This window comes from Helianthus annuus, chromosome 3 (genome assembly GCF_002127325.2).
Source record: "Helianthus annuus cultivar XRQ/B chromosome 3, HanXRQr2.0-SUNRISE, whole genome shotgun sequence".
NCBI classification, from domain to species: Eukaryota; Viridiplantae; Streptophyta; class Magnoliopsida; order Asterales; family Asteraceae; genus Helianthus; species Helianthus annuus.
Window position 1 is genome coordinate 93,220,069 of NC_035435.2, and position 72,089 is coordinate 93,292,157.

The 72,089-nt window shown below is 37.3% G+C and overlaps 1 protein-coding gene across 1 annotated transcript; it reads right to left on the minus strand.

The window, feature by feature from the left end:
• Window positions 1-16,948: 16,948 nt before the first annotated feature.
• Window positions 16,949-19,353, minus strand: LOC110929262 (L-type lectin-domain containing receptor kinase IX.1). Its single transcript, XM_022172397.2, has 2 exons — window positions 17,236-19,353; window positions 16,949-17,154 (listed from the first exon to the last, which is right to left on the minus strand). The coding sequence occupies exon 1, from the start codon at window positions 19,322-19,324 to the stop codon at window positions 17,240-17,242; it is 2,085 nt and encodes a 694-aa protein (XP_022028089.1). The 5' UTR covers window positions 19,325-19,353; the 3' UTR covers window positions 16,949-17,154; window positions 17,236-17,239.
• Window positions 19,354-72,089: the final 52,736 nt, after the last annotated feature.

Genomic DNA, 72,089 nt, shown 5'->3' on the forward strand with positions numbered 1-72,089 from the left:
CTGGTCCACAAGAGCGAAATCAGGGAGTGTCCTATGAGCGAAATTAGATCTTTTGTTTCTCAAAATCGAAATCAGCTATGTTCAAGGAGCGAAATAAGATCTTTTGATCTTTAAAAGCGAAATCACCTATGATCCAGGAGCGAAATCAGGCATGACGTCACTTTTTGCACGAATCACTACGAGCGAAACCTCAAAAATACTAAGTTTTAGGTCGATTTTAGCTTTGAAACTTTCAAGGGTTTATTAATGCATGATTACGAGTGTTGTGTGTGAAATTGAGCCGGTTTTACTGAGAAAAATTTTCAAAAATGACAAAGAAGGTGTAGAAAATCAGAATATGCAGCTGAAATGGCAAGAACTCTTCCTCCTGAGCTCTGATACCACTTGTAGGATCGTTTTCGGCCCTGAATGAGTCGATCAGAAGAATTCCTATCCAAAACAAGAGGCGGAAACTAATGTCTTGGTGCAATTTCAGCCAAATTCACTTTAAACTGTTGTTGTATTGATCACGGAAGCAGTTACAAGCTCTGACAACACTTCGGCAGCACTTCGTGGCTCACCGGAAGAAAACACCTAAAACTATGTGTTTGATTTCGCTCATGATACCCTTTATATAGGGTTCTGATTTCGCTCCTACATACCATGTACACAAGAGCGAAATTACAAACTTACCACATGAGCGAAATCAGCATTATCATGACATTCGGGCAAAATCAGGAATAGAGGGTTTCGCTCCAAATGACTACATGTCATTTAAGGCGAAATCACCTTCAATTACAAGTTCTTGAATTTCGTGCCCGATTCTATCCTATACAACGCAAGACTCGATACAAGACGTAGTCGACAGACGGATGCACCAACAAATGCCCCTAAACAAACTCACGCGGCTCTTTACTTCTCTTCAATTTCCCTTATTTAATCTTAGCCCTTGATTAAATAAATGGATGATCAAGATTACTTCCTAGCTTTCTTAGCCAAATAAACTTTTTATTATATTCTAACCCGTATCTCTATGCAATGATATAGAAAACATTTACAAGCGTTTACTAACATGGTGTAATTATAAATTATAAATTAACTAGTGGTAATATCGATAAATTTCACAAGTAATAACTAACATGGTATAAATATAAATTATAAATTAACTAGTGCTGATATCTATAAATTTCACAAGGCTACGTTGTCAAATAATTGTTCAAAGAAATATTAAAAGTTTATCATCACCACACCTAACTTGTTTACAACCAAATAATATCCAATACAAAACATTTATCATCTATTAAAAACATTTAAGGCTAATATCCAAAATTATAATAATTTCTTGTTAAAAAATATGCATTGATTGATTCTCGATATTAAATCAGATTCACTAGGCCATATATTGTAAGTAGGTTATAACCCCGTATAGTACACGGGTTAAATAAATGAATTTTATATACCAAATAATAAAACATTATCATTTTCAAAGCCTTCTTTATTGCACAGGTTGAATAAATATAATTTTATATATTAAATAATAAAATAAGTTATGTCTATAAGAATCATATGTATTGTACAGGTTGAATAAATGTAATATTATATACTAAATAATAAAAAAATTATATCTTTAAAACCATTGTATTACACGGGTTGAATAAATGTAACATTGTTTACCAAATAATAAAAAAGTTATATTTTTAAAAACCCCCGTGTATTACATGGGTTGAATAAATATGATTTTATATACCAAATAATAAAAAGAGTTAATTACATAGTTAGTCCCTGTACGTGGGTTGAATAAATATGATTTTATATACCAAATAATAAAAAGAGTTAATTACATAGTTAGTCCCTGTGGTTTGCACAAAATAACATACTTAGGTACTAATAGTTTAAAATCACCTTCTAGGTTATTAACTTTTCATATTGTAACGTTTAGAGGTATTAACTTCTAGGGTATTAACATAGTTAGTCCATATGGTTTGAATAAAATAAGATACTTAGGTACTAATAGAATGTGATTTTAAACCAACAAATAACATTAATACCTCCAAACGTTACAAAATGAAAAGTTAATACCCTAGAATGTTATTTTAAACTATTAGTACCTAAGGATGTTAATTTGTGCAAACCACAGGGACTAACTATGTAATTAACTCTAATAAAAAATATATTCAAAAAAACTAACGGGTTTTTTTTATATTTAAAGTATGATAAGATTGAATATTAATCTGAAATAACGGATTTTTTTATATTTAAAGTAGGATAAGATTGAATATTAATCTTTATTTATTTAGTTAATATAAGATTGAAAAATCATATGATTGAATAGGTGGGAGGTTGTATTATGATAAATCGGTTAACCGTACTGAATGATAAAGATAATAGTGATTGTTGAACAAATTAATTAATCGAATTTAGCAGAAACATTTGTGATGTTAGGCGGATTTTTTTTAATTATTTGAAAGTTAATATCAACTTTGGAATTCGTATGAATTCTTATTAGATTTGATTAAATATTATTGATAATAAAAATTTGTATTAGATTAGATTTTAGTTTTGATTAAATATTATTAATAATAATAATTTGTATTAATTTAGATTAAATATTATTATTTTTAGTATTATTAATAATTTTAATCAATTAAATGAGAGAATAACAAGTGTTCCAAAACAGATATTATAGTAGATAAATAGATGAGTCAATATATTTAAGCTTGTTTCTAATTTCAAAAGAATCAATATATTTTAAATCAAGCTATTTATCAAATTTAACATCATTTAAATAATTATAATTTTTTTTACAAAGAATCGTCATCTACAAATTTTAAAATTGACACGTGGTTTTGTAATAATATAATATATAAGAACTAATAATAGTGCAACTTTTTAATTTGTTTGACTCGTTCAACCCAACCCATTTGAAGGCTTTTAGCTAAAATATATTATTTCACCCGCTTCAAATCAAACAAAACCCATAAACCATAAGTAAAAAGTTGAACATTGGTGTTTCTAATATATAAGAATAATCAGTTGTAGCATATGATACTACACTACAAATAATTTGAGCCCATTGTTGTATGGGCCTCTGTCACACCCTCAAATTTCACCTGTAGAGTACAATCACAAGATATGTAACTACCCAGGATCAAGCTAACAATTACATTGAACATTTGATATAAAGTAGAGTAAATAACATAAAATCATCAGCAATATGATTAGAGACATAATACTAGAAGTCTAAAACATAGTTTAAGTAATTCAGTGGAAGCATTACGTACATAAATCCATAAAATAGTTTAAAACATAAGTTTTCATAATAGGAATCCAATAATGGATTCTAGACGGTCACTACACTCCTCCAGGTAAAAGTTCCAGTGCGGCATCTACGGACCTGCAAGCATGCAGTAGTATGTCAACATAAAGTTGGCGAGTTCACGGTTTAAAAAGGTTTTTTTTGTTTTATCAAAAAACATCAGTTTATTTAGTTACCAGATGTAAAACACGTCATGGGGAGCTACCCCATTATGTAAGCTTCTAAACTGTGTGGTACGGAACTGCGACTGTAGTGCCTGTTGCCCCAGATTAATGTCTATCATCACTAATCGGTTATAAGGCCATACTAGCTCACATATGTCCTCAACAGGCCCGTTGTGAGGTTTGTCAAACATAATAGCGCTATCAACTAATATCCCGCTCGTCATGCCAGGCGACTAATCGGTATAAATGTCGGGGACTTCATGATAGAGTTTCGTTTAGTATACTAAGACATGAATTATTAGTATTGTTTAATCACGATTCCGTTCCCCCGGAATATTAGGTTCTCAAGCGACTGAGAATACATGCTTTAAGTGTAAGTGTGAACTCACCTTAGATTGCCCGGTAGATAGAGTGTTTATCCAAAGTTTGGTCAACCACGTCGTATTACGGTTACCAATATTAGGATCGTATACAAGTATGTCACGTATAATATATACGTATTCAAATCAAGTAGTGTATAAGTAACAATTGTTTATACTAAGCATATTCGTATACACAGTCATCAAGTTTAATAGTTTAACAAGGGACAAGGTAAACAGTGAATGTGTGTGCGACCCCTTAAGGATTTTAGGCTATTCTAGTGTGTGGTCCACTAATAGTGTGCGGTCATGAATATACAGTAGAAACTCTATAAAATAATACACTTGGGACCACCAAAATTTATTAATTAAAAGAGTTATTAATTAATCGATAAATTAATAATTATTAATTTATATATTAATTAATATTTTATTAATTTATAGTAGAAAGCACTCAAGAACTCCAGAATTTGATCAAAGAGTTGGGTTATCGCAATGCAATGGATGTCGAAGATGTTCTGACTCACCCAGAAGAAAATGTAGTTGCAAAGTTGTTGACTGATGAAGAAATTATTGAAAGCGTTATTGGAATTAATAAAGATGATATCGATGAAGAAGTTGAAAGTTCTACAATGGAGCCCCCTTCGCGAAACGAAGCTATTAAAGCGGCAATCACATTGAACAATTTCTTGTTGAGCTATGAGAAAACAACACCAGAAGTTCTTACCATGCTAAGGAAAATTAGAGACGAGATTCAAGGGGAAATTGAATTCAACAAAAAACAAAAGAAAATTGAGTCATTTTTCAAGAAAGCTTCATAAATCATTCATGTAATATGCTATATATAAGGAATTATTGATTTATAATTTATATGGGGTCTAAAGAAATTATAAAATATGTATTATCTTATAGTTTTAGCGAGCCGGGACCGGCAAAAAATATTATCTTAGAGAGTTTATTAAATAATCGAGTATTAATTTATCGAGTTTCTACTGTATGTGTTGTACGATGCATAGTAGAAAGTTGTACGTAAGAAATATGTCTTTCTAAGGAGTGTGTGCGGTTCTAAGAAGTGTACGGTCAGGTATCACTGGGTTGTACCCGGTGCTTTAGGACTAGTACAAGATGATTGTGCGGACTTGGAGGTGTGCGACCTTGCATGACCAGCTTGTACTCAAGGCAACAGGAGTTGCACATTTCCAAGGTGTGCGGTTCTGGTGTGCGACCCTGCAGTAACCTCTTGTACAATATGCATCAAGGGTTGCACACTTAGTAGTGTGCGACCCACAGAAGTGTGCGGTGTGCAGTGCATGTAATATATATTATGCAGACAATGTTATACCTCCTAATTGTGAGACCAATACAACAAACAGTGGCATTCATTTAAGTTTTCAAATCAAACAAAACAAATCAACTAATAGTCTTTCAAATCATTCATCCTAAATTATAAGATCTAGCATCCCTATTATTCATCATAAACAGATTCACAATCCAGTTATCATATAATTATCCAATCATCATCATGCATCATAACATTTCATACGAGTCTAAAACATGTTCTAAAATCCTAATCCTCTTAACATCATCCATTGACAAAACATCATGAAGAAACTAATGAATGAAACAGTGAATCAATCAAATCAATCTTAAACATAATCATCCATTACCAACATACATGTTTAACGTTTATGTTTCAAACAGTGAATCACACAAAAACTCATTTCACACTTTATTAATCGAGCATCACAACCATTGAGGTTCTTATCATCTTGAATCCTTAAAAAGTTCTAATATTTTTAACATTATCCATGTATGTTTTTATAACATGTTATTGCAAGAACATTATCAACATACACCTCTTAATAACAACAATCTTAAACATTTCATCTCTAAACAAACAATGGAGAGCATTTTTCAATAACACATCATACATTCAATTACTTAATGAAAACTCAAGAAAGAACATAAGTGTTTACTAACCGGAAGGTATTAAGAAGAAGGAGGAGAAGAAGAAGAAGAAGAAGAAGAGTGTGCGAGACAAGTAGATTCTTCATAAAGGAGGCAGCTTCAAAGGTGGAAAAGTTCCTGCTAATTCTTCCAAAATTCTCTGAAGATGAATGGATAGACTAGGGCTTTCCCAAAAGGGAAATGTTGCTAAAAAGAGAAGAGAGATAGAGGGGTATGCGGCGGCTAGGGGGAATGTTTTGTGGAAAAGTATTAGGGTTGTGGATAAGGGATATTTATATAGGCACACAAGATACCGCACACCACTTGATGGAATCCAGCTGTCTCCCATACCGTTCACAAGCTCTCATTTGAGTGTGCGGTCCTGAATGTGTCAAGGGTGTGCGGGCTACTGGGCAGCCAATAGCAAACATGTGTGCGGTCCAAGAGGGTGAGTCTTGGGCCCAATGAATCAGAAGCCCACACAATGGAGTGTGCGGCTGGAAAATAATTGTGCGACTGGCATACTTCTAATAATAGCAATACTCTTAAACTTTTATACACACATACATATTAAATTGCATCCCAGTCATTTAAATACCTTAAACACTCTTTATTAATATAAATTCTTATATTAGTTACAAATGCACATGCGGTGAAACGTAATAGGAAAACAGTAAGAGGTGAAAAGTGAGTTGTCACATTATCCCTAAGTTGAAAGAAATTTCATCTAGAAATTTAGCGTGTGGTTACTGAATAGGCTAAGTGTCTTCGCGGGGTGTCACATCATTCCCAACTTGATTGGAAATTTCTTCCCGAAATTTAGTAGTAGCTTCATTACTGGACGTCTTGCTTTTAAACAACTGAGGATAATTGTGCATCATTTGGTTTTCTCTTTCCCAGGTAAACTCTTGGCCACGACGTGAGTTCCAGTGTACTCGGACTATGGGTATCTTGCTACGCTTGAGAGTTTTGATCTCTCGATCAATGATTTCAACTGGTTCCTCAGCGAAATGAAGTTGATCGTCAATAGTGAGTTCTTTGAAAGGAACGATGAGAGTTTCGTCAGCTAAACACTTCTTAAGGTTTAACACATGGAACACGTTGTATACACCACGGAGTTCTTCAGGCAAGTTTAGTCAGTATGCCACAGTGCCGATCTTTTCAATGATTTCAAAAAGTCCGACATATTATGGGTTAAGCTTGCCACGTTTGCCAAAATGAATCACACCTTTCCAAGGTAAGACTTTTAGTAAGACTCGATCCCCAACTAGGAATTCCAATGGTTTTCTACGCTTATCGGTGTAGTTTTTCTGACGGTCATGCGCTGCCACTATTCGTTTGTCTGATTACGACAATCTTTTCCGTTGTGTGGAGTACGAGTTCTGGGCCAGTGATTTCGCTGTCGCCAACCTCAGCCCAACACAAAGGTGATTGACATTTCTGTCCGTACAATGCTTCGAACGGAGCTGCCTGAATACCGGTGTGATAGATGTTGTTGTAAGAGAATTCCACCAAAGGTAGGTGTCTTTCCCAACCATTGCCAAAATCAATAACACATGCTCGCAGCATGTCTTAGAGAGTTTGGATGATACGTTCTGTCTGACCATCCATTTGCGGGTGATAGGCAGTGCTCATATATAGACACGAGCCGAAAGATTTGTGTAGAGCTTGCCACAAATCAGAAGCGAAACGTGGATCACGATCAGAAATGATGGAGATTGGCACTCCATGCCTAGCGACTACTTTCTTTAGGTAAATGCTGGCAAGTTTTGAGAACTTGTCGGTTTCCTTGATCGCGAGGAAATGCACAAATTCGGTTAAGTGATCTACGATCATCCAGATGGTGTCTTTTCCGTTTTGAGATCTAGGTAAGCTGATAACAAAATCCATAGAAATTTGCTCCCTTTTCCATTCTGGTAGCTCTGGCTGCTGCAATAATCCAGCCAGTTTCTGGTATTCAATCTTGACTCTTGTACAGGTCAAGCATTTGCTGACGTACTTTGCGATGATTGCATTCATGTTCGGCCATCAGTACAAGGTCTTGAGGTCGTGATACATTTTATCGGTACCAGGATGTATCGAGTAGCGAGACTTATGAGCTTCGCCCATTACAAGCTCTTAGAGATTCCCATAAAATGGAACCCATATACGCTCCATGAAGTAGTGAATACCGTTGTTCTTGAGTTCGAGTTGCTTTTCCATGCCACGAAGGGATTCGGCTAATAGGTTCTCTTCTTTCAGGGCTTCGACTTGAGCATTGCGAATTTGATCAGGAAGGTTCGAATGGATAGTAAGCTGAAGCGCACGAACACGCTTAGGTTTGGTGTCTTTACGGCTAAGGGCATCAGCTAAAATGTTTGCTTTGCCTGGATGGTACTTAATTGTGCACTCATAACCGTTCAGGAGTTCGACCCATCGGCGTTGTCGCATGTTTAACTCCTTTTGGTCTAGTATGTGCTGGAGACTCTTGTGATTGGTGTAAATCGTACATTTGGTACCGTACAAGGAATGTCTCCATATTTTGAGTGCGAATACTATAGCTCCTAGTTCCAAGTCATGGCTAGTGTAGTTCTTTACATGAACCTTGAGTAGGCGTGATACGTAAGCAATGACATTCTCACGTTGCATCAACACACAACCTAGTCCCTGGATAGATGCATCGCAATAGACTATGAAGTCATCAATGCTTTCAGGTAACGGGAGAATAGGTGCACTGCGTCATGGGTAGTGTGGTTCTTTACATGAACCTTGAGTAGGCGTAATACGTAAGCAATGACTTTCTCACGTTGCATCAACACACAACCTAGTCCCTGGATAGATGCATCGCAATAGACTATGAAGTCATCAATGCTTTCAGGTAACGAGAGAATAGGTGCACTGCACAACTTTTCCTCCAGCTGTTGAAACGCGGAATCCTGAGCATCGCTCAACTTGTAGGTCATACCTTTTTGAGTTAGAGTTGTAAGGGGTTGAGCGATCTTCGAGAAACCTTCAATGAACCTACGATAGTAACATGCCAAACCCAAGAATTGATGGATTTCATTCGGTGTTTAAGGTACATGCCAGTTCTTGATAGAGTCAAAGTTAGCTGGATCAACGTGAATCCGAGCTTTATTGACCACATGTTCGAGGAAATGGACTTCACGAAGCCAGAAGTTGCATTTCAAGAACTTAGCGTTGAGCTGCTCGTTTCAAAGGAGTTTGAGTATAAGGCGTAGATGTTGCTCATGTTTCTCTTCGCTCTTTGAGTAAATCAGAATGTCATCGATGAAAACAATAATGAATTTATCGAGATTGGGTTTGCACACTCGATTCATTAGATCCATTTTTTACGAACACTATTAGGAAGAATTTTCATAACATTCCGTTCTATCATATTATCCTAACCATATCACAATCATGAAGAGCCATCCTAATAATACTACTAAACACGCTTGACCAGGTTGTACCCTATGTAGAAATGATTGTACTGACCATGAAAACACCACAACAAGCATTCAAAGTAAAACCCAGATTTCTTCATGAACTTTACACTACTCTGGTGGTTCAAGTGGACAGTGGTGACGTCATCCTCAATACATATAACAAGAAATCATTCACTCATTCAAATATGCAAAAAAAAAAAAAAAAAAAAACCCAGCTTCATTCTTTTAAACGTGAACAGAGCAAACGTTAATCATGTTATGACAAGCAAGTTTCACATGAAATCATCACTCATCAGTGTTTGTATTTAACATTTATTCGTGTATAATATGTATAACATTTATCACACACAAACATAATTGTTCAAACATGGTGATGTACTAACCGTAGGGATGAATGGAAGTGTGAAAGGACTGAGAGCAACCTTCCGAGAATGACGAGTGATGATTTCCTCCGATTCCAAAGACTGCCATCAAACACCAAGAAGAGAGAGAGATGAGGTAGCCGGAAGTTTTAGAGAGAGGAAGTTTTTAGAGAGAGGGTGGAAGGAATGATTCTTAGGATTGATGCAACATGAAAATGTCCAAATATTCTCAGGTGTGTCAGTCGTGTTTCTTTTAGGGTCCTAATATTAACACATGGCAAAAACTTATTTACACATGGTGTATACGGGCCGTATACAGGCGAGCGGCTTTGCTAACGAATGAGACTATTATCAGATGATATAGAAGGGAATCTATTTGCTATTGTCAGCAGTCACCTTGATCGTAAGCTCATAAAAGCCATTTTTTTGCCTATAATCTATGGAAAATCTCTCATGAGCACTGCCAACGATATCAAGGAAAAACTCTCTCAATACATCACTCGTAAGGAGAGCTACACTCTTGCAAAGGTCTGCTTTGAGTTCCGGAATAAGGAATATAGAGGCCTGGTATGTTTGATCCGTTTGATCAAGAGTAGTATAGGCTGGTTGGCATCAGCAGGGGGTCGCCCAGTGATCTATCAATCTGATTACTTTACAACAGTTCAAGATTATATGAAAATGGATCCAGTCAATATATGGGTTTATGATCGAACTCATAAGAAGAGGCGTAAAGTCACTCTCAGAGTCTCCTCTAATGATAGAGATAAACAGAAGAGTGCTATCTCTACCGAAACTAAGACAGTCAAGAAAATGACCCCAGAAACAGACGAAAAAGAACCTCCGTAAATGAATCCATTCACTACTGAGAAAAAGGAAATGAGTCCCCGTATAGAATGAAAAAAACTAACAAAGTCTGTGCCAGCAGACTTTGTCAGTTTTTTACATTCCATATGGGCCGTATAACTGTATACGACCTATATACACCATGTGTAAATAATTTGCCTTGTCGTATACAATGTATACGAACGATGTATACGGGCCGTATAACCGTATACGGTCCGTATGAAACGGAAATTAGATTTTACCCAAAGTATTTAAGGGATTTAAGGTGTCAATCACACGAGACATTTTACAGTCGTTAGGTGGTCAAATCTTTCTAAAAGTAGAAAAAGAATAAAACATTAACAAGTAACAAAGATTGAAGAACAAAAAAAAACGTTTCGTATGACTGTAATAAAAAGGAAGGGTGAGGCATTTGATGAGAGTTGTAAGGAGAAGTGTTTTAATCAAGGGTGCCATCATTACAACCACTTGTTTTCAACGGGATGTAATGCAATGATTCTGCTAATGGTCGGGCTTCCAATGCTCACACAGGGTGATAAACAACGCTGATATGAACACAAACCAACTGCTTTGTTTTGAGTCGTCGGGAAAACTTTTTCCTCAGGGGAGGGTGAGTAGTATGAGTCTGAGTCCATTGTGGTTCGTGAATCTTTCGAATCATCATAGAAGACGTGTCGGGTTCTGCTAGAAGAGTATCAGGATTTTGTTGGTTTGTTTCCGGGTAGGGTTTAGAATGTTTGAAGTATTCTTGGTTCAATACCAAATCTTCTGAAAGACAAGAATACAACGTTCATTTTTCACAAGGAATGACCGATCTAAGGCAGAGAACCTGATTTAGATAGATAAATTCATCACCGGTTTCTACAGCACAAGCACACACACAATTTGTTAGACAATTGGTTAAAAGATGTAGAAGAGTTTGTGTACAGATCTTTACGTACAAATTTGCATCATCCTTACGGTTACAAATGAAGTATTAAAAGATGTTAGTTTCTTGACAGTATGGTTTCTCGACAAATGAAGTATTATTTGTCCTTGCTGCCTCTTCCGTTGGTAAAAGATATAGGATGGTTTCTAATACAGGCTCTTTTAGAGAAGCGTTGGGATTCAAGGATTTTTTAGTAAAAGATGTTAGTTTCTTGACAATATGGATTCTCGACAAATGAAGTATTATCTGTCCTTGCTGCCTCTTCGGTTGGTAAAAGACACAAGATAGTTTCTAATACAGGCTCTTTTAGAGAAGCGTTGGGATTCAAGGGTTTATGACTAAAAGATGTTAGTTTTTTGACAGTATGGTTTCTCGACAAATGAAGTATTATCTGTCCTTGCTGCCTCTTCGGTTGGTAAAAGACATAGGATGGTTTCTAATACAGGATTTTATTGGTTTGTTTCCAGGTAAGGTTTAGAATGTTTGAAGTATTCTTGGTTCGGTTTCATCTCGGGTGAGTTATGGTTGATTTATAGGAGGAGGTTATGAAACGAATATATGTTTATGCGAATTCCCAACATCCTTGGTTTATCCTCTTTATTCTATTAGAACGATCCTTGTTTTGTCACGTACATCCGTTTTAATTCCCAACATCCTTGTTTTGTCATGTACCTTTCGTAAGAAACTTTTAATGCACTGAACCTTCAGTTGTGTACGTAAATTCACCACCGGTTTCTACAACACAAGCAAATACACAGGGAGAATGTTCTCGAAATTGAAGGAAAAGAAAAAATGGTTGCTGATGGTTGCTGATGGGTAAAAAATTATTGTATCAGACTCTCTCCCCTCCTGCGAAAAAAAAACATCATCTGTTCATCATTGTTCTTGAAGATGAAGATGAAGAAACGAGGGTTTATTCTCTTTAATCTATTAGAACGATCCTTGTCTAGAGAACCTAATTCTGATTTAAATAATGCACGAAGATCCTTGCATTAGACACAATTTGACTTGAATTTGTGGATTTCGGTTGGGTCAGAAACTTAACAAGAGAAGCAACTAAAAAAATACAATTGATTACTCGGTCGAATAATGGGTCTGTCGCATGATAGAAGATAGATATCGTCCGTTCAAGTTAAGCTTCCTAATGCAATTTTCACAGTGGTACCAATGTCCTACTACTACAATCCTTCCAACGCCTGATTCCGATACGGGCCCACAAGAGTTGAGCAAGAATTGGGTCCGTCGCATGATAGAAGATATATATGGCGAGTTATTTCAGTCTTGCAAGACCGTTTGTCGGGCTTCCAATGCTCACACAGGGTGAAAAACAACCCTTGATGTTGAAACCGGTTTTACCTCATGAAAAGGAAAGAGAAATTTTTTTCGGGAAGCGTTGGGATTAACGGTTTATGACTCAAACACCACTCACAATTCAGATTCAGGAAGCAGATGATTTGAGAAACTAACAAGGTAAACCTGAATTTTCAGATTTTTAGACACTTACTTGAACCGTTAGTAATGCTAGATGTCATTTTGGCTGAACCACAACCTATTACAGCACTGTATGAACCTGTGTTTTGAAAATAGGCTTTGTTCTTCGTTTATTGGATCGTTCTAATAGATTAAAGAGGTTTTTACTATTTTTAACCATATGTATACGGGCCGTATACGGTTTATACGGCCGTATACTCTGGGTAAAATTTTTTTTACCGATCGTATACAATGTATACGATGATTATATACGGGCCGTATATTGTTATATGGCTCGTATACTATGGGTAAAAATTGGTAAAAAATGGTTTATTCTCTTTAATCTATTAGACGATCCTTGTCTTGAGAACCTGATTCTGATTTAAACAATGGAATTTGTGGATCAACAGAAATAACTGAATAACTAGCAGAAGAACCCGACACGTCTTCTGTGGTGATTCGAAACATTCCGAATAACTAGCAGAAGAACCCGACACGTCTTCTGTGATGATTAGAACGATCCTTGTTTTGTCACATACATGGAAAAACAAGGAACATTCACCTCTTTCAACCTACCAAAACACCAAAACCCGTACCGGTGATTGCTTATCCATACTATTCTTCATAGCCATATTCCCACTCACAAGTTGTTGATACATATCGTCCGTTCAAGTTGAGCTTTCTGATACATATCGTTCGTAAGAAACTTTTCGTGCACTGAACCTTCAGTTGTGTACCCTTCAATCTTCTTGAGTATTTTTCTAACTTTATGCTTGCATCCACCACAGTGAATATTAACTTTGAGTGAAAGAGTTTGGAAACCGGACGGAATCTACGAAGAAACTGTTGGAATTTGTGGATTTCGGTTGGTTCAGAAACTTAACAAGAGAAACAACTAAAAAAATACAATTGATTACTCGGTCGAATAATGGCCAATAGTCCGTTCATAATCGTCGACGACGTCACTAGGGTTTTTTCTCTTCCGGTTACCAGGCCTATCATCTCCGCTACGTTTGGTTTCCTCAACGAAGAACCATCAGCCATTATCTGCCCTGTTTTCTTTGGTTTCTGGTTGATTTTGAGGGTGAGGGTTTTGAATTGATTCCTGCGCTCAAGTTTCAACTACTGGAGTGAAATATTTGTTGGAATTGGTGGATCAACAGAGATAACTGAATACAACCGGTCAAATCACATACTATATAAAGTGTAAACTTATCGTGTGTTGTAGTTTGGAAAGATGGCCGAATAGAGATCTGAATCAAGATTTACGTCTGATGTCCAAGTTTGACCACATTTGACTTTGTTCTTCGTTTTTTGGATCGTTGTAATAGATTAAAGAGAGTAAACCATTTTTTACCCTGAGAATACGAGCCGTATACTATTATACGGCCCGTATACACCATGTAAAAAAAATTTACCAGACCAATTTTTACCCATGTTATACAAGCCGTATACAGCATGTGAAATTTTTTTTACCAATCGTATACAATGTATACGATGATTGTATATGTCCCGTATAATGTTATACGGCCCGTATAACATGGGTAAAAATTGGTAAAAAAATGGTTTATTCTCTTTAATCTATTAGAACGATCCTGATTCTGATTTAAACAATGGAATTTGTGGATCAACAGAAATAACTGAAAATAACTCGCCATTCTCTTGCACCTGTATACGTTGATTGTGGATTTAACTTGCAAGAATTGGGTCCGTCGCATGATAGAAGATACATATCGTCCGTTCAAGTTGAGCTTCCTGATGCAATTTGTTGGAATTTGTGGATTACGGTTGGTTCAGATCTCGGAAGTACTGAACAACAGAATAACAGCTTCAGTTTCATCAACCGGCTTTGAAAACCGGACGGAATCTACGAAGAAACTGTTGGAATTTGTGGATTTCGATATGGTTGGTGAAAAAGCTCACATTTTACTAAGTTGACCATGTTTTTTTTTTACAAATCATCTGCTTCCTGAATCTGAATCTGAAAGTTAACTAGACCCCTCAAGTTGTCATTCATAACAACTTAGCGTCTGGAGAAGAGTATGTTGATATAGGAGAGTTGATCCAATTTTCCAAGCATTTTATCGTGTGTTGTAATTTTAATGAAGCAATGAAGATTGAATATGCAAACCGCATCCGTCTTCTGTTATGATTCGAAACATTCCGAATAACTAGCAGAACCCGACACCTCTTCTGTGATGATTCGAAACATTCCGAATAACTAGCAGAACCCGACACGTCTTCATAACCATATTCTCACTCACAAGTTGTTGATCTTTGGGTGGTGATGTACTCCCGAACAAACCATGCCCACCTTGACAAGAATAAATAAGCGTATCACTCGATCCACTTACATTCGAATAACGCTGAGAATCCACAACGCTTATGGCTAGATTCTTTCCTTCAATCTTGGCAAAATCAATGCCTGCTTGTTTTATTATCACGAAAGTACTGAACAACCGAGATAACAGCTCCGGTATTTATCACCAACTCATCTTTAGTAGTGTTTGTTTGAGAACCTGATTCAGATACACAACGGTCTCTTTGCTTCGTCCACTAGAACTATTTGTGTATGCATTCTTTTGGTAGTTAACAACGCTAATTAGAAAAAAAAATCTGTAAAATTAATCATATCGATTGGTATAACAGGATGGATGTGACACACACAGATAGAAAAGCTGTCACAGTTGTCAAGACTGTTTTTCGGGTTTCCAATGCTCACACAGGGTGATAAACAACGCTGATACGAACACATGTGTTTTGAAATAGGCTTTGTTCTTGGTTTAATGAAGTTACACGTAACATCTAGTTATATTCAGATTTAAACAATGCGCGCCTCAACTGAGATAATGGACATCCATCAAGCTCAAAAAGAAAGCTTGTGTTTCCCATAGTCACAAAAGATTGCGGTTTGTATTTCGCATAGCCACCGTTTCCATAGTAGAAAACGGTTGCGGTTTGTATTTCGCATAGCCACCGTTTCCGTAGTAAAAAAACGGTTGGGTTTGCACATTCAATCTTCAATACTTTATTAAAATACCACTGGTAGAAGAACCCGACACGTCTTCATGTTACGGAGAATGTTCTAGAAATTGAAGAAAAAAAGAAAAGATTTGTTGAAATCGAATTTGACAACTATGACAGCTTATTAAAAGTAGCAAATCACCTCCAATCATTTCCTGGTCAAATCACACACTATAAACTTTGAAGTTATCGTGTGTTGTAGTTTGGAAAGATGACCGAATAGAGATCTGAATAACAAACTGTGGAGAACTTGTTTGTGTCGGGTTCTTCTGCTAGTTACTCGATCAACGGACTGATCGGTAACGTTACTCTACTTGTGCTCCGATTTAAGCGGCGTGTTTCGATCAACGTTTGTTAAAGGTGATGAAGAGTTTAGAAACCTTAGAATGATGGTGTTTTTACTGGAAAAAACGTGATACAGTTATACGGCCCGTATACATTTGGTAACATCAAAAACCTACCAAAATAATTCCATTGAGCCGTATACGTTTTACAAATCGTATAAACATGTATACGGCTCGTATAACTATATACGGGCCGTATATAGTAAAATAAAAAAAAACATTCTCTGCGCATATTCCTATTCAAAAACATTCTATACGGGCCGTATATTTTATATACGGCCCGTATACACTAGGGATGTGAAAATAAGATATAGAAGGTGTGGGAACAAGACACCCCTTTTTTTATACCATCGTCGGGTATGGTCGCACACCTCAAACTGCCTACCATCCCTACTGTGCGACAAGTTTTAGGGTAACTAATGGGCTTACATTGGGCCGAAAGGGATATCAGGGGTGTGATGGGTGGAGTGGTTTGTTTTAGTTAATTAGGATGGTTAGATAGAGTAATCCCATAGCTTAAAAATTCATACCACATATTCATGAAACAAAAGACACAAAATTTCATGTTAGATACTTCGCTTTTTATCTTGTTTAATTGCACAAAAGAAACGTTAGGTTACACATGGAACGATTTTGTGAAGGGAAGTCCGGGTTGTCACAGTTCGTGTAACACACGAAAACTTAGACCAGTAACATATTAAATAAAGAAACATTTATAATATCATAAAGCAACACATAATCATAAATATATGAATACAATCACATGTAAAAAAAAAGTTATCACATATCTATAATCAAGAAAATCACAATATACTATAAATTATATACTAAATAAGACATCGCATTTATCTCCAACTCCAAGCCACCTAAACTTCATTTAAATCTTTCGAATCAGTCCCTAGAATCAAATTTATTCGCAACATCACAAACATACCAACTCTTGACTTCAGCACGACCTGTAGCCCTTCTACTTCCATCATTAGCATTTGCAACCTGAAACTTAATGAAATCAGATATAAACAACAAATAATTCATGTAAACACAGTTATGTACACATCTTATACTGATCTAGACCTTTTCATTTCATTGAATGTAAGAGTGATATAGATGGGGAAGAAGAAGAATTTGTGGATGATGTGGTTTGCATTGATGATTCGGTGTTAGAGGTGCTAACTGAAGATTGGTAATGGGCAATGGAGGAGATATCAAATAATGACGACATTGGAGGTGTCATGTAAGATGCCACTGGCATCTTTGAAGGTAGTAATGGCAGGGAAGCTTCAGAGTTCAGTACTTTAATGGCTTGTCTCATTGATGGGCGAAATTCGGAATCTGGGTGTGCACACCATAACCCAACAATCATCAAACGCTGGATTTCTTCTTCATCATATTCCGAACCTAGACTCGGATCAGCTGCTTCTAAAAGAGTCCCACTCCCGTAAAGCTCCCAAACCCATTGTATTAAACGCACTTGTTTTTCTTGAGCTTTGTACTCAATGGGTTTTCGCCCACATGCTATTTCTAATGCAACAACTCCGAAGCTAAAAACATCTGATTCCTTGGTTGCTTTACCTGTGATTACACATTCAGGAGCCATATAACCCAAGGTTCCAGCCAACATTGTTGTTTGTGAGCCTTTTTCATGGTCAACCAACTTAGCTAGCCCGAAATCACCAAGCTTCGCATTGAAACCCGAATCCAACATCACATTACTTGATTTTATATCTCTATGCAAAACACATTGCTCCCATTCTTCATGTAGATACAACAAAGCAGATGCCAGATCATGCACAATTTTATACCTTGTTGTCCATGTCAATAAGCTAGTATGTTTGAAAAGATGTGAATCTAGGCTTCCGTTTTCCATATATTCGTAAACAAGCAGGAATTCGCCTTTTTGGTGACACCACCCAATAAGTTGCACCAAATTTCTATGCCTTAATCGGCTAATGATCCTCACCTCTGATGCGTACTCCTTTATACCTTGTTTGGAACTCTTCGAAACCCTTTTCACTGCAATATACATGCCCGAGTCCTTCAAGAAAGCTTTGTAAACTCCACCGAAACCTCCCTCTCCAAGCTTCTCCGTTTCTGCAAAGTTACAAGTCGAATGAGACAATTCATGGTATGAAAATCTTTTAGGCCCCGTGCCCATTTCAAACTCGTTGTTCATCTCAACATCAAATGCATCTTCTCCTGCTTCATGTTCCCTAACCTTATTCTTCTGCCTCCTCCACAAAACAAAGACTAGCATAGAAAGAAAAACAATTGTGACCGATAACCCAACTATTAATCCCACCTTGGTTTTCTTGTTTTCATTAATCTCTAAATCCGAACTATCGAAAGTCCAAGATTTCACGTTGTTCTTTTGAAATGAATCACCTGTTGATGCGGAAAACCCAAATATAACCCATTCGGGTAATTCCTTCCTGAGATCAACTGTGTAAACTAGTCCATCTTGACGCACGACAGTATTGTTTTGATAGCCAGTGAAGGAAACACTAAGGTTATTAGAAACTGAATCATATGTAATCCAAGCTTGACACTCTCTCCCTCCTGTTATATTGCTGTACCATTTCTTAAATTTCACAGAAGTAAGAGAGTTAATGCTGATACCCACATGTTCATTTACAGAAGCATTCCTACGGGTTACTGAATCCCATACTCTTCTTGGATCCCAATCGTAATTAGGATATGTATCGAACTCCACCGCAACAAACTGGCTAATCGCCATAGTGGTTGTGACATTGGTTGTGGTGTTGGTTGTGACATTGACTGGAAGCCCCATGGCTCCCCCTGCAGTTATCACAGAGTTATCTTGTGCAAGGAAGAATGTGAGACCATCACCATAGTTTGTCTCCCTGTTTGAGTCAATCACAAACGTGAAATTGGTAGAGAAGCTTGCTAGCTCACCAGATTGGCTGTCCCAAAGATGTAGTTGCTTGATATATTTCGCACGTCCAGCTTTCTGGCTCCGATCAGAACCAATCTCATTTGTCGTCACTTGGATTCCCTCGTTGGAGATGTAAGATGATCCATTACCTTCTAGAACTATGTCACTATTTGGAGTATTGATATTTGTAAAATTAAGGGTGATTGAAGCTACAAAAGGAATGAAGACAAGAAGAAACGAAGTGATCAGATGGGTATGGGAGAACGCCATGATTGTAAAAAACGATTGCTTGAAAGAGTTGCAGGCTTTGATGGTTTTGCATCAACTTTGGTCTCAATCACATACTTATTCTATTGAAAAAGCTGACTGTGTCTTTGAAGATTTTTCCTACTGCCAAATTTGAATTTTATTCTGCAGATTTTTAGAATTCAAAACGTGTTATAATAAAGTCGATTCACCTATAAAAGGGCATGACGTAATGTGTTAGCATTTACAAATAATATTATTATACTTCAGTTCTGCGTCTAGAAGAATGAATTGAGTCCTGTACCCTGCTCAATGCTATATTAGGATAACCAGTAAGTTTCACCCGTGCAATAGTCGTTTGAAACCGCAAAATCATCATATGCATAAAAGGATATATTGGAACATGTTTTATATCGATGGGAAACCAAAAAAATGAATAATGACGTCGATTCTGATAATACCGATGCTAGTAACGATCGGTATCGGCTTAGTTCAATACGCATACAACCAAAACAATATCAACACGTGTTTTGCATCGTCCAAAAACTATAAAAACAATCACGGATAACGGTTTTGATAATACTTGTACATTGTTTTGAAAAAAAACACTTATTATGAATAAAAAAATGTTTTAATAAAGTTTATTTCCAAATGTCCCAAAAAAAATTAAACACCGTCATGTATTTTTCTTTTCTAAAAAACTAATTAACAAAAGCTATAAAAAATCAAATTAAATTCAAAATAAATAAATGGGTTAAAGGTTCATACTCTTATACTAATGTGAAATTATAAAAAACAAAGTAAAATAAATAGAGTTAATTAATTACTGTTTTCGTCACTGTGGTTTATCAAAAATTGCGATTTCAGAGTCTCTGTGATTTCACTTTCGTAACCATTTCAGTCCACCTCGTAACCATTTCAGTCCCTGTATTTTTTAAACTAATGGATTGAAATGGTTACAAAAGTGAAACCACAGAGACTGAAATTGTTACGAAAGTGAAACCACAGGGACTGAAATCGCAATTTTTAAACTAATGGACTGAAATAATGATTTTTTACAAACCACAGGGACAAAAACAGTAATTAACTCAAAAAAAAAAAAAAAAACAAAAGGCCACATGAGGCTTCGGTAGTATTTATGGATACAAAGTTGTATATATTATTATGTGAATTCATAACGAGGGTAATCATCAACTCCTTTAATGTTAATTTTAGGGCTCTCACTATTTGCACACCAAGTCAGGCTATCTGCACAATTAGGGTTTGCATACGCTGCGTATTGACCAATACGAAGCGTATAGGGTTACCTGAATACGTTGCGTATTGGTCACTACGCAGCGTATGTAAGTGCTAGGTACACGACCAGACAGTCAAACCTAGTACCATGTTAAATCAGTCTAACATAGGGTGCGTATTGATCAATACGCAGCGTATGTCAGACTGATTTGACACTGATACGATGTTGTCCAGGGCACGTGAATAAAGTAATACGGTGAGTAGAGAGCAATACGATGCGTATTGAAGTGTCAGATGAAAGTCTATTTATCCCTCCATTCATATCTGTTACCCATCAAATTCAATTCAATATACCGTGCTTTCTTTTTCATCTTCTTCTTTAGTAAAGAATTGTTAGTTTTTTATTCAATCTTGTTAAAATGTCATCATTTTGGAACGATAATTATTTCAGTAATCGCTATTCTAACGACACATGGGGAGCAAATGCTGCCAAAGAGGAGGAGGTTGTGTCTGGAGTTTCTATTGATCAAAAAACACAGTTGCCAGACTTGAACAAGACTCCTACTCCACCTGTTGATGAACCAAATTACCCGGCGCATCAAGTGTATCCAGATTACGGATACGGGTATGAATCTCCGTACGTGCAACCAAGTGGATACGGTGCTGAGAATGCACCTGTTAATGAACCATATTATCCGACGCAGCAATCGTATCCGGGTTACGGGGTATGCGAGGATGAAGGTGGATACGGAAGTTACAATGGATACGGTGGTGAAGGTGGTTACAGTGGATACGGGGGTGAAGGTGGTTAAAGTGGATACGGATACACCAGTGGAGTGGATACGGGGGTGAAGTTGGATACAGTGGATACGATAGATATGGGGGTGAAGGTGGTTACAGTGGATACGGGGGTGAAGGTGGATACAGTGGATATGATAGATCCGGGGGTGAAGGTGGATACGGTGGATACGGAGGCTACGGTGGATACGGAGAACATGGTGGATATGGTTATGAGCCCCGTAACACATCACTTTATGAACCATCTACCCCGGGCAATCCGTTTCAAATAAATGAGGTGTCACATTAAAATAATAATTATTATTGTTATTATTATTATTGTTATTATTGTTAAAATACTCTAATTATTATTATTATTATTATTATTATTATTATTATTATTATTATTATTATTATTATTATTATTGTTATTATTAAAAATATTATAATTATAATAATTATTATTATTATTGTTAAAAATATTATAATTATCAAAAATAGTCCCTGAAGTTTCGAAAATTGTCATAAATGGTCCCTGAAGTTTCGAAAATTGACACAAATGGTCCCTGAAGTTTTGAAAATTGACACAAATGGTCCCTGAAAACTGACACAAATGGTCCTTGAAGTTTCGAAAATTGACACAAATGGTCCCTGTACTGTTCAGTTAAGTATATGCTAACTGAAGTATGAGTTTCAATTATATTTGATTATTATTGTTATTATTATTATTATTATTATTATTATTATTATTATTATTATTATTATTATTATTATTATTATTATTATTATTATTATTATTATTATTATTATTAGTATTATTATTATTAACGTAACTTTTTTTAGCGTTTCATGTCTCTAACTGATTTGAAGAATTGGGTACAAGAAACGGGAAAGGAGTATGGTTACGTAATTGTTACCCGCCGATCAAAAAATATTGGCGGTACAACTGGGATGGTATGGCTTGTGTGCGACCGTAGTGGTGAGCACCGTAGTAAAGCAACAGTTAGGAAAGCTGGTAGCAAAAAAATCGGTTGCCCATTTTCATTACTCGCCGTCCGGGACGTGACGAATGACACGTGGGAGTTAAAAGTGGACAACGCGAACCATAACCATGAACCTACGACGAGTCTGTTGGGACACGCTATTGTGCGAAGATTTACTGAAGCCGAATACAAGCTAGTGGAGCAGCTAACTGCTCAAAACATGGAGCCACGTATCATGTTTCAAACCCTAAGAAAGCAGTTCCCTGACAGCCTGCATGTTCAGAAAGACGTGCAAAATGCGATACAAAAAAAATAGATCGACACTAATGGACGGAAAGACTCCTATGCAGGCACTGGAAAGCCTGCTGCATGATCACCGATTCATTTACGACACCCGACAGGAACCCAAAACAGATGTCGTAACAGAGATTTTCTTTGTTCATCCTTATTCAATCACTATGTGGCGTGCATTCCCGCACGTGATGTTGATCGACGCGACCTACAACACACACCTCTACAACATGCCATTTCTCCAGGTTGTGGGTGTGACATCGACTGGGAAGTCTTTTTGTATCGCACATGCCGTTATTTGTAAAGAACGAAGGGGTAACTACGTGTGGGTGCTTGAGCGGATCAAGTCGATTTTGCATGAATGTATGATGCCGCGTGTGATAGTCACGGATAGGGAGCTTGCCCTAATTAACGCGTGTTCTAAAGTAAACGCAACCAGGCTTCTATGCCAGTTTCACATCGAACAAAATATAGTTAGAGAGTGCAAGAAAGGGTTCGATAAAGAAGATTGGGGGAAATTTATGACGTACTGGCGGAGAGTGTGCGAATCCACTTCAGAGCCCATGTACAAGTACAACTTGGAGAAAATGTATAACCGACTCGTGGTTGCCAACCGAGAAAGTAAGTGTTCCTTCAACAAACGACTCACCCAATCTATTATAGTTTACACACGCTTTTACATTTCATTATTTTATTTTTATTTTTGCAGGTGTCTATGATTACGTCTACGAAAACTGGCTCAAAGACTATAAAGAAATGTTCGTTTATGCGTGGACCAATAAGTGTCGCAACTTTGGTCAGCGCACCACCAACAGAGTTGAGAGCCAGCACGCAAATTTAAAAAGATACATTACGAGCGGGAGTTCATTGGTGCGAATAGCAAGATGCGTCATTGATATAGTTGAAACTCAGTACGATGAAATACAAAAAAGTTTCACCGAGAGCATCGAAAAAACAATGAACCACCACAGACACCCGGTGTTGGACAACCTACGTGGAAAGGTTTCCCATGAAGCACTTACTTTGCTGGCAGAAGAGCTAATGAGGAAGATGGAGGTGTTGCGGAAACTTAACGCATCATGTGGTTGCCATATGTGGCTTAGCTGTGGATTGCCGTGTGCTTGTAGGCTGGAAAACTACAAACGTACAGGTAAAAAATATTAAAACCACAAACCTTTTGTTATTTTGTACGATTTAGCTGTTTCTCACACCGTATTAACTTAACTGTGCAGGGCGTATGATACAACTCGACGAAATAGATGTATTCTGGCGTAAGCTTGACTTGCTCGCGTATAAACTGGTAGACGAGGAAGTCGATATTGTAGCAGAGCTCAATAATGTGCGGCAACATTTAGAGGCGCAGTCCCCCGTTCAGCAAAAGAGTATGCTTTCAAAGATAAAAGCGGTCTTCACCCCGAAATCGTCAACCAAGAAACCACCGATCGTCCAGCAAAATACTCGTGGTCGGCCTACATCAAAGAAAGTACAAGAAAGGCTAGATGAAGCTGCGAGACACAGCTCCTATGGCGAGGAAAACAACGTATATACCGCTTCCCCCAAACATAGGTACGATTTACCCCGACACAGCTCATACGTACCGTCAGAGAGCTCTCGTGGAACTGGTTCGGTTGTGAAGTCTGAAAAACCTAAAATGCAACGAAACAGTTCTAACAAGTTCTAAAAAGAAGGAGACGTGGGATGATAAGGGTTTTCCATTAATAAAGGGGGACGAGCACTTGTTAAGCATTAAGAGGTTTAAGAATCAAATTCCATCAGAGTTTCACTCTTACATATCGCGTATACAAGATGTGACCCCAGACGGTCATTGTGGGTACAGGTCTGTGGCTGTCGGGTTAGGTTTTACGGAACACGCATGGCCCAATATTCGAAGAGATTTACTACTGGAGATTGACCATAACAAGCCGCGTTGGAAGCATGTATTCGAAACATATAACGAAGGAGACTTTAAACGAATACGTAACAACATCGAATGGCATTCAGTGAAAGGGTGCGATGAAAGTCACTGGATGGAAATGCCCCAGGTAGGGCTTCTCGTAGCGCAAAGGTATAATATTGTCCTCCACGTGCTAAGCATTGAATGGAGATCTACCATCTTCCCATTAACGGATGCCCCACTAGATCCACGACCTCAAGCGATAACGCTTGTACATGTTCACGGGGGACACTTCATACATGCTAAGTTGGAAGGAGACTGCCCCATGCCTTTAGTGAACCCGTTGTGGTCGACACATCGATCAATAGCTGCGAAACGGTGGGAAGAAATGTATAGACCGCGGTTAGAGCACTACTACGAGTTAATCAATCCTAAATCAGACCGAGACAAAGACAGAGAACCGAGTTTAAATGTTATCGAAGATTAAGCGGAAACTTGTATTTTTGTAAATTGTAGAAATTTTTTAATTTATAAAGTTTGTATCATTTTTAATTTTTATAATTCAAATAATATCATTTTTAATTAATTTTTATTTTTTAATTTATAATTCAAATTTTTATAAACATAATTTTTGTATTATTTTTAGCTTTTCTAAATTATATTTGTGCCATTATTTATAAAAAAATATTGTTTTCTATAAATACAAACCAAGGAAAAGGAAAAAAAAGAACCTATACGCTGCGTAGGGATCCCTACGCATCGTAGGATAAGCAAATGACAATAAAGCCCCTGTTTTTGGCTTCCTATAGCCTCAGAACAAGGGTAAAAAGGTAAAATAACAACAACAAAGGGAGCGTATTGATCAATACGCAGCGTATGTCAAAGGCGGACAATTTTCCCCTCAAATTAAAGTTTAAAATTATAAATATGTTAAATCACCATTTTACCCCTCCAGTTATGGCTATACGGGGCTGAATATAAGGGCAAAAACGTCATTTTCGGACCTTTAAATACGCTGCGTATGGAACTCTACGATACGTATATAAATACGCTACAATGACCTTTATACCCTTCTGTCTATGCTTCGTATAGGCTATACAGAAGGGTATATAGGTCATTCTGCTGACCTTTATATACGCGTCGTAGAGAGCCATACGGAGCGTATATAAAGGTCGAAAATGACCTTTTTGCCCTTCAATTCACCCCAGTATAGCCCTAACAGAAGGGCAAAATGGTAATTTCACAAGTCAAACGCCTTTTTTGACTTTTGCATACGCTTCGTAGGGACCTCTACGATGCGTATTGGTTCTGATTTAAATCAGGAAAACCCCTACGCATCTCTGTTCTTCCCCAAATTACACCACACAAAACCCCTACAGGCTACTACGTATTTCCGACCGTATACAGGCGAATTCGAAGTATAAACGAGGTATATACTCAACCTATTTAACTAATTTTGATTTTTTAGTATTTTATCCGTAAATTAGGGCTGTATCATAGGTAAATTAAGGTTTACAGTGAACTAGGGGTGTTTGTTTGATTTGTTTGATTGTTGTGTATGGTTATTTCACCATATTTGAAGAGGTTAGGGTCAGAGCCGGTCCAAGTATAAAAATGGTTTGTTTGATTTGTTTGATTAGGGTTTACAGTGAATTAGGGGTGTTTGTGTGATTAGGGTTTACAGTGAATTAGGGGTGTTTGTATTTGTTTGATTGGGGTTTAAAATCGTATATCTAAATGGTAAGTAAATGTACCAATGATATGAAACTGTTGCATCAATATGCATACTTTTAGTTTTATAGCATTAATGTATCAATCCTATAACATATGGTTGTATAAGTTTAACGTACAAGACTGATCTTGATGCATATAGTAAACCCTTATTGTCTGCGTATGTATTTTATGCGTATCAATCCCTTATTGTCTGCGTTTAAACGCCTTTTGTAAACAGCGTTTAAACGGCTGCAAACGGGCGTTTGTAAACGGAAAATATATATTTTTAAACAGAAAATATATATTTTTTTAAACTTAAACTTAAATTGTTTTTTTTTTAAAACAGAAAAATGGAGGAAATGGATTTAGAAGGAGATATTCCGGAGCAGCCGCAGCGGAAACGGCGGGCGCGTCCACCGCCGGATCCTCTCGAGAATCACCCGTATTTGGAGTTTCCTCCGGAGTCCGACGCTGCTCTCCGTTGCGAGAAGCTTCGGAAGATGCATATTGGTGAACATTTTGCGGTTTCTTGGAAAACCCTCCGGAAGCTCGAGGTTGAAGATTGGGCGCGGAGGTTTGTTCCGTTGATTCACCGTAGGATCGTCTATTTGAGCTATCGTTTACGCCGACCTACAGGGAGATACTGGTCGAGTTTCTGTCGTCGTTCGAGTTTCATCCTCGTCGGCCAAATGAGGTTGTGGACCCCGCGCAGACCCCTCCCCCGCCCGAGGTTTCTTTTCGCATGGCTGGCCAGGCGCGCGAAATGTCACTTGCACAGTTTGCGGTGCATAGCGGTTTGTATACGGAGGCTGAGATCGCTACGGATCTTTATACGAAGGTACGTATAACACAAATTTTGTATTGTTATTATTATTATTTTAATATATAACATTTAAGATTTAATATTAATTTAACGTTTAATAAACATTCGTGTAAACAGGGGCTCGTGATGGTTGATAAACCCACGCTATTAGGGTTTTGGGCTCTGATCGCGGACATCACTCATTGGGACCACCACCAATCCAAGGGGAGGGTTACGCTGATTGAGGATCCGCTCTTCAGGTACGTTAGTTATTAAACAGCTTTTTTTAAACAGATTTTTTTAAAACAAAATTTCTTTTTTTAATTATTTAGGTACCCTTATTTAGTTGATTTTTGTCAATTTTTGAAACATCAGGGACCATTTTTGTAAAAAATTGAAACTTCAGAGACCAAAGTGTAAATATATCAAAAAAGGGACCATTTGTGTCAATTTTTGAAACTCCAAGGACCATTTAAACCAAATTTCTTTTTAAGCAGAAATTTTTTTTAAACATATTTTTTTTAATTATTTAGTCGAAGTCGAACCGTAACCGGCGTTTGAACGACGTTTAAACCGGCAGCCGTTTGGGGCTGCGTTTGCAGCCATAAACCGGCGTTTAAACGGCTGCAAACACAGCCCCAAAGGGCAGCGATTTCGTAGCCGTTTGCGGCTGCGTTTGCAGCCGTTTAAACGCCCGTTTACGGCTGCAAACGCCGCCGCAGACGGCAGCGAAAACGCAGCCGTTTGCGGCTGCGTTTGCAGCCGTTTAAACGCCCGTTTACGACTGCAAACGCAGCCGCAAACGGCAGCGAAATCGCAGCCGTTTGCGGCTGCGTTTGCAGCCGTTTAAATGCCCGTTTACGGCTGCAAACGCCGCCGCAAACGGCAGCGAAAACACAGGCGTTTGCGGCTGCGTTTGCAGCCTTTTAAACGCCCGTTTACGACTGCAAACGCAACCGCAAACCGCTGCGAAATCGCAGCCGTTTGCGGCTGCGTTTGCAGCCGTTTAAACGCCCATTAGGGACCTACGCGACTTACGGTTCGATTTCGACTAAATAATAAAAAAAAAATATAATTTAACGACGACGATCTTAGTTTTGACGCTCGTAAGGCGCGTACGGTCCTAACGAGCGTCGAAACTAAGTTCGTCGTTAAAATATATCTTTTTTTATTATTTAGTCGAAGTCGAACCGTAAGTCGCGTAGGTCACTAACGAGCGTCGAAACTAAGTTCGTCGTTTTATATTTTAACGACGAACTTAGTTTCGACGCTCGTTAGGGACCTACGCGCCTTACGGTTCGACTTCGACTAAATAATAAAAAAAATGTAATTTAACGACGATCTTAGTTTTGACGCTCGTAAGGCGCGTACGTTCCTAACGAGCGTCGAAACTAAGTTCGTCGTTAAAATATATATTTTTTTATTATTTTGTCGAAGTCGAACCGTAAGGCGCGTTGGTCTGTAACGAGCGTCAAAACTAAGTTCGTCGTTTTATATTTTAACGACGAACTTATTTCGACGCTCGTTAGGGACCATTTGTGTCAATTTTTGAAACATCAGGGACCATTTTTGTAAAAATTGAAACTTCAGGGACCAAAGTGTAAATATATCAAAAAAGGACCATTTAAACCAAATTTCTTTTTAAACAGAATTTTTTTTAAACATATTTTTTTTAATTATTTAGTCGAAGTCGAACCGTAACCGGCGTTTGAACGACGTTTAAACCGGCAGCCGTTTGGGGCTGCGTTTGCAGCCGTAAACCGGCGTTTAAACGGCTGCAAACACAGCCCCAAAGGGCATCGATTTCGCAGCCGTTTGCGGCTGCGTTTGCAGCCGTTTAAACGCCCGTTTACGGCTGCAAACGCCGCCGCAGACGGCAGCGAAAACGCAGCCGTTTGCGGCTGCGTTTGCAGCTGTTTAAACGCCCGTTTACGAGTGCAAACGCAGCCGCAAACGGCAGCGAAATCGCAGCCGTTTGCGGCTGCGTTTGCAGCCGTTTTAACGCCCGTTAGGGACCTACGCGAATTACGTTTCGACGAATTAGCAGTTATGGATAATAAAATCCAAAACAGAGAAGAAGCATGTCTAGGAATACTACGATACCCATCCAAAAGTATTTTATTCTATTGGAAAGCAATCAGGTTTACATATGCATAAACCTGATCCACTATCTATATAAGCAGCAAAGTATTCAGCTTTATAATCTTTATAGGTTATTCCTATAGGGATGTATATACTTTTAGGACTTGTCATTACCCATAATATAGATTATAATTTCTTGGTTTTATTCCTAACCTTTGTAAAGTATTTATTTTAAATCTCGAATAATTTGATAATGAAAATTTTTCATGTTGTATTTGTTTTAATTTTTTCTTATCTATTAAAATTGACTAAATAATAAAAAAAATATAATTTAACGACGACGATCTTAGTTTTGACGCTCGTAAGACGCGTACGGTCCTAACGAGCGTCGAAACTAAGTTCGTCGTTAAAATAAATATTTTTTTTATTATTTAGTCGAAGTCGAACCGTAAGGCGCGTAGGTCCCTAACGAGCGTCGAAACTAAGTTCGTCGTTTTATATTTTAACGACGAACTTAGTTTCGACGCTCGTTAGGGACCTACGCGCCTTACGGTTCGACTTCGACTAAATAATAAAAAAAATATAATTTAACGACGATCTAAGTTTTGACGCTCGTAAGGCGCGTACGGTCCTAACGAGCGTTGAAACTAAGTTCGTCGTTAAACTATATATTTTTTTATTATTAAGTCGAAGTCGAACCGTAAGGCGCGTAGGTCTCTAACGAGCGTCAAAACTAAGTTCGTCGTTTTATATTTTAACGACGAACTTATTTCGACGCTCGTTAGGGACCTACGCGCCTTACGGTTCGACTTCGACTAAATAATAAAAAAATATAATTTAACGACGATCTTAGTTTTGACGCTCGTAAGGCGCGTAGGGTCCTAACGAGCGTCGAAACTAAGTTCGTCGTTAATATATATATTTTTTTTATTATTTAGTCGAAGTCGAACCGTAAGGCGCGTAGGTCTCTAACGAGCGTCAAAACTAAGTTCGTCGTTTTATATTTTAACGACGAACTTATTTCGACGCTCGTTAGGGACCATTTGTGTCAATTTTTGAAACATCAGGGACAATTTTTGTAAAAAATAGAAACTTCAGGGACCAAAGTGTAAATATATCATAAAAGGGACCATTTGTGTTAATTTTGAAACTCCAAGGACCATTTAAACCAAATTTCTTTTTAAACAGAATATATTTTAAACATATTTTTTTTAATTATTTAGTCGAAGTCGAACCGTAACCGGCGTTTGAACGACGTTTAAACCAGCAGACGTTTGGGGCTGCGTTTGCAGCCGTAAACCGGCGTTTAAACGGCTGCAAACACAGCCCCAAAGGGCAGCGATTTCGCAGCCGTTTGCGGCTGCGTTTGCAGCCGTTTAAACGCCCGTTTACGGCTGATTATTATTTACTGACTGGTTTCCATTTATGCAGGTATTTTCACAAGATGATTTCCACTTCGATCACTACTCGAAACAAAAGCCGGGAGTGGTGTACGAGTGGTGACTTGTTCTTTTTATATTGCCTCTTATACAAGAGGCCGTGCGCTCTCGCCTACGGGTTGGCGCAGTATTTCGCCTCAGCGCATCATCGACAGGAGCGCGGAATGCTATTCGGCGGCGCCTACGTGACCAAGATAGCCCATTCGTTGGGCTATCATCCGGAGAACGACCGCGGCCTTGTAGGCCCGGCGACACAGCCAAAGCGGATGGGGATGAACACAGTAAACGGGATGCATATTACCAAAGACTTCCCATGTGGGAAGCGGTTAAAGAAACTGGACGACACGCAATACGAGCTTACACAACTGCCAGAAGAGTTCCCTCTGTTTTATCCCCCACACGATCCGGAGCCGCCGAAGCCGCATGAGCCGGCCGACGTTCTTCCGCAGCCACCACAGCCGCGTGGACCACCCGGGGCGCCCCAGTTCACACGCCATGTTTGGCCCGGTCCTGACCCGTCACATCAGCGGCTGCTTCGATACGTTGAAAGAAACAACTATTTGTTAGAGTGGGGGGCTGCGGCGCTGCAGCAGCAGCGACAGCATGACGGGTTACCTCCACTACCCTTCGTTGCGGATGCGGACTGGGATCAACATCAGCAGCAGCAGCAGCATCAGGAGCAGCAGCAGCATCAGGAGCAGCAGCAGTAGTATTTTATCATTTTGTTATGTATGGACAAACTTTGTTACGTATTTTGTTATGTATATATCAAACTTCGGTGTAAACAGTTTCACATATTTTGAAATGTTATATTTTGAAATTCAGGCAGGTTATATAAAATTCTGGCAGGTTATTTAAAATGTTTTGTTGTATAGATAAACTTCTGGAAGTCGAACCGTAAGGCGCGTAGGTCCCTAACGAGCGTCGAAACTAAGTTCGTCGTTAAAATATAAAACGACGAACTTAGTTTCGACGCTCGTTAGGGACCTACGTGCCTTACGGTTCGACTTCGACTAAATAATAAAAAAAATACAATTTAACAACGATCTTAGTTTTGACCCTCGTAAGGCGCGTAGGTCCGTTACATGCGTCGAAACTAAGTTCGTCGTTAAAATATATATTTTTTTTATTATTTAATCGAAGTCGAACCGTAAGGCGCGTAGGTCCCTAACGAGCGTCGAAACTAAGTTCATTGTTTTATATTTTAACGACGAACTTAGTTTCGACGCCCGTTAGGGACCTACGCGCCTTACGGTTCGACTTCGACTAAATAATAAAAAAAATATATATTTTAACGACGAACTTAGTTTCGACGCACGTAAGGCGCGTACGGTCCGTTACGTGCATCGAAACTAAGTTCGTCGTTAAAATATATATATTTTTTATTATTTAGTCGAAGTCGAACCGTAAGGCGCGTAGGTCCCTAACGAGCTTCGAAACTAAGTTCGTCTTTTTATATTTTAACGACGAACTTAGTTTCGACGCTCGTTGGGGACCTACGCGCCTTACGGTTCGACTTCGACTAAATAATAAAAAAAATATAATTTAACGACGAACTTAGTTTCGACGCACGTAAGGCGCGTACGGTCCGTTACGTGCGTCGAAACTAAGTTCGTCGTTAAAATATATATTTTTTTATTATTTAGTCGAAGTCGAACCGTAAGGTGCGTAGGTCCCCAACGAGCGTCGAAACTAAGTTCGTCGTTTTATATTTTAACGACGAACTTAGTTTCGACGCTCGTTAGGGACCTACGCGCCTTACGGTTCGACTTCGACTAAATAATAAAAAAAAATATAATTTAACGACGATCTTAGTTTTGACCCTCGTAAGGAGCGTACGGTCCTAACGAGCGTCGAAACTAAGTTCGTCGTTAAAATATATATTTTTTTTATTATTTAGTCGAAGTCGAACCGTAAGGCGCGGAGGTCCCTAACGAGCGTCGAAACTAAGTTCGTCGTTTTATATTTTAACGACGAACTTAGTTTCGACGATCGTTAGGGACCTACGCGCCTTACGGTTCGACTTCGACTAAATAATAAAAAAAAATATAATTTAACGACGATCTTAGTTTTGACCCTCGTAAGGCGCGTACGGTCCTAACGAGCGTCGAAACTAAGTTCGTCGTTAAAATATATATTTTTTTTATTATTTAGTCGAAGTCGAACCGTAAGGTGCGTACGTCCCTAACGAGCGTCGAAAATATATATAGGTTCCTGATGTTTCATAGATTGGCACAAATGGTCCCTGTCAGGGACTATTTTTGTAAAAACTGAAGCTGAGGGACTAATTTTGTACACCAGTTAACAAATACGTTGCGCATTGGTCAATACGCAGTGTAATTTTGTACACCAGTTATCAAATACGCTGCGTATTGGTCAATACGCAGCGTATATAAAACTGGTAAACTTTTGATACTTCAAACCTACCCAAATGACCCCAATTTTGCAGATGTTTTATATACGCTGCGTATTGACCAATACGCAGCGTATTGTTAACTGGTGTACAAAATTAGTCCCTCAGTTTCAGTTTTTACAAAAATAGTCCCTGGCAGGGACCATTTATGCCAATCTATGAAACATCAGGGGCCTGTGCTGTAAAAATGGAAACATTAGGGACCAAATTGTAAATATATCAAAAAAGAGGGACCATTTTTGTCAATTTTAAAAACCGTAGGGACCATTTGTGAAAAAAACAATACGATGCGTAGTGATCAATACGCATCGTAGACAAACCTTGTTTTCTGTGCAATGATTGGTTATCAGGCACTGAGATTTATGGTTTATCTACGCTGCGTATTGGTCAATACGCAGCGTATAGGGTTAACCCAATACGCTGCGTATTGACCAATACGCAGCGTAGATAAACCCTAAATTTTGTTAGGGTTTGGTGTGCCAATAGGTACTTTAGTGTGCCAATAGCCACACCCTAATTTTAGGCGCTCCTATTTTCACACCCCAGTATTTTATTCTTACACCCTTTTCTACTCTGTCTCTGTCTCTCTCTCTCTCTCTCTCTCTATATATATATATATATATGTATGTTTAGAGAGAGATATAGAGAAGAGATGTGTGAATATTAACTCTAGGCCCGGTGATAAGTGTGGGCAAGTAGGGCAATGGACTCACCCAAAGACTTTGAGGGCCCAAAGTTTTTAAAAGATATCCTATATACTATATGTTTTTGTTATTGGGCCTAAACTGTTAACCTAATTATAATAATCAGCCTGACAGCCTTCATCTGTGAATCTGTGATTGACGTATATACGTAATGAGCGGGAATCCGGAAATAATAGAATACGAAGCGACGACAGAGGTTTAACAGGCAGCACACACACAAACACAAAGCAATCAGAAATCAGAAATCGATTCACTATTCAGCAGCGCAGCGGCCACGAAATCAGTGATTCGAAATCGCGTTACAGGTTAGTTCCTTGTTCAGCAGCAACGATTTTGTTAAGTAGGTAAATTTAGATCATTTTGGTACAATACTTTTATTTTGATGATTGTTTTAACAATTAGTGTCATATTATAGTTTTTTTATATATGATTATTGTGTTTAAATTATATGGGCCCGATTTATTTTTAGTGGCTCCAGGCCCAAAACGTTTCAAAATTTCTCGGAGACGGCACTGATTAACTCCCTAATTTTATTGGAATTGGTCAACATCTTTGATCTAGAATCATGGTTTCTTATAGGTGAATAAGGTTGTAAACAACCGAATGAACTGGACAAGATTTTGGTTGTGTTCATTCATATTAAAGTGTATATATACACACCGGTTGTATGTATAGTTAATTACAGTTGTTGGTTAGATATATAGTTAGTAGTTAGTTGTGTAGTTAGATTCTTCAATATATATAGACTATCATGTATTAGAAGATTAGAGAAGACTTTATCATATTACCTTTCATAGTTCATCAATGAATGAACCGTTCATAAACTGTGAACGAATGCTTATCAAACGAGATTTCTTGTACTTGTTCATTTATTAAGGAAATGAATGTGTTCATGAACTGTTCACCAAATTACCAAACGCAAATGAACACAAGAACACAAACAAATGTTCATGAAAATACATGAAGACGAACGTTCATACACACAAACAAATACAAATGAATATATATTCATTTTAGAATAAAATCAGCAGTTCTTATCACTAAGATTACGAATAATCACTACAAGAAACGTATAGTATTATCGGCGCCGGAAATACCGGCCACAATGATCAATGCCGGCGACTTATAGCAATACTAACGACAAAAAGAAATACCGGCATCCGAGTATCGCCGCTGTTGATTCCGATCCGTGTGCTACTCCAAGGCTTGCTCCTAGTCGTTGATTAAATGATGATCTGAGGGTGATCTTCTTCTCCTAAAAGAAACACATATCTTCTTATTATCCTCAAGAACAACCCCATCTTCTCACAAAACATCTTATCACACTTCAAATACAATTTCATCTTCCTCTCTTCAAAACAAACACAAATCATACTCATCTGTACATCTTTATCACCGAAGCTTCTTCCCGGCCATCACAAATAACAACAGTAATCCATCATCGGAGCACCATCTTCGTCAACTACCACTGTCACCGGAGTGTCCTCCTTCGTCATCGAAGCATCCTCCTTCGTCACCGGAGCACCTGCATCTTCATTGGAGCATCACCGGAGCACCTTCATCTTCACCGGAGCATCTTCATCGTCACCGGAGATTTGAATGGATTAAATATATGAGATTTGGTTGATTAAATTTATGAGATTTGTGCTTTTATTTAAAAAACATCTTTGTTTTGTTTGATTGTATGGATTAAATATATAAGATTTGAATGATGATATAATGCTCCTTTGTCTTCCACCTTTGTTTGAGGTTTTGGATATAATCGCAATACTGGAGTATCTTCTCCTGAAGTTTCAGGCAAAACTCCGGCTAAAGGGCAATAACGGCAACGACATCAATAGCGGCAACAAAAGGGTTTTTAGCGGCGACACCTGGCGCCGCTAAAAGTACCCGTTTCTTGTAGTGAATCAACTAAAAATAAATATGTACTTAACATAATTTTCCGAACATAGTTGACAAAATTTTCATAAACATAACTAACACAAAAAATATGAATTTTTTCAAGCTTTAACACAAAGTGAAATTGAAATTGAAATTGAAATGGTCAAATAAGGGATGTTGGAGGTGTGTACAATATAACTGGGTTTTCAAAATTTAAAAAAAAACAAATAGATTAAAAATATAACACATAAAACCTTTAAGTGAACAAACACAAATGAACATATACGGGCAAACATAAATGAACAAATTACCAAATGTTCACAAACATGAACGAACAGTTCATGTTCGTTCGTTTAACTTAACAAACGAAATTTCTTGTTCACATTCGTTGAACACGAACTTACCACCAAAACAGTTCACGAACTTTTCATTGAACGTTCGGTTCATTTACAGCCCTACTGGTGAAGCTTCGATGTTTGTTATTAGGGATCATAACAAGGCAAGTTTGGGATGGGTATTAGTAATCACATTTTCATACTTGTAGAACCATGTTTCATACCACGCCTTCATGGTACAATTTAAAATCATGAAACCATCCAATTTAATCACCTGTTTGGTTTCATTTTTCTAACTTGTTTTCCAATATAAAATTGGTCAATACCTCGTATTGTTTCATCATCGGAATGTTCTTCGGTGTTAAATATTGATTTAGAATTTGTTGGCTTTTGACTTTTCAAATACTTTAATTTTTGTTAGAATTTGTTGGCTTTTGATTTTTCAAATACTTTAATTTTTGAGCATTACACCGAAAAGAAAACTCCTCGGTTCTCATTTTCTTTTGCGTGGATTTTATGTGTTCAATACTAAAATATACATGATTTTTTTCTAAAAGTTTGTATCACTTGAGAATATTCCATAAATATCTTGGATTGTTGTTCTTTAGTTTCCATTTTCAGTATTTTTTGTTTTAAATTTTTTTTGAACAGTGAATTTCTTTTAATTTTGTTTTAAAACTTTTTTTAAATTGTGAATTTCTTTTAGAGAAAAATGCAATTTGCGTCCCTGTGGTATGTTCTAAACATCAACCTGAGCCCCTAAATTAAATTTTTGGATGTTTGAGCCCCTGACCTTATAAATTCATAACACTTTGAGTCCCTGCCGTCAGTTTGACTGTTTGAGGCAGGGGTAAGACCGTCTTTTGACATATATTAATAGCACTTTGCGTCCCTATGGTATGAATGAAATATCAACCTGAGCCCCTAAATTCATTTTTTGCTTTTTTCTTAAGAAATCTAATAATTCAAATTAAATTAACTCTTTTATTTTTTAAAAAAATGCAATCTAATAATTAACTCTTTTTAAATAAATGCAATATAATAATTAAATGTATCCTATATATATCAAAGAACCACAAGCAATTGGGTTATATTCATTCATAATAAAATTCTGGATAACAAAAGACCGTAACGTACAGACTCGATAACAAAAGACCGAAACATACAATACAGAGACAAAACGTCAAAGATCCACAAGCAATTGTGGATCTTTACTGACGGGTGCACTTCGGAATGTAGCAGATATGAATGAATATAACCCCAGTGGCAGATATGAAATTCCAGAGCTCGCTAATTACATATCTGCCACTGGGGTTATATTCATTCATATGAATGAATATAACCCAAGTGGTAGATATGAAATTCCAGAGCTCGCTAATTACGTATCTGCCACTAGGGTTGTATTCATTCATATCAATCACTTCCTTATGTGCACCGCGCCATCTTCTAGGAGGTTGTCAAGTGTTCTCGCCTTCGTAGTTGGTGTTTTGCGTAGTATCTTTACGTCCGCAGCCATTCTGTACAACAAAACACATTCAAAAGAGGAACACATTCAATCCAAAACTGATCCGATACAACAAAAACATTCAAACCAGAATCAAAACCAAAACACATTCAAACGAGGAACACATTCAATCCGAAACTGATCTGATACAACAAAAACATTCAAACCAGCATCAAAACCAAAACACATTCAAACGAGGAACACATTCAATCCAAAACTGATTCGATACAACAAAAACATTCAAACCAGCATCAAAAACCAAAACACATTCAAATGAGGATACCCTAAACCCTAAACCCACAAGAATCAAAACCCACAAGAATCAAAACCCACAAGAATCAAAACAAAAACACATTCAAACCCCCAAATAACACATTGTTTTTCACCCTCTGTTTTTCAAAACCCTCTGTTTTTCACCGTAAATCAACCCTATGTTTTTCACCCTCTGTTTTTCACAATATAAACACATTCAAAATCAAACCCAACATTCAAACCCAGAATCAACCCAGAATCAACCAAAAATCATACCCAAAATCTGTTTTTCACCCTCTGTTTTTCATCGAATGTAACCCAAAATCAACCCAGAATCAACCCTCTGTTTTTTCACAATATAAACACCTTCAAAATCAAACCCAAAATCAAACCCAGAATCAACCCAAAATCAACCCAAAATCAAACCCAAAATCTGTTTTTCACCCTCTGTTTTTCATCGAATGTAACCCAAAATCAACCCAAAATCAAACCCAGAATCAACCCTCTGTTTTTTCACAATATAAACACATAAACACATCGAATGACCAATATGAGGATGAAGATGAACCTGATCTGTTCGATGAAGATGAAGATGATCCGTTCGATGTTCGATGAAGATGATGAAGATGACCTGATCGATGAAGTTGATCTCTTCGATGAAGATGATGATGATGATCTGGGGAGTTGGGAGATGAGAGCTGTTGGTGATGATGATATTGGGAGTTGGGAGCGACTGTTGATGATGATAATGAAACTGGTCTGCTTTAAGTATAGATATTAAAGGGTGGGGGGTATTATGGACTTTTCACAACTGGAAAACGGTCAAACTGACAGAAGACTGACGGCAGGGACTAATACTGTTATGAAATTAATACCACAGGGGCTCAAAATGCAAAAAAATATTTTTAGGGGCTCAAGTTGATGTTTGGGACATACCACAGGGACGCAAATTGCATTTTTCTCTTTCTTTTAATATTAGTTGTCTTTGCAAATGGATCCCCACCTCGTTTTATGTATTATTTACACAACTAGGGTGTTATATAGGTGATTCTGTAAAGGAAATCGGAGATGCTAATGTTGAAATTTGCGGAATGCATTCATCTGAAAATCATGTTTTTATGCATTTTTAAGCATTTATTTAGGAAGGTTTATTCTTGGACAACTTTTTAATATTATACATTATACATTTAAATACATGGACCAATAAAGCGTGCACTGTAAGAACTAGGTTCACTTTTTATTAAAATATATTACAAAATAAATAATAAATAATAACGAGACTCTCGTTATTTGTTGGGAAATTCGACTAGTACAATACCGGTTACAAAAAGTAATTAAACGAATATAAAATACAATATAATTGTACCAATCTTGATTTAAGCAAGCATCTTTGGAAACTTCAAGCGCACCTTCCGGATCGAAACTTCGCTGCAAGACAAGCAAAATTGTTGACGGTTTTGGCTGAGTCACGTGTTCAACAAGATTCCGTTAAAACAGATTCCGCGCCTCCTCTCAGACGGTTCTGTCTCCCAGGGTACAACAACCGGAACAGTATATGTACTGCCGGAGATGGCTCTCACGCCCGAGACTACACTAGGTATAATGGTGTTTAGAAATGTTGGTGAAAAGGATGCAGTTGTGAATAATTTAAAGAATGCTCTTCTCTAAAGTCTCATAAGATGTAGAGATTTTTCTTGAGTAAATCATTCTTCTGCTTTTCAAATGAATAAACCATATTCATTATATAATGAGATACCTCAAGACTCATTAAACCCTCTTAATTTTGACATAAACAACATCATTAATCTTGTAATTAACAAGATAATTAATCTTGTAATTAACAAGATAATTAATCTTGTAAAAAAAAGGGTCAAACTCTAACTTAGTGGATATTAAGTGGTAGTAAAAAGAAACTGTCATTCAACTTATGGCACTAATGGAAACCGTCTAACATTAACTCTCTAGTAAGAAGATTGGTTTGACCGGTCAAGCGCGCATGCAGACGCGCCTTAGTTGAGCCTGCACTACGCTTTCGCGGAGACACACCTTCTTGCGCCACTCGCTAATTGGAAGTCGCTACGCACACCAGGATGCCAGCCGGTCATGCACCTTCCAGGCCACGCGCCATCTGCAATTCCGTCTTAGCCGCGCGCCTAAGGAGCTTGCGCCGATGGAGTCGTGCGCCACACTGATGCCACTACGCATACCAGGACGCCACCTGGTTATGCGCCATCCATACTCGCACGCCACACGGATGCCACTATGCATACTTCGCCATAGCCAATGTCGTGCGCCATGCGCCTAAGGAGCTCGACATATGTACGTCACTCAAAAGTGTGCCATAAGCGGACCCGCCATGTATCTGACCACGCGCTCATGGGCAAAAATACAAAGGCGGTGTGCGAAGTTCAAAGTACACCACATTGGGCCTATAGCCCATGTCACGCGCGCATATGTGCGGATGCACCTCTGGTCCTCACTAGTGTTTGCCTTTAAGGAAACAATTTTCATGGAGTACTCCTCCTTACATACCACTTTAAGTTTTGTCATCCCACCTATGTGGGACAAGGTGACAAATCTCAATCCATATTTCTCATCTTTGTTTGTTCCAAACATACAACTTCAAGCTTCGATATCTTATTCATCTTAGCTCTATTTGGACATAGTTTGAACACAAACCCATAAATAATTATTTATACAACACATATATAAATATTATTGATGTCCAAAATATTTAGTGAAAAACTTCTTTTCACTAAATTTCCAACAATCCCCCACATGAATCGAGATCGATTAAAAACACCCAAAATTCCCCGATATAACCTTGACAGTCAAGTATTGTAGGATAGGTAGGTTTTTCCTTTGAACCTTCCTTTGCGAAGCATACTTAGCCTACTAGGGTTTTGTAGACGTGATGTCCTTGAACAACCCCCCATTTGTGTAAACGACAATATACATTTGCACAATACTTTCCCTAGCCGGGTCATCCCTTCACTATCGTGTCCTATTAAGGTCCCGGAACACTAGCCTGGTTCTGCGAGAGCTCTAGGATTGCACACCCCACAATGCCATTTGAAGCGACCCTACTTCTCTCTCACATAGCTGATTCCTTTGAATCATTAAAAGCACTATGGCTTACTATGATTTCCACAAATCAATTAGCTATATATTATGCTTAGCCTCATAACAATGTCACTGAATATTATAGGAATGGACTAGCACGTATTTAAACACCCTTTTATAGTTTTAGGGGGATATATGAACACATACACTAGCTTATACATAAACATATATATTAGCTATGCCCCCACAGTGACTACCCTTCGGTTCATGATTAAGTTGTCCTATTCAACCTAGATATTGGGATCTCCAATCAGCTAGGTTAGGTTTCCCTCATGTCCCTTTTCCATGGGCTTTTGTCTCATTCCACAACTTGATCTCTTATCAAATCACTGGTTGTTAGATCCAAAATTATTTGTTGACTTCGCTAAGTCAACAACAATAATTTTCAGTTTAGATCAGTTGTGCTAACTTGTTCTTGACTTACTAGTCAATTTTGCCTTTAGTCGATTTGTAAGACTTATAACTCGTGATCTCAACTTGGATCTAGTTATGTACCTTGTCTTTAGAATGACATGAAACTCAATTCATAGCTAGACACGTTTCCATCATGCCTTTGGTATGTCATAATTGACATCTTACTAGATTTTGAATCTAACCAATTGGCATTCGAGTCCAATCTACTCGATTGACTCCATCTAACCATTATGTACTCCACATGGTTATATGTTTGCAATATATATTAGGATTGCTAAAATCCTTATTGCTAAATTTTCCATATTCAAATGCAAGTCACCCCTACATTTAAGTTTAATTGGATAATCATCCAAAAGGGATGATGAAAGGTTCCCCCTTTCATTTTGAGTTTGAGAAAACTTCTCAACTACCATTTCTACATACCTTAAAGGGTTTGTTTCTTAAATGGTTCCCCCCCCCCCACATTGCTTGCATTTTAATTAAGATTGAGTAATATTGCTCTTGATGACTTTGTCATCCAATTATATTACTCTACTCAGATTAATATTGCTCATAAGAGCTTCTGAGCTATATGAGTTCTTTAGATATGAAACCAGATAGAATCATTATCAATGATCTATTTATTCCGTTCTCCCAAGTTATCCCTTTAGACTAAAATGAAGTTATTTATAGTTTTGTTTTAGCAAAAAAATTCTTTATTATGTCATCACATATTTTGAATGTTTAAAGTTAATTTAATCTCCGTCGAGCATATAAATTAACAAGTATTAGTCTAGCATGCTTTAGACCACAATACTCTAGCATGTGAACGGAAGATGCATCATTCTAATTCTTCACTGCCTTAAGAGATAACGCACTATCTCTTCTGAACATTCGTTTCTTAGTTTAGACACAATAATGAAATTTTATTTCACCATTCCAAAATCACCGGTTTTAGGAAGGTCTCAAAACCATAGTTAACTCCATCCATTAGGATCATAACTCGTTTCCCATTTTATCCCCAAGGCTTCACCATTGACTTACTAAGGACTTAAACATAAGTCTTAATCTAAGTCACTTTGAATAAAGTTCTTTGTATAAAATCACTCGAGTCTTGAGATATAGTCAATTAGATTGACTCTCAACAACAAGGCATTCACGTATGCCTGTAGTGATATATACATTTACATTGTTGTTTCATTTAAACCATGTATTAGGATACTCTCCCAAATTGAGGACCAACCCTCCACATAGTTTAAACAACATTGATGGTGGTAGAAGCATCTACAAGTCCATCACTATTGTAAATTTCCCTTAATAAATTTGCTAAATTTATTAAAATCATTTACAATAATAACATATATTTCTTTCATATGTTATATTCTTTGAAAACTTACATGTGTTTCCATGTTGATGCTCTCAACATTAAATGACATCTTGTTTTCGTGCATTTCATCTCAAACCATTCACCACATTTCTCACGAAGTCGTTATACGTTTGATGTTTGATTTTTGGCTTATTACATAAGTCATGATCACAACCCGCTCGTTGTGTTCGTGTAAATTACTTTTTACACTTTGTATTAAAATGTGTATCCTTTTGACAAATTATTAGTAGTTCAAAATAAAAAATTATCTTTTATTATATGTTAATCCATTTGTTTATGTAAAATAAACCAAACGGTAGTCCACCATTTTAAATAAAATAGAAGTGAACATATATAATAACAGATGCACCAATGATATCTAAACATCAAATCCCAAATTGTTATTATCTTCAACACTTTCGACAGAAATAAACGCAATTATATCGTTTCGTGCCATGTTTTGAGGTACTCCCTCAATGGCACACATATAACTTGTTTCATCTTGAAACTCCAAACTTGAATAATCACAAGTTATCCAAAATATAAAGTTGTTTACAATTAACTACTCGCAACTAGTTGAACAACTTATTATATTTATAACAACATTGAGTTGTTTTTCACCGAATAGTCTTTCCGAGACTATTATATGGTTCAAGACGTTATACTTCTTGTAGAAGTGTCGAAACACTTATAATTCGCAAAGACATGTTTTATTCGTTCAAAACATTTCTCGTTTTTGCAAGTGTTTTATATTAAGCTATATATTTATGTTATTACAAATCAAGACAATAAACCTTAATAGTTTATTAAGTAAAACAATTTCAAACTTGCTCATTTGAAACTAAAATGAATACACATCATTTTAATAATTGGTTTATCATATTCAAACCATTTCTAACCGCTGTTACATAATAATGATTACCAATCGTTAAAATGAGTGGTTTGTATGATAACAAATTCTTATATGCTAATTAGAATTTAAATGTTTAACAAACATTCAAAATATTATGTTTTTGTAAAGAAAACCATTTCTAACGCGCTCGTTAGAAATAAAATGAATATATATATATATATATATATATATATATATATATATATATATATATATATATATATATATATATATATATATATATATATATATATACACTTTTGGTTTATTTAAATGAACCTTTTCTAACACGCTCGTTAGAAAATATATAAAACAGATACAAATCATGTTAAATAGTTTATCATGGTTAACCCAGTTCTAACCCGCTCGTTAGATATTAACAATTACAAATCGTTAAAAGGTTTCTAACATGCTCGTTAGAACTAAACGATTACAAAATTTGTTTTGAAGTTTATAAAAAAAATATAAACTATTTCTAATACACTCATTAAAATTAAACTAATACGAAACCGTTTTAACATTTATGTAAAAAACCGTTTCTAACTTGCTTGTTAGATATTTAATGGTTTAGACGAAACCGTTACAAGGTTAATTATTATCCAAAATAATTGTTTCCAACACGCTCGTTAACAATTATTTTCAATAATAATCTTTTCTAACATGCCCGTTAGAAAATTTAAACATCTTTAAACAATTGTTTCTAACACGCTCGTTAGAACTTCCAACCATTTTTCAAATATTATTCCTAACACGCTCGCTTGAACATATAGATGTTTTAACAAAATATTTCTAAGATGCTTGTTAGAATATATAAATGTTTTTAAAAGTTGTTATTCTTTCAACACCATTTTTTCTAACACCCTCGTTAGAAAATACATTAATATACCAAACAAACTTTCTAACATGCTTGTAATAAATAAATTAAACGTTACAAACATTTAAATTTTGTATGGGGTTACAAAATATATATTTCTAATACACTCATTAGAAACTTTTAGTATTTAAAAACATATTGAAATACATATTATTTTGTAAAAAATTCGTGTTATCTAAACATGAACAAAACCCATTCTAAAACATGAATCAAATTGTATGATTTTATAACACGGTATTCGGATTAAAGATTGTACTCCAATCATCAAAATTAATCCGACTCATTGTACTAAATAAATATTTCCCAAAAAAAATTATAAGATTTTAGCAAAATCTCAATTAAAATTTTAACTTTCGTGAACCTAAATCCTTGTAGAGAAGGGATTTAAGATTGTAGCAACAATCTTCACGAAAGTCTATTTTAACATTGTAGGAACTAGGTTCACTGTTTATTAAAATATATTACAAAATAAATAATAAATAATAACGAGACTCTCGTTGTTATTTGTGGGAAATTCGACTAGTACAATAGCGGTTACAAAAAGTAAATAAACGGATATAAAATACAATATAATTGTACCAATCTTGATTTAAGCAAGCATCTTTGGAAACTTCAAGCGCACCTTCCAGATCGAAACTCCGCTGCAAGACAAGCAAAATTGTTGACGGTTTTGGCTGAGGCACGTGTTCAACAAGATTCCGTTAAAACAGATTCCGCGCCTCCTCTCAGACGGTTCTGTCTCCCAGGGTACAACAACCGGAACAGTATATGTACTGCCGGAGATGGCTCTCACGCCCGAGATTACACTAGGTATAATGGTGTTTAGAAATGTTGGTGAAAAGGATGCAGTTGTGAATAATTTAAAGAATGCTCTTCTCTAAAGTCTCATAAGATGTAGAGATTTTTCTTGAGTGTATCATTCTTCTGCTTTTCAAATGAATAAACCATATTCATTATATAACGAGATACCTCAAGACTCATTAAACCCTCTTAATTTTGACATAAACAACATCATTAATCTTGTAATTAACAAGATAATTAATCTTGTAATAAAAATGGTTAAACTCTAACTTAATGGATATTAAGTGGTAGTAAAAAGAAACTGTCATTCAACTTATGGCACTAATTGAAACCGTCTAAAGTTAACTCTCTAGTAAGTAAACTGGTTTGACCGGTCGAGCGCGCATGCAAGCGCGACTTAGTTGAGCCTGCACTACGCTTCCGCGGAGACAAACCTTCTTGGGCCACGCGCTAATTGGAAGTCGCTACGCACACTAGGATGCCTGATGGTCATGTACCTTCTAGGCCCACGCGCCATCTACACTTACGTCTTAGCCGTGCGCCTAAGGAGCTTGCGCCAATGGAGTCGTGCACCACACGGATGCCACTACGCATACCAGGACGCCACCTGGTTATGCGCCATCCATACTTGCGCGCCACACGGATACCGCTATGCTTACTTCGCCATAGCCAATGACGTGCGCCATGCGCTTAAGGAGCTCGCGCCGCATCGACATGTGCCATGCCATGGCATCCGCCTACGCCACCCAAAGGTGCGCCCTAAGCGGACCCGCCATGTATCTGACGATGCGCTCATGGGCAAAAATACAAAGGCGGTGTGCGAAGTTCAAAGTGCACGACATTGGGCCTATAGCCCATGTCACGCGCACGTATGTGCGGGTGCGATGCACCTTTGGTCCCCACTAATGTTTGCCTTTAAGGAAACAGTTTATAAGGAGTGCTCCTCCTTATATACCACTTTAAGTTTTGTCATCCCGCCTATGTGGGACAAGGTGACAAATCTCAATCCATTTTTCTCATCTTTGTTTGTACCAAACTTACCACTTCAAGCTTCGATATCTCATTCATCTTAGCTCTATTTGGACATAGTTTGAACACAAACCCATAAATAATTATTTATACAACACATATATAAATATTATTGATGTCCAAAATATTTAGTGAAAAACTTATTTTCACTAAATTTCCAACAATCAAATGCAATCAAATTCTTAGACCAAACCAAGTGCATCGCCTTTAGCGATGCATTTGGCTTACGTGGAGTAGAGATTGACATACTATTTAAATACATGGACCAATAAAGCCTGCACTATGAAATCAAATGCAATCAAATTCTTAGACCAAACCATGTGAATCGCCTTTAGCGATGCATTTAGCTTATGTGGAGTAGAGATGAGCATAATAACCGGTTCTAAACCTGACCTGGCAGACTCGACTTGGAGCCGATTTTATTCCAAACCCGCCTTATAGAAGAACCAGTTCCGGGTTGAAAAAACCCGTAGTTTCCTATCCGGTTCCACTATTTATAAAAAAATGATACGTACCTGATTTATCCGTACCTAACTAAGACCCAATGCATTAACTTGTAGACAATGTTGCGGTAGAATCCATTCATAGCCATTTCATATTAACCAAACATTACATTACATTAAATTACAACCGGTTACATAAGTTAAAACCAAACATTACCATACATGAAACATTACATTAACATAAAACACACTAAATTAAACATTACATAACATAAAACACACTAAACCCAACATTACCTAAACACATTAAACCTTCGAAAAACCGGTTCTGGATAATTCACCGACTTCACTTTTCTTCGCCGTAGCCTTTGTAACCGGACAATGATGGTCGGTGTGTTTTTTAAGCGTCGAGTTCACCGTAGCCTTCATGAACTTCCCGCAACCTTTGCACCGTGCCATCTCATGGCTATCGAACATCAAGCACAAATCAAAGTGCTTCCAAACTTGGAGGTTTCTTTTGGTTTCCAAAACCATGACTACTTCATCGTTGCACGCCATAACGAGCTTTGAAAGCGATTAGAAGGTGTAAACTTGAAACCGATTTAAGTTGTTTTGGAACTCCTACACTTATGTTTGATGTTGATGGGTATATATACTTGAAACCGATTTTAAATGGCCATAAATCGATTCCTAACGGCATTATAGCTGTTGGAATTGATTCCTATAGGTTTTTGCAGGCTTTTTCAGTAAGTTACCCGAAGGAACCGGTTACACTCTACCCGGAATCGGTTAGAATTGGTTATGGTATTTTTAGTTTAAAACCGGGTAGGAACTGGAACCGGTTCCTACAAGAACCGGTTCCATTGAACCTCGGCAAAGAACCGGGTACGGTTAGGAACCGGTTCCGGGTATAAAAATAACCCGATTTGCCCATCTCTAACGTGGAGGAATCAAGGGACATAAATAGGGGTTTGATATTTGGAGAGAAGCACGTCTCTACATGTGGGTGTGTTTGAAAGAGAGCAGCAATATGATAACGAGTTAATTGATCGGATGGTCCTGTGGTTTGCCATATTTTCCTCTTTAGTCTCCACCTTTTCAAAATAGCTTGTTTGATCCCAATGGTTTGATTGTTTGCTACTCGGATAGTCCCCTGCGTGGATGATAGTAAGTTTGCTCAGTTAAGTTAGTGTGAAATTACTAAATTACCCTTAGTGTGAACTTCTTATGGACCCACCCACCCACACCGATCACCACCTTCAAGGATCTGCAACTTCTGGCATGAAACATCGGTAGCCAAAATCTAACTATCTGGAACTTCGGGTGAATGGCAGCGAAGCTGATAAGTGGTGGTAGAATTCATGCGAACCAACGATGCAAATGTGGGGTGTGTTGGTTGCCTAAAAAACAAGTTTCAGGGCATCCATTGATGCAAACCGGAAAAAAGATTGTTGATTCCGATTGATGCGAACTAGAAAAACAACTTCCGGCGATGATGATTGAGATTGTTTTTTAAGGTGGTTTTGGTACCTATAATTTTTGGCCTATGCGAACAAGACAAACAACTTCCGGCTTGCTTCGGTCGAAAAAATAACGAAGAAACAAAGATTTTGAACTCTAAACAACCATCCTAATAATGAATAGATTACCATAAGGTAGGTACCCTTGAAGAAAGTTCACATTTGAAAAATAAAACAGAGCACAAAAAGAGACACAAATTAGGATAATATATATTACTTAGCTTTTATCGCTCACTCCTTTATTTAAATTAATTTGAATTGTGCTACTTTACTAGTGTCTATTATCTAGGATTATAGGTTAGCAATTGGTGTAATATTTACGTTTTGAATTATCATATAAATACCATTGAGAATTAGGATTATAGTTTAGCAATAATTGTATATGATATGTTCTCATTTGTACGTTTTGAATTATTATGAAAGAAATATTATTGAGAATTAATAGAGAGAACATAGATGGTCTCCGGTGACATCAAACTTGCAGACCAGAGCCCACCGGCGATTTGTTCTCCTGCATCTCATGTTTGTTCTCTGATCGATAACACAACGACGATTTGAAATTGTTGAAAGAGATTAAATGGGACCGAGTGATGAATGAAATCGTCTGGTTAGGCCGGTATTGCTTTCCCTCCCAGCCACCACCTATTTGTTTTTCTCTCTCGGGAACAAGTGAGAGCTTTGCATTCAAAGATTTGCTTTGCTGGTTGGAATCGGTGGCCGGCGGTGGTGACCGGAATTCTTTGTCGGCGATGGTCCTGGAACACTAGCCTGGTTCTGCGAGAGCTCTAGGATTGCGCAAACTAATTGTTTTAATACTAAGGGTAATTTAGTAATTTCACACTAACTTAACTGAGCAAACTAATTGTCATCCACGTAGGGGACTATTCGGGTAACAAACAATCAAACGACAGGGAGCAAACATGCTATTTTGAAAAGGCGGGGACTAAAGATGAAAAATTGTCAAAACACAGAGACCATTCGGGCAATTAACTCTATAATAATCAATGTTTCCTTTTCTTCCATATTAATGACGAGGATTCAAAGTTTCTGAAAGAGAGCAGTGATGCGTGTGAAGTGTCGTATAGTTTTTAATGTATATTTTAAGCCCTTTAACACTTTTTAGCCAAGTTTTAAATTTATAAAACACAATATTTACTAACACTAAACACATATATGGGCAAGTGCACCCATCGTGAGCGTAGTATAGTGTTGGTAAGATACCGAGGTCGTCGAAGGAAACAAGAGCTTTTAATACCGGTTTATCCTCAATGTCTAATCAAATCAAAAGTTTAGAAAAAGGTTTTTAAACTAGAAAAATAAAACTAACTAAAATGCTGAAAAATAAAATAAAAAGAAAAACAGATAGACAAGATGAATCACTTGGATCCGACTCATGTTTAGTGTAACCTTTGATTATTTCCGCACTTTTGCACTTTTTAGGAGATTATCTTAGTTATTGTAGTAGGCCCCTCTTTTGAAGGTGACGTTACCCTCAACCCAGTAGTTTGAGTCAGCAAGGATACAATCCTAAAGGGTTGGGTTATTGAAAGATAATTAATTAAGTTATTAATGCATAATGTGGTAGGCCCCCCTGTTGAAGGTGACGTTACCCTCGGCTAAGTAGTCTGAGTCAGCAGGGATACAATCCTAAGAAGCCGGGTTAAAGTTTTAATAGTAGCTTACATATGAGGGGATCAAAGAGTTTGGACCCCCGCCAACCAATACCGGTGGGTATTGAAGGAGGTCCTACTAAATTTGACCCAGGTCCTTACAGGATCTATACACTGAACAAGACAAGACTCTTACCAAACCATTCCCTTGACCCCCGACCAGGTAGCCAACATATATCTATATAGACCGTGGAGATATGAATGGTGAAAATCTTTTATTTTATATAGACAGTAAAATAATGCCAAGACACCACGGGCAAATTGTCACACCCTGACTTTTGCGGAAGCGTGATTATGGGGTGACTTACTTGTTATCATTGCATTCAACCATATCAAACAATCTATATGATAATACCAAAGATTTGTCATCCATAAAATGAGTTTAAAACATAACAACATTGTCTAAAACGTAGACTTCAAAATTTAAGTTTTACAAACCAGATGAATTGTGTAATAGTTTGCTAAGGACTCGTCAAAGATAATAGTTGTAATCCAAGTTTGGAAGACGTGTCTCGTCCAGGATTAAGACACACTGGCCAAACCTAAAAACCATGGATGACATCTTTATACTTAATCATGACTTGAAATTCCAACGCCCGCCAGATCCATACTTAATTTCCTGAAATACATGTAGTTTGGAAAACATCAACAAAAGTTGAGCGAGTTCATGTGTACGTGAGTCTGTATAAATCATTAATGTGTGTCTGTATAGATTGTGAAATATGTCTGTAAAAATGTATGTCCTTGGTATGTAGCAATAAGGAAAAACCGATCAATTAATGTGTAGCTAATACATTAATAAGTGACATGGTCTAGGAAGCACTCAAACCTGTAACGCGTATTTCATACCGGTCCTTCCGGCGGAACGACATAGTCACCACATGCAGCCACACGCTGGCCCATATGTGGGGCTCGCAACACCCAATAGATCTATCACTCATGCCTCTCGGTCCTTATACAAGGATTAATGGTCTTACGATAATAGCCTATCCATTCACGTGATCTAACAGTAAGTTCCTTAGCTAATCATACCATGTATAAAAATGTCTGTAAATGTCTGTAAAAGTCTGTAAATGTCTGTAAATGTCTGTAAAAGTCTGTAAATGTCTGTAATAATTGTAACATGTATTTCACCCCCGAAGTATAAAACTGAAAACGGTTAAGAGAAAAGGGGGACATGAACTCACAGTATTGCGTCTTCGGTACTCGTAACCCAAATCCCCTCAGCAAACACGACTACCTACAATGGTCTAACGTCTATTAGACGAACGGGCCATGCCTTGGCTTAGAGTTTAGTGTTTTGAATTACGTTACTTTGGTATTATGTTGTTAAAATAATATTAATTATTTTAACTTTATTAGAAAAATAGTTAGACAACTATTTCGTATTTATTTTCTCGAATATTTTACTAAGTGTTCGGATTCTCGGAAAATTTCGGCAGAGTCTCCTCTGTAAATAGAGGTGTCCATGCTTAAATAGCATATCATTTTCTTTTATATATATCCGGTAGTTCATTTTCAATAATCAAACCGACATATCGACAAACAAAACGTTACTTACTTTACTTCAGCTTTATTACTCAAAACCAGACTGTTTTCGAGGATTTTTATAAAATAGTTAACCTTTTCTAAAAATTACCAAATTTTTACAGAGTGTCACACATGTTCCAAAGTTTATTGTGTAAAAATATCAAAGTCCAATTCGTTACCCATATTTTATAGAAAATCATTTTCTCGACTGCAATCAGATTTGTTACCTTCTGATCGCAGTTTACGGAAATATTCACTAAAAATCAACCGTAAGTCCGTTTGACGAAATTCCAGTTGGAGGGTCGTCCTGACAATGGTGTCTATCTACTGTAAAAATTTCATGAGTTGATTTTACTCAGGTTTTATGTTGTGACTCCGAAAATAACCCACTTTTTCTGCAGTAAAAATGCAGCTTGAGCTGCTGTCCAAAAATAACCTTTTAAAAATAGTAAACGGTCTCGAAAAATTATGATTCCAGCGCCATTTGTTTAGTTATTCCAAAATACTCATTTTAGGCTTTAGAAATTCCGTCTTTCATTTTAAAATGATCCCGTTACAGCCGGTTGAAGTTGGCTGAAAATCCAACTCAGCAAGCTGTTTAAGCTTTTGTGTGTGAAGAACATTCAATAATCGGACAAGAATCGAAGTGAGACAAGAGTATGAATGGACTTACTACTAGCACAAGGCTAGGGTTGTAATCTTGAGATGGGATGATGAAGAATGATAGTGAGAAACGGCTTGAACAAGGCTTCTTGAGAGCACTTCAACTTCTCACTTCTATGGAGGATCTTGGAGCTTGGAATGGGGTTTACTAGTGAAGGAGATGAAGATGGTGAGGGAAATGAAGATGGAAATCAGTTTGATGAGAGGGGGGGTGTATGTGGGCCGATTTTTAGAGGGAGGAGAGAGAGGAGTAGTAAATCTTGAGGAGTGATGGTGATTTCTTGGAAATGTGTATCTAGGTTGTAGGGGAATTATGACATGAAAAATTGGCCAATGAATACAAGATCTTCTTTACAAAAGATTAACCAAAATATATGTTAATGATTATGGCAGATTTTTGGTTATGGGGGGGGGGGGTAAAGTGTAAAATTTTTGTTAATTAGTAGGTAATTACTAAAAGGTTAAGGGTATTTACAAGTATAGTGGGTGTAAGTCATGTTTACATAATGCATGGGGATTTTTGTGACCATGATTAATTTAAAATAATAAAATAATATTTCTAACAATATTCTCATGTCCCGGGTAATGTCTGGTTGTTCGGTTTTGCATCGTTCCGTTAAAGCGTTTAATTGACCCGTAAAGCGTCTTTTGTGCATCTTTTTGTAACGAATTTAATTCCAACACTTAGGAAAGTGTCCAGGACCATTTAGTCAATACTCTGTATAATATGAGTGTGTTAAAGGCTGAATTGTTACTGAAAATGCGGAATTCTGTAATTAAATTGCGTTTTAGGCACTTTCCGGCACTCAAACTATCACCTAGTGACATAGTCTTATGGTCCTCACTTCCCTACACTCCATACTGGTGTAGTGTTTTATCCCTGGCCCATACTGGCCTAAAAATAGTGTCTGTCTAAGTGCTGGCATTGTCAGCACGTGTCTGAGTTATTCGCTCACTGTACTAACTGTGCTTTGTGCATCAGGTTTGTCACTAAGAGTCTGTATGAAATAATTGAAGTGACTGTATGTAAAGAATGCACATGTATGTATATAACATAAATCAGTAAGCAGTTTAAAGTGTCAGTTGTAATCAAGCACAGTCATTAAGCTCATAATTAAAATTAATTAATTGTACGGATGCATGCAAAATTGACGGTTGTCACATTCTCCCCCCGTTAAGAAAATTTCGTCCTCGAAATTTGTACTACCTTAACTCCTTAGGGTTTCATTATGTATGTATGCATATGAATAGTACCGAGGTAGATAATCACCAAATCGAATCAAACCCTATTCACATCAAGTGAGTCCAAGAATATATATAATATCACGAATTAAAAGGTATGTGCTTTTAGCATTTGGCGTCGAAGGTACAAGACGTATCGACGCATACTCTAGTGTAATCCAGTTAACAGGGGTTTCACAAAAGAGGAGTTTTGTCCAATAGGATTCTCAAATGATTGGTTATAGTATGCAAATTTTCACAAACCATAGCATCCGCTACATGAACTCAAAATCAACAACTTGGAGATGAAAATGACCTGTCAGCTTTCGAATGAGTAAATGATAAGAATTTGTGAGTTGACATTCTCGAATTGTGAAAATACACCGAACGAAATGCAAGCGAATCTGGTGTATCATTGTCTTGATTCGTAGTTGCATCAGGAATGTTTAAATGACTTAGTTCAAACAAAAGTATAAGTAGTTTTGCGTGAAACGACTGACTATGATTAGCACAAGCTACAAGTTTGTAATGACGCCACAAGGTGTCGCAATGACGTAATTCAATAATAGTGGTGAATGAACAAGTTCACTGTGTTTTAAATCAAATGAAAGTGAACCGAAACAAGCATGAAGATTTGATTTACACAATGTTGCAAAGTTTTTAGTTGAATATGAAATATCAAAGAGCCACTATCTTTGATCGAGAGTGAAAGGTATTAAGTACCGCAAGGTATTCGATTGACAGTAAAAGTATCGTTAGGAGGTACATCGTGCTACAAAATGAATCCATGTACCATTGCCTTAACACACAACTGTGTTGAGACTGCTTTAATTGTGATAAACGAGACGGATTTAGAGCAAATAAATAATTTCAATCCGTATATGAAGTGAGTAACCCAATTAGCACAAGCTTCAATTTTGTGAAAATATCACCTCAAGGTGTCGAAGTCAATTAAACGATTTAGTGGAGTCGTAGATCAACTGAATCTACTACGACTCGTAATGAAGGAATCTTTGCAACAATGTTTGAACATGATGCTCCCAATATGCGAAATGGATAAGTTCAAGCAATTGAACTTAGTTTCAACGTAACTCGACAATAAACGTATGCACCAATAAGGGAAATCTCAGCATGGTTACAAAAATAAACCATGAATGTAACTCAAAATAAAAAGAAGTTTCAAAAGAGTGTGTTGACTTGATAGCAAGAAGAGTCAACCGTTACAATAATGTAGGCCATTCGAATCACGAATCAGTAGTTAGATTTAGCAACATAATATTCGAATTTCAATGAAGCGTTCGAAATGAAACCGCACGCGTAGCAAAAGGTGCATGCGTAATATGTGAGTTTTCAAGTAATGACACAATAAGTGTTTGCTAAAATGGAGAAACGACCAAATATTCAAAGCAAATGTGTGTTCGCTCTTAGCGAAGAAAATCAAAGCGATGCAACTACTTTAAGGGGAGTAGAGATGCAAACATCTACTCGGCTAGAAGCAAAAGTGAAGATTTTAACGAAAGAATTTTCAAGTACTTTCTATTCTGTTAACTGAAATGGCATATATGTCAGGTTAATAGTGTTCGATTAAGTTAACAGATATGGTGTCTAAGTAATAACCTTTACAAGTTTGGACCTGGGTTCCCAAGGGTCCTAATCATATGTTTTCTAGATCCTCAAGGTTTCATATTCTGTGCAACTCGGTTTTGAGCATTGTGTAGGAAACACCATCTTGTGTGCGTCTAAAGACAAGTTATCGTCCCACGATTTTCCCGGTATACTTTCTTCCTGAATTCATCGCTAACGACACCCAATCGTCAATCAGTCATGTAATAGTAGTTGGATCCTCACAGCTAGTTAAATACGTAATTCGTTAATCCTTAGCGAGAGTCACCGACTCTCGTGGGTTAGCTCATTCGGCTCCTAATAATTGATGCTCATTTGAAAGTCACATCCTTCTTCTTGATGAGCAGAGCTGGGTTACCCAAAATGGGAAACTTGGTCTGTTATCTTCCTTCTCTACCAGCTACTACTGAAGCTACACTGTCGATCCTTGCATGTCTGAAGGTGTAAATTGCCAAGGTGTATTGGCTGCAAGCGCGGCGCCTGGAAATCAAATCGATGCATAATTTGACTTGTCATTGAGTAGATAATTCTGGCAAGTTTTCGGGGATGGCTTCAGGATATTCTTTTATCACAGGGACATCTTCGAGTTTTAGTTCTTCGGCTCCCTTGTCCCCGACATGAGCCATAAAACAACCCATCCTTTTCGTAACATTCTTTGTGCCTTCAAGCGATTTGTAATTTGCAGAGGCGTATCCTGCTTCATGAGTCAAGATCACTTCTTCGTTCGCCATCATGGTGCGGATATCAATCTCCTATTGATCATTTGTCAACCAATCCCTCCAACTACCTTGTTGAAGTCTCCCAATTCATTGGCAATAGATCAAGTGTAATCTTACGCTTCCCGTGTTCTATCTTGCCGATTCCAGTTACTGTGTTGGCTTCCACTAGCTTCCCCTAAGCTAGTTCTAATGGGTATTGGAATATCTACTTACTCGCTGCTTAAACCAATTATACTCTCGAACTCTTAGAGGTGCGAATCGTAGAATTTGCAACAGTATTTGGCAATAAAGATGCATAACATTGAGTAGTATGGGACGTACCGATATCCATGCTTGGATTCCTGGCGTGCTTCTCTGGCTCCGGTGTTAGACATCTTTCCCATGATTTTGCTTAATCTCCCTTGGGCAATCTTTCCTAAAGTGCCTCATATCCCCGCAGGTATAACATCCTTTATCTTTCCCCTTTCCTTTCTTTCCACGCTTCGTCTCACTCCAACACGTTTCCCTGTTGTGTCCACTTTGCCACAGCTGTCACACTTCCCATTTTTACATCGCCCGGTATGATGACGTCGGCACCTGTCGCATTTAGGTAGTTTACCCATGTACTCTTTTCTCTTTTTGACCTTGTTGTTGCTATTCGTCTGAGTACTCTGTTTGAAGTTTGCGAACTTCCTCTTGTTATCTCCAGATGACTCTACATGAGTCTCCTTCTTCTCCTCAGAGGTTGAAAATTTGTTCATCCTGATTGCCTCTTCAGTCAAGGCCACACTTAGATTAATGGCTTCAGCGATCGTTGTAGGCTTCGATGTCGTCACCATGCTCATGATTTGGGGTGCCAATCCCCAAATGAAACGCTCAATCTTCTTAAACTCTGGGTCTACCATGTAAGGAACGATACGCGACAGAACTTGGAACTTCTCCACATACTCAGCTATTTTTGGACCTTCCATCTTCAAGTTCCAGAACTCAGTTTCCACCTTCTGGCTTTCTGTTCTCGAACAGTACTTTTTATGCATTAGCTCTTTCAGCTCGTCCCATGATAAAGCATACGCAGTAGTCTCGCCCATTGTCTGAACCCGGAGTTTCCACCATGACAGAGCCCCATCTTGGAACAGTCCGGAAATGTACGTGACCTGGTGCTCTGGGGCGCATTTGCTCGCACGCAAAACAGTGTCCGTTTTCTCAACCCAGCGCACGAAAGCTACGGCACCCCCAGTGCCGTCGAAATGTAGGGGCTGGCAGCCTAAGAACTGCTTGTAGGTACAGCCGTTGGCTGGATTATTTCCCGAGGTACCTCCGCTGCGTTCAGAGCGAAGGGTCTCGTACTGTGCGATGATCTGTATGAGGCGTTCTTGAAATTCCACCTCTGTAGTCAGCAGAGGGTTGTTGGTATCGGTGTTCCCTGGAGCCGACATCTTCCTAGAAGAATGTTGGTTAGGTCAGGTCTTGTTAAGGACACGAGTACACAAGTCTCTATTTAACGAATAGGACCTTAGAGATATATTACATATATGTATATACGCAGTCGTTGTAACATTCAATCACGTATCATCACAATCATTGCACAACTTGTAAATAGGAACGTAACAAGTAAGCATGTAGCATTATAGTTGTAGCACAAATATGCTGATCAACAGCGTGCTTAGTGGGAATATAGCGACCGAGTTTTTCATTAGTTATTAGTCATAAGTATCGTCGCATGTTTAAAGATGATTGGGCTTTCGTCATCCTCCGACCACAGTCACTGTGTTTTACAAAACGTATCATATCAGAAGGAACGCAGGGTCACCCTACCCTTGTCCAACAAGTATATTAGTGCATCAAAATTACGTAGTCAGAAGCGGTCTTTAAAGTCTCCACAACCTGGCTTATCATTAGTGTTTTTACCAAAGTGTAATGCAATCCGCATGAATCCAGAAACCAACTATACTGGTGACTGAGGAAGAGGAGGAAAAGAAAGTAAACTGTTAACGCGCGTGGACTTCCTCCTCGGGCTTGTGTACATGTCGAAGTAATTGTCTGCTCTGCTGCTCGATAGTAAAGAAATGAGTATCAGAATCCGGGGAACGGTGTGATAGCAACGGTCGAGAGCGCGAAAGGAACCTTGATATATGTGGAGGTTAAATGTATACTGGCAATAGACAGGGTGGAGGGCGTGGTGTCTTACATAAACTTTTCAGGCAATATGCTGTTTTGTGATGTAAATACTTAAATCATGTTTTCAATTATGCAATGTTTTTGCATTTGAAGTTACCAAATGTGGTGTCAGCTCAAGCTCCAACACTCTGCAAATCATATCCTCAAACTGTAGCTCATGTGACAGGTGTACTCATCCTGTGTGTAGCCTCCATAATGTGAGGGTTGACAAGGGTCTAAAATCAACATAGTGTAGCATAGGGATCCATCAAAATGACTTGTCCAGCGTTGTAGAGGTGAATGTAGCAAACGGTGCGTCTTGTTAAGTTTAGGAAAAATGTTGCCGTAGCAGAAGAATCGTTATGCGGGTGCTGACCTGGAGCGCCTTCCCGGGGTGCGGGTATGTCTTGAAAGAGAACGGTAGGCATGTCAGTGCAATGGACGTCGGTCTTCATAGGTGCAACATCAGCGGGTGCAGGTGCGGTAGAAATGTCTCAACAAAAGGAGATTCAATAAGTGCAGGTACTGGGTCTGGTAAGAGGGGTGCACGGTATAGTAGTCCAAAGGAAATAATGTTACGGTTAAACAGGTTCAGCAGGTGCAACATCAAGCTGGCCTGCAAGGAACTGGAGCTGCCTCAGGGGTAGGTCCTGGGGAGCGGGAGGGTATGTGATCTTGAGCAAGTGTTAGTGCAGTAGTCAAAGCGGCGTCGTCGTCCGTGTCGGGAGCCAAAAAGCGGTAATATGCCTGTTGGTAAAGTCGTAAATGTCGCAGACTCAAAGGAGTCTGAAATCGAGTGTATACTAGAATCAGAGGATAGTTTGATAATAGGGATCTCAAAACGTAGAGTTAGTAACAGCGTCCTCATCTAACTTTCCATCACCCTGGGTATCAACGGAAGGATCATCAATAAGCAAATTAACGTCGTCATCAACAATTTGTCAAAGAGGTAGATTCTTGGGGAAAATAATCATGGGGGGTACGGTATCGAGAATCGGAGCCACTATGTGCGCGTCATTGAAGTGTCAAAATGATGAGGTGGTCGTGGACCGAAACAAGAATGACAGGAAGATTCTTGTCAAGGAAGCCATCTGCAAGGGTAATTCATCACCAGGGTCTGGCAGCGCGGATGGTTGGCAGTCGTCCTCGTTCTTGGTCAACATGTCAGGGTCACTCTCAGTGTCTGACGTAAATATCTCTGGCGCAGGTACAGTCTCATCATCTATGGCGGTGGTGGTAGGGTCGTCAATGCTTGACAACTCGCTTTTTGGTGCATGGTAGTCATAGTATGTATTTCCATAGTAATCACTATCAGTTAGCGTATGCAAACAGGTTCCACATATGCACATTTATCAAAAATCAGCAACAAAGCATGCATGCGATAACAATGTAAGCAAGTAATCATCCTAGTCTTCCCTAGACTATCTCACCCAGTCTCTTAGACCGAACTCCCTAGTCTCTCAGACTAACTCCCTGGTCTCTAAGACCAACTCCCTGGTCTCTAAGACCAACTCCCTGGTCTCTAAGACCAACTTCCCCAGTCTCTAGGACTAAATCCCCGGTCTTTAAGACCAAACCTCCCTGTCTCTAAGACTAAATTTTCCCCAGCCTCTAAGACTGAACCTCCTCAATCTCTAAGATTGAACCCCTCAGTCTCTAAGACTGAACCTCCCCAGCCTCTAAGGCTGAACCTCCCACAATCTCTAAGATTGAATCCCTCAGTCTCTAAGACTGAACCTCCCCAGCCTCTAAGGCTGAACCTCCCTCAATCTCTAAGATTGAATCCCTCAGTCTCTAAGACTGAATTATAAACATATATTTTGGAATGTGTATTTGTGCCTTTTGTTTGTAAAAATGTTTGTTCCCTGGATCTGGGCGCTTCGTGTATGCAATGAAAACATGTTTGTAAAAGCGTTTTCGTGAGAGCCCTATTGATCGTAGTCTAGACTCGAGAATGAATCCTAGTTCGCTACGATCGAAGCTCTGATACCAAGCTGTCACACCCTGACTTTTGCGGAAGCGTGATTATGGGGTGACTTACTTGTTATCATTGCATTCAACCATATCAAACAATCTATATGATAATACCAAAGATTTGTCATCCATAAAATGAGTTTAAAACATAACAACATTGTCTAAAACGTAGACTTCAAAATTTAAGTTTTACAAACCAGATGAATTGTGTAAAAGTTTGCTAAGGACTCGTCAAAGATAATAGTTGTAATCCAAGTTTGGAAGACGTGTCTCGTCCAGGATTAAGACACACTGGCCAAACCTAAAAACCATGGATGACATCTTTATACTTAATCATGACTTGAAATTCCAACGCCCGCCAGATCCATACTTAATTTCCTGAAATACATGTAGTTTGGAAAACATCAACAAAAGTTGAGCGAGTTCATGTGTACGTGAGTCTGTATAAATCATTAATGTGTGTCTGTATAGATTGTGAAATATGTCTGTAAAATGTATGTCCTTGGTATGTAGCAATAAGGAAAAACAGATCAATTAATGTGTAGCTAATACATTAATAAGTGACATGGTCTAGGAAGCACTCAAACCTGTAACGCGTATTTCATACCGGTCCTTCCGGCGGAACGACATAGTCACCACATGCAGCCACACGCTGGCCCATGTGTGGGGCTCGCAACACCCAATAGATCTATCACTCATGCCTCTCGGTCCTTATACAAGGATTAATGGTCTTACGATAATAGCCTATCCATTCACGTGATCTAACAGTAAGTTCCTTAGCTAATCATACCATGTATAAAAATGTCTGTAAATGTCTGTAAAAGTCTGTAAATGTCTGTAAATGTCTGTAAAAGTCTGTAAATGTCTGTAATAATTGTAACATGTATTTCACCCCCGAAGTATAAAACTGAAAACGGTTAAGAGAAAAGGGGGACATGAACTCACAGTATTGCGTCTTCGGTACTCGTAACCCAAATCTCCTTAGCAAACACGACTACCTACAATGGTCTAACGTCTATTAGACGAACGGGCCGTGCCTTGGCTTAGAGTTTAGTGTTTTGAATTACGTTACTTTGGTATTATGTTGTTAAAATAATATTAATTATTTTAACTTTATTAGAAAAATAGTTAGACAACTATTTCGTATTTATTTTCTCGAATATTTTACTAAGTGTTCGGATTCTCGGAAAATTTCGGCAGAGTCTCCTCTGTAAATAGAGGTGTCCATGCTTAAATAGCATATCATTTTCTTTTATATATATCCGGTAGTTCATTTTCAATAATCAAACCGACATATCGACAAACAAAACGTTACTTACTTTATTTCAGCTTTATTACTCAAAACCAGACTGTTTTCGAGGATTTTTATAAAATAGTTAACCTTTTCTAAAAATTACCAAATTTTTACAGAATGTCACACATGTTCCAAAGTTTATTGTGTAAAAATATCAAAGTCCAATTCATTACCCATATTTTATAGAAAATCATTTTCTCGACTGCAATCAGATTTGTTACCTTCTGATCGCAGTTTACGGAAATATTCACTAAAAATCAACCGTAAGTCCGTTTGACGAAATTTCAGTTGGAGGGTCGTCCTGACAATGGTGTCTATCTACTGTAAAAATTTCATGAGTTGATTTTACTCAGGTTTTAAGTTGTGACTCCGAAAATAACCCACTTTTTCTGCAGTAAAAATGCAGCTTGAGCTGCTGTCCAAAAATAACCTTTTAAAAATAGTAAACGGTCTCGAAAAATTATGATTCCAGCGCCATTTGTTTAGTTATTCCAAAATACTCATTTTAGGATTTAGAAATTCCGTCTTTCATTTTAAAATGATCCCGTTACAGCCGGTTGAAGTTGGCTGAAAATCCAACTCAGCAAGCTGTTTAAGCTTTTGTGTGTGAAGAACATTCAATAATCGAACAAGAATCGAAGTGAGACAAGAGTATGAATGGACTTACTACTAGCACAAGGCTAGGGTTGTAATCTTGAGATGGGATGATGAAGAATGATAGTGAGAAACGGCTTGAACAAGGCTTCTTGAGAGCACTTCAACTTCTCACTTCTATGGAGGATCTTGGAGCTTGGAATGGGGTTTACTAGTGAAGGAGATGAAGATGGTGAGGGAAATGAAGATGGAAATCAGTTGTGATGAGAGGGGGGGTGTATGTGGGCCGATTTTTAGAGGGAGGAGAGAGAGGAGTAGTAAATCTTGAGGAGTGATGGTGATTTCTTGGAAATGTGTATCTAGGTTGTAGGGGAATTATGACATGAAAAATTGGCCAATGAATACAAGATCTTCTTTACAAAAGATTAACCAAAATATATGTTAATGATTATGGCAGATTTTTGGTTATGGGGGGGGGGGGGGGTTAAAGTGTAAAATTTTTGTTAATTAGTAGGTAATTACTAAAAGGTTAAGGGTATTTACAAGTATAGTGGGTGTAAGTCATGTTTACATAATGCATGGGGATTTTTGTGACCATGATTAATTTAAAATAATAAAATAATATTTCTAACAATATTCTCATGTCCCGGGTAATGTCTGGTTGTTCGGTTTCGCATCGTTCCGTTAAAGCGTTTAATTGACCCGTACAGCGTCTTTTGTGCATCTTTTTGTAACGAATTTAATTCCAACACTTAGGAAAGTGTCCAGGACCATTTAGTCAATATTCTGTATAATATGAGTGTGTTAAAGGCTGAATTGTTACTGAAAATGCGGAATTCTGTAATTAAATTGCGTTTTAGGCACTTTCCGGCACTCAAACTATCACCTAGTGACATAGTCTTATGGTCCTCACTTCCCTACACTCCATACTGGTGTAGTGTTTTATCCCTGGCCCATACTGGCCTAAAAATAGTGTCTGTCTAAGTGCTGGCATTGTCAGCACGTGTCTGAGTTATTCGCTCACTGTACTAACTGTGCTTTGTGCATCAGGTTTGTCACTAAGAGTCTGTATGAAATAATTGAAGTGACTGTATGTAAAGAATGCACATGTATGTATATAACATAAATCAGTAAGCAGTTTAAAGTGTCAGTTGTAATCAAGCACAGTCATTAAGCTCATAATTAAAATTAATTAATTGTACGGATGAATGCAAAATTGACGGTTGTCACACAAATGATAAGGAAGATTCACCTTCAACATAAGAAACTAGTTATTAAAGTTATTAATACTTAACCAAATAAAAAGTGCGAAAAGATAAAAAAATAAAAAGTATTACACTAGACACTTGTCTTCACCAAGTGATGTAAGAAACTTATGCAAACATGGCCTTTGATTGTCAAGAACTCTTACGATCAATCTTGGATCCCGAGACTACTCAATACACTCTATGATGGATGATGGATGATGGTGGTGGATATGGGTTGTGATGGTGGTGGTGGGTGGGTGAAGTGTGAGAGAGGTGGTGTGCCAAGGGATGGGTTGCAAATGAGCCAAGCACCCCTATTTATAGCCTGAACAGAAGCTCGGGCACGGCCCCGTGTCCATTGGGCACGGCCCCGTGTCATCCTCCTTCTCTTTCTTCATTAATTGCAGTTTGTCTGCATTAGTTGACCACGCCCCCGTGTCTGCTGGGCACGACCCCGTGTGCAGAAGCGTATCTGTACTATCAAGATTTCCCCAGATTTTGCGAATCTTAGAGTTGACCACGGCCCCATGTCCGCCGGGCACGCCCCCGTGGTGGGTGATAGAAGCTTCTACAACTTTGTCTTTTTTGCAGACACTTGGGCACGCCCCCGTGCTCACTTTCAGCCTTTTGTTCTCTTGTTTTTGCTTGGGAAGATGCTGTCGGGGGGTCGGGCATGCCACGTTTGTTCCTTTTCTTTTATTTATGTTAGATTTAGATGCCTTTTTGCTTCTTTTGTTCATTTGAGCTCATTTAATCCTGAAAATTCAAAAGGAAGACAAAAACACACTTTTTCCAACATTAGTACTAAAAAAAGGTTAGTTTTATGCCATATTTGATGTAATTTATATGTTGCATTTTGCACACATCAGCAGCAATATAATAATCAATGTTTCCTTTTCGTCCATATTAATGATGAGGATCCAAAATAAATTATTAATTTATTATCCAATATTAGACCTTCTACAATACAAGATGAAATTTTTGTAAAAAAATTTGTCATGTCATCTTCCTCTTCACTCCCTTTTCTCTTTATCTTTCTTTATTTAAAACCTTACTAGTCAAAAAATTCATTCTCTATCTATAAATGCATGAACTTAGCAAAGAACATTTCTGCCCTCGCTTTCCTCTAACTCATCATCTATGTCATAATTGCACCTTAAATGAATGAGTTTGGTCATAGACTAGCGGGAGTGGGGCGTTTAATGGGGCGGGGGATGCCAGGCAACACTGGCTAACCCACACCGTGCCAACGTTGCCCACGGCGTTGCCCAGCTAGCGTGGCTTTGAAGCCTGGCGTGGGGCGTGTAACTGTGACACCTGACAAATTGGGCCAGTATCGTACCGCTGTGACACATGTAGTGACTGAATAATAATAATAATAATATTTTATTAAATATGATGTTATTTAATAATAACGAAAGTTTGGTAAATCCAAACTAAATTAGAAAGTCAGTTGGCAATGAAAAGATAAAAGCTTATCGCGTAACAAACAAAATGCGAAACGAACTATGGTGATTGCCCGGATAATATTAAAATACTAAAAACATTCCTTTATAATTGAAACCCTATTTCTAATCATAATCATGAAGAAAAATTAATTAAAGCGCTTAAAATTCTTATTTTGTGAATTTAAGCAAATACCACGCAATACCGCGTGTATACTTCGAAACGTGAATAACGCAGTCAATCTAGAATGAAAAAAATATTATTCACTAATATTTTAGTAGGATTATTTTTATAAATTAATAAAGTAATTTTAAAAGCATTAAAATGTGATGAAACGTCTGATAAAATACCCGTTAGTCAGTAAAATACCTGTTTTTTACCTGTATTATGTGTATATAATATATGTATATATGTATGTGAGAGAGGTGATAGGTGGCCGCCAAGAAGGTGCCCACCTCTCTCTTGATTTGTGTGTGATGACAAGTGTAAGACATGCAAACAACCTAATCTTTTCAAATCAAATCCAAACCACCTAAAATCTTCTCAAAACCATCAAACACATTTCCAACTTCTCCTTCCCTCAACCTCACAGCCAAAACCGTCACTACACTTCCACTTTTCAAAATTTCAACTCATTTTCATGTAGATCATGGCCATTTCAAGCTAGTCTTGATTCGGTTTGAAAATCAAAAGGTGATTCCAAGGTGATTTCAAAGAGGAACAAGCTCATTATCATCAAAAATCTCATCATCATTCCATTTTCTTACATGAAAGGTATAAAATTTCATAACTTTAAAATCTTGTTCTTAATGATGATGATGATTAGCGTGGTTCTCGTATACTTGGAATTCTCACAACTCTTCTAAACGAAACAACAAATGATTTTTACAAAATTAGAAATGAGAGGATCATGTGTATGTGTGTATAGCCGTGAGCATGTGTGTGTATCTTATAATGTATGTTTTGATTTTTGATTAAAAGTGTTTTTGTAGAATGATTATTTAAATGATTTGCATATCATGCATGTGAAATTTGAAATGATTGAATGATTGAATAAAGTATGAATGAGTCATATGTTGTGATAAATAAAATATTAAAAATGATTAATCTTATGTGATGAATATGAAGTAAAATGTGTATAAAGTGCTTGTACATAGACTTGTAGGATTATTTAATAATCATCATAAAATGAAATTGTTATGAGATGATGAATATTCATTCAAACCAGTAGGTAAATAAGAAAAATAAAGTTATGTGATATGTTTTGAAGTTACAAAACTTATGTCATAACTTGGTAGCTTTGCATGTTGCACTATTGGCTTGAAAAGTGGTAAATCGGGTGATATTTGAATGATTTTTGTGCTATTTATGAGACCTGCATATACATGAGTAAAATTATTGTTATGATCTGTAGATAGCATGTGTTTTGTCAAAATATTAAATCATGATGATTTGGGATGGTTACGATAAAATTCGGTACGAAACTATGCGTTAAAAACTGTAAAAGTCGATTATTAAAGTGATTTTTCGAAACTATTTTAAATCTGTTCATACATAAACTGATGTTTTTATGATAAATATAAGCATTTTAACTTATAACACGTATCTTTGGTGTGTGGTTGGTCATACGTGACTTCCGACGCCCAAAACAGCTACCGAAACGGTAAAATATGCATATTTCAACGTACGCGAAAACGGGGTGTTCAAGAGTGAACTTTATGTGTTATGAATTGATATGTGAATATGAGTATGCATAATGTGATTTATTAAGTGTTATCATGATGATATGAAATGATTATATGTTTAGACGTTTGTGCGGTAGAAACGGTAAACTAGATCAGAAATCTCATTGTGTGAAAATGTGTGGTTAGAATGAGAAATATGTTTAAAGTGACTTGATAAGTTATTTGATATATATTGAGTGTTTGAACATAATATATATATATATATACACATATATATATATATATATACACACATATATATATATATAGGGTAAGGTTCATGCGAGAACCACCTTATTGCGAGAACCGCGAGAACCAATGTGAACACAACCTAAAATAGCTAAAAAAACCTAAAAAAACCCTAAAAAAACCTAACCCCCACCCCCCAAAAACCTAAACCCCCACAAAAAAAAATCTACCCCCCCCCCTCAAGCTAAATGCTAAAAACTAAAACCCTCAAAAAACCTAAAAAAAACTTAACCCCCCCCCCCCATAAAAAAAAAACTAAACCCCTCTCCCACCCCCCAAAAACCTAACCTAAACCCCCCCTCCCCCCAGCTAAAATGCTAAAAACTAAACCCCCAAAAAACCTAAAAAATCTAAAAAAAAAATCAAAAAAAAAATCTAATTTTTTTTTTATTTTTTTACTATTTTTTATGTTCAAATCGCTACTTTTAGTAGCAAAAAAAAAAAAATTTTAAAATTTTTTTTTTGGATACTAAAAGTAGCGATTTTTATATAAAAAATAGTAAAAAAATAAAAAAAAATTTTTTGGGTGTTTTTTAGATTTTTTTAGGTATTACTGTTTGTGTTCACACTGGTTCTCGCGGTTCTCGCAATAAAGGGTGGTTCCTAACGGATCTTTGTCCTATATATATATATGTAAAATAACGTGATACGTGAATTGTGAATTACGATAGATATATATACACACACATACCGACTATGTCCATACTTATGCACATATATTGCGAAGCGCAAATCGTAGATATATTGCGAATAAGTAGACATAATAATGTATAAAAGTTCACCTATAAAATCATTCAAAACGCAAATATCTTAACATATATATATATATATATATATATATATATATATATATATATATATATATATATATATATATCTGTGTGTGTGTATCAACATATATATAAATTGCCAACTTAATCAAAATAAAGATATTTATGAAAATCTTAAGAGATGTGTGAAAATTCAAAGTATATGAGAAACTAGATTGTTATCGAACAATTAGTTATTAAATCGTTCCTATTTAAATTAGGATATGTAGATTTGAACAAAAGGGATTGCGATAGTAAAAATGCACCCAAAGGTGATACATAACCCCATCTTTACTGTTTTATTAACTGTTTTCGGGGTAAAGAACGCGTCTTTAATAAAAATCAATATATGTTTCCGTATAAAACATGATTTCAAGATTTCGCTAAAACATCATTTTACGGTCGTATATACTGTTTTTCACAAAAAAAAAAACAAGTTATTAAAAGCGAAATATATGTTTCATATAAAATATGCTTTTATATTATATAAAGATGTATTTTCATCGAGAATACAATTTTAGAGTATCATGATATGTTTATGAACTCAAAAAGATGTGTAACTTAAACTGTTTTTGAGAAAAAACGAGTTCAAAAATGTATTATACTGGTTTCGGGGAGGAAACTGGGAAAGTAGATGACGTTAGTGGTATAACGATCGTAAAGTAAATTGAATTTGGTTGTAACAAGTTCGACCCAGTCTCCAGGAGATAACCGCAACTTGTAGAACCTACGATATTAAATTGTTATTCAGTAGGTTATATATATTAATGCATTGGGGAGGCACAAAAGGAGGCATCCGTGCCATAATGTTTAATCATTAATTATGGAACACGTGAATTGTTGATAGATCTATCGGGTTGACAACCCCGTCGTGACCGTTAGTTCCGGTCCACATAGCGGCGAATTGATATGTGACAACCCTCACAATTACAGGTACCGTACAATTGATTAATCTTAATTATGTGCTTAATGACTGTGCTTGATTACAACTGGCAGTTTAAACTGTTTTATGATTTTTGTATCATACATACATATGCATCATATTTCATACAGTCACTCCATTTATTACACACAAACTTTAGTGACATACTTGATGCACAAAGCACAGTTAGCACACTAACCGGATAATTCAGAAACATGCTGACAATGCCAGCACATGGACAGACTATGTTTTAAGGCCAGTATGAGCCAGAGACAGGGTACTACGCTAGTATGGAGTGTAGGGAAGTGGGGACCATAAAACTGTGTCACTAGGTGATAGTTTGAGTGCCGGGAAGTGCCTAAGACTCACTTTTAGTGCAGAATTCTGCATTTATTAACAAAATTCAGCATTGTAACATGCTTGTTAGGTGCAAAAATATGGCAGAATAGTTTGAGTGCCGGGAAGTGCCTAAGCTCCATATGGTGATTAGCATCAAATACATTGTTTAATCATTTCTTGGCTTGTCATGATCCCCGTACACCATAACACCTACTAAAATACCCATTAACTAGCATATGAAATTATATACTTGGAATTTAACTTACCTTTACCAACTAGTTGCAAAACTTACATCCAACCCCCCCCCATACCCGATCTCGGTCACCCAAGGGACCCACCCCCATGCCTCCAAGATTTAATCTTATATTTTATTGGATTGTTGTTTATTGAAGTGAACAAGATATGTAGTAGGAGATTATAAGTATGGTTGGAGATTATGATAGATCCTTCATATCATTCCATATCTTTCACTAGATCACACACCCTCTCACTCACTCTCCTCTCTCTCCCTCTCGGCGTCACCATAACCGCCACCACCATCACCATATCACCACCACATTCATCCATTTATAAGCTTCATTCAAAGTGCTAGAAGGAGGATCAAAGGAGCTTGAAGTTGTAGATCATCAAGGAGCTTCATTACTTTTACAAGAACACTAAAAGGGTTTAAACTAGAAACTTGAACATAAAAGTTTACATGAAGATGAAATGTTGTTAGTAGGATGTTTTAGTGAATATGTTGTTGATTGCATGTTGATTCTTGGTTATGTGATGCTAATCACCATATGGAGCTTGTTAAATGATGTTTAGAAACATGATTTAACAAGACTAGGAAGGTGATTATGTGATACATGAAATAATCACCTTCTAGTTTAAACATGAACTTGAAAGAAATAGATTTCTTGAAATATGAGTGAACAAAGTAAGTTGATGATCATGTAGATCCGAGTTCTACAAAAGACTTTTCTAAATAAACCAAGTTTAAAAATCGATTTTTAAAAGATTATGACTTTTACATACACTTACACATTTTTGGAAATGAAATAAGTGTAAAAACCTCTTATTTACAAGAAGAGTTCAAAAGTTTTATTTTTTGTAAAAATTGTTTGCAAGTTGTAAACACTTAACTCTTTTAAGAAATTTATTTTTAAAGAAATGAATACACGTTGGAAGGTAACTAAGTCCACTAAACGCATTACCGAGTTACTACGTGTTTTCGGGATATATCAAGTTCATGATTAATATGTAACGCATATAGTTTTTGCTCTCGGTGATGTAAAGTTGTTTAAAGGAATATTGTTGATGATAATTGTTATTATTTTGAAAAGAAAATGATATACTTATTAGCATGGATGCCTCCATTTACAAAGGAAACTCTGGCGAAATTTCCTAAAAATTCCAACACTTAGAAACTATTTTCTAAAGAATGTTTGCAAATATGTTTTAAACATTGTCTTTCAAAATAAACTTCGCCATAAGTTTGGTTACAAAATTTCAAGGTGTCGAAGGTTGGTTTTCATAAGTAAAAGTGGACAAAAATATATATTTAGAATATATATTTTATACTAAAACGCTTGTGTGAATATCTGTTTGATTTGTTAACTAGTTATATTATTTTAGGGCAAAATAGGGTAACTTAGCAAAATACCATCACAATTATAACTCCAGAATAATACCAAAAAATTCGAGCAATAAATATTTAAGTTACATACTTAGTGTTGTGAAATCGAACGCAAAAACGTAGCTTACGAAATATTCCGGAAAATATTTTTATGAAGATATTTTTGGGTAAATATTATTTTGGATAGAAAGAGGGAAAATATATTATTTTTGGGAAAAAATATATATATTTTGGGAATACATTATTTTGACAACTAAGTTATCGTATATTTTTTTAAGTGGGACTTAGGAGCACATAATATCAAGACTTTAAATCACAAAAATACATGTATAAAATACCCCCGTCCTTGGGAAGGAAATACACACATAAAATACTTGAGAAGTATGAATAGGAAATAGTTGTCTAACTATTATTTCAAGACCTAAAAATATAATGTAAGTTAAAATAATTACTATTATTTTAACAATAAGTTATAACTTGGAATAATATCAAAGTAACGTAACTCAAACCGTAAATGCAAAAGCAAGGCACGACCCTTTCATCTAATAGACATTAGTACGGTGTAGGTTATCGTGTAGCTGACAAGGTTTGAGTACGAGCATAGGAGACGCACTACAGTGAGTTCATGTCCCCTTTTACTCTTAATTGTTTTCAGTTTTTTACTTCGGGGGTGGAATACATGTTACAACTAATACAGACATTTTTATACATGGTATGGTGAGCTTAAGGAGGGTATACTACTTAGATCATATGAGCGACAGGCGCGACACTTAAGGCCATTAATCCCCGTCGTAGGACCGAGGGACATGAGTGATAGATCTATTTGGGTGTAGCGAGCCCACACCCATGATGCCGGGGTGGCCCATAGTGGTGACTGGGTCTTACAGCCGGAAGCCCGGTGCAACTCCCCTAGGTTTGAGTTTTCCTGCATCACTTCACACATACCAGTGACTTTGCAACCCATTGGTGATCTCTTTTTCCTTATTGCTACATACCAGGGACTTTCATACAGACATATTTTAACGGTTTATACTCATAGACATACACTTGAACTCGCTCAATTTTTGTTGATTTTTTTTAAACTACATGTATTTTAGGGAATTGATTGGATCTGGCAAGTGTCTGCATATGTGTCAAGTTGTGTACTAAATAAAGATGTCATCCAAGGTCGTAGGGTTTGGGAGGTGTAACCCTTTCCTGGACGGGTCACACGTCTCCAAACCTCATTTTATTTAAACTCTTTTGTTGAGTCTTTGAGAATTCATTTTAAACAAGTCAAGGTTGTAACTTATTTTGGGTTGATGTTTCAAGACAAGCATGTTATGGTATTTTCTAAACTATATTAATGGATGAACATCATGTGTTTTTATCATATAGCATTGTTATGATTGTTGCTATGGTATTAAGAAGTCACACCAAAATAATCCACGCTTCCACAAAAGCCAGGGTGTGACAGCTTGGTATCAGAGCCTCGATCATAACGAACTAGGGTTCTTTCTCGAGTCTAGACTATGATCATTAGGGCTCTCACGAAAACATTTTACATTGCATACACTAAACGTCCAGATCCAGGGCCCAAACATTTTTATAAACAAAAAAGGGCACAAATACATATTTCAAAATTTATATTCAGTCTTAGAGACTGAGGGAGTTCGGCCTTAGAGGCTGGGAGGTTCAGTCTTAAAGACTGAGGGGTTCAATCCTAGAGATTGGGGAGAATTTAGTCTTAGAGACTAGGAGGTTTGGTCTTAGAGACCAGGGAGTTGGTCTTAGAAACCAGGGAGTTGGTCTTAGAGACCAGGGAGTTAGTCTGAGAGGCTAGGGGGTTCAGTCTGAGAGACTGGGATGGATAGTCTGGGGAAGACTAGGATGATCACTTGCATACATTATCGTGACTTACATGCTTATTTGATTTCATGTTGATATATGTGCATATGTGTGGTTATGTTACAGACACTATGTCTTCTTCTTCCGATACTAGAGTATCAGACACGCTGGATCCTATGGCGATTGTAACGGACGACGAGATTCTATCTGAGAGCGAGGTCTATACGTCGGATACTACGAGCACTGATGAGGATGACTTCCAGCCATTTGCCCTGCCGGACGATGCGCCTTTAGCTGATGGTCCTTTCGACGGGGATCTACCTCTCGTTCCGAGCCCCACTCCTATCCCCCTCGCTGCGTTTCCCTTAGAGGATTTACCTCTTGCGTTATCAGATGAGGATATCGACCTTTTCATAGAGGGTCCCCCGGAGGGT

Bases quoted from the DNA above. Each gene is read 5' to 3' on its own strand.
- LOC110929262 (XM_022172397.2), bottom strand. From the start codon at position 19,324: ATGGCGTTCTCCCATACCCATCTGATCACTTCGTTTCTTCTTGTCTTC.